The sequence below is a fragment of the Bacillus rossius genome, chromosome 2 (assembly GCF_032445375.1).
Source record: "Bacillus rossius redtenbacheri isolate Brsri chromosome 2, Brsri_v3, whole genome shotgun sequence".
Lineage (NCBI taxonomy): Eukaryota > Metazoa > Arthropoda > Insecta > Phasmatodea > Bacillidae > Bacillus > Bacillus rossius.
Genome location: NC_086331.1, coordinates 60747180 through 60819268, shown reverse-complemented (window position 1 = coordinate 60819268; position 72089 = coordinate 60747180). Strand labels below are relative to the sequence as shown.

Genomic DNA, 72089 nt, shown 5'->3' with positions numbered 1-72089 from the left:
CTCCCGCTCCCGCCTCCCACGTTGGTTTGAACGAGCCTTATTAGAGTTCTAGTACAAGCCAGAATCAGTTTTTGAATTTTTTTCGTTTTTATTTTTAATTTTTTATTATTTCTTTTTGTAATTTTATGATATCAAAGAAAACTTGTGGTGGTTTTCTCCGTGTGCTTCCGATTATTCTTGTCAATATTATGGTGGTTTTCTCCGTGTGCTCCCGTTTATTCTTGACAATATTTTGATGGTTTTCTCCGAGTGCTTCTGATTATTCCTGACTAGAAATCTGATGGTTTTCTCCGAGTGCTTCTGATTATTCCTGACTCGAAATCTTATGGTTTTCTCCGAGTGCTTCTGGTTACAGATGAGAAATTGATCTCTGCATGAAGGATTTTTTTACTTAATGAGGCATGTCTTTTTATTCAAGGTTACATGTAATTAGTGAATTTCTGCTACTTAATCAACACTTGTAATATTTTTATCAGGTGGAAATTAAAAAAAAATATCATTACTCAGTCAAATAATAATCTCTGAGAAATCTAAGAAGCACTAACAGGAAGGACGAACTTCCTTCTCCTTGGAGTCTAGCGAAGCCATCCTTTTGCGATCGTTAGTGAGAATCCCGCATCCCGCATAAAAGAACTAAATATTATTTACCTGCAAGTAACATGTGGCGACATCTGATGTTGAAAAGCAGAACTACTTGCATCAATTTGCTTTGCATTAGATAACTTAATTCTCGCTGATGAAATAATTAAAAAATTCTATTTAAGTAATATATCTAATTTAAAACTCTTATTTTGCATCTGGCATTAGTCTCAGTAACTAATATGAATCCTGATTCGGGATTTGTTGCTGTATCAAAACGTCATCACTGTAGATACTGTAGCAGGGTGTTTACCTTGAGAAAGAATGCTAAACGACATGAGAGAAACGAGTGTAATTTGGGTCCTTGTCAAAAACCATTTCATTGCAGTCAGTGTCAGAAATCCTTTGGTAGAAGATATTACTTGGATAGACATTGCATGACCTGTACAATTAAGATGAATAAAGATAACGAAGACTGGGCTACAACATCGCGGAAGAGGAACGAAGGCGAAAAAGCTAATGCTAAAATTACTGATCTAGATCAAGATAATAATTTAAAATTTAAAACAAACGAAGGAAGTTGTAACCACATTAGAAATGAAAATATATTTACTCCAATATCTAGTCATCTCCATGAAAATGTGAAAGATGGAGAACCACCTGAAGCTTACAAGGACGAAGACTTTGATGAATCATCTGAAGTGGGCATGATTGAAGATTGTGGTGACACATCTGAGGCTGACATGATTGAGTACTGTATTGAAGCACCTAAAGCAGGTAAGATCGAAGACTGTGATGGCGGTCTGAGACCAAAACGATGGAAACGACGTAATAAAATAAATTATCCTGATCAAGTTTGTGATGCTGACATGATTGAAGACTGTGGTGACACATTAGAAGCTGGCATGAACGAAGACTGTGCTGACACATCTAAGGCTGACATGATTGAGTACTGTGCTGAAGCACCAAAAGCATCAAGAGCGAATACTGTGATGGTGGCTTGAGACCAAAACGATGGAAACGTCGTAATAAAATAAATTATCCTGATCAAGCTTGTGATAATCACTGGCAAGATGACGAAAGTGACCTTGTGGTTGGTGTTGAAACGATAGACACCAGAGATAATAATATTTATTATAAACATGCAAGGATGATGAACGCAGCAGAAGAGATTGATTATACATCATGGGAAGATCCTAACATATTGGTTGACAGGCTACGACTACTACATGGATCGCTTTGTGCAGGAAACTATTCGAACATTAAAGAAATATCCTTCATACTCAAAGAACTGATGGAAGCTGGTTACATACAATAATGGCTTAAATTAAATGTATGTGTATAAACTTGAAGATAAATTAATATATTTTCTTTCCAGATGGTATCTACCATTTATCGAAATCTGATTTCTAAATAAAACTTATAACTGAAAGGTGTAAAAAACGTTACCACTGCCAGTCAAAATGTTACTAATAAATTCATGTCAGTAATCATGCCAAGTTCGATAAGAAAAGTAATTGGAATCAGTTGGAACCAATTGAAGATGGTGCTGTTGGAGCATTTGGAGCCTTTTGAAGCATTTGGAGCCTTTTGGAGCTGTTGGAGCCATTTGGAGCCTTTTGGAGCATTTGGAGCATTTGGAGCTGTTGGAGCCATTTGGAGCTTTTGGAGCTGTCTTAAGCATTTAGAGGCTGTTGGAGCATTTGGAGCATTTTGGAGCATTTGGAGCCATTTGGAGCATTTCGAGCTGTCTTAAGAATTTGGAGGCTGTGTGTTAAGCATTTGGAGCCTTTTTGGAGCTGTTAGAGCCATTTGGAATATTTTGGAGCATTTAGAGCCTTTTTGGAGCTGTTGGAGCCATTTGGAGCTGTTGGAGCATTTGGAGCTGTTGGAGCCAAGTAGTCGTTTCACGTCTATGCAGGGCTAAATGTTTATAAGATTGCTGGCTTTCGCAAGTGATTCTGTAGTAGGATAGAAATTGTGTAATAAATATTATGTTTGTGAAAAACTTTGTGGTGTTTTATTTCTCGAACCTTACACTTTTCTGGTACTTAAATTAAAGTCTTTTGTATTGGCCAGGGATCGAACCAAGGACTGGAGCGGATCGAATCAATATGTAAGTTAATGAGTGATTTTTTTGATGAATTTTGGATTTTTTCCCGCTTTTCTAGCTACATTATTACATGATTTCAGATGGTGGCCGAATTTCAAGATGGCGGGGGCACCTCCGTAATAAATGATTACTGCACTGTAGTGGGTTAGAATAAAATTATCCAGATGGAAATGTACTCTATAATACAAGTACACACACAAGATGGCGTACTCCAGCAGGTGGTAGCTCCTGGTAGCATGCACTGAACATAAAATGTCGGATCCATGATGTTCGACAAGGACAAAGTCAAATTTCAAGGTCAAGGTCAAATTTCAAGGTCAAGGTCAAAGTTAAAGGTCAAGGTCAAATTTCAAGGTCAAAGTTCAAGGTCAAAGTTAAAGGTCAAGGTCAAAGGTGTGGTGACCAGATAATTATACTAACATGGTATCAGCACACTCTAGCAGACAAAAACAAGATGGTGATCTCCAGCGGGTGATTTCAAGATGGCAACCATCACGAAAAGTGCAACGGTGGTTTTAAGGTATTTTTTTAATTATTTAATTAGGTTGATTAATTTTTTTAATGATTTTTAAATTTTTTCCCGAATCTCTAGCATTAAAATTACGGATTTTCAAGATGGCGGACATGACGTTATACTAGGTGAAGATATATATACTTTGACATAAGTGGTGGTATTCAGTCTGCCAGCAGCCACCACGGTGGGAAGGATCGGTCGCCATTTATATTTTTTTTGCCCTCGTCGGGTTCGAACCGAGGACTCCGAGCTCCGTGTCGTAAATGTTTGTTTTTAAAATAGTTTTATTAAAATTTTATTAAGTGATTTTTTTTATAAATTTTAAATTTTTTTCCATTAAAATCGGATAATAAATAAAGATTTTAAATATGGCGGTCGTAACGGAAATTGCAACGGTGACGTCATAGTCCATGATGATGTCAGAGGCTTATCGGAGGCTGTAGACATGGATACTTAAGCCTACATATGGACATTTCTAGCTGCTGGTATTTTTAAGGAATAAAACGGGAAATTTTCCCTCGAAATGGGAAATGTTTTCCTCGAAAAGGGGATTTTTTGGTTTATGGGATTTTTTGAGATTTTTTGGCGGAATTTTTTCCCACAGAAATGTAAATTTTGGCGATTTTTGAGGAATTTTGGGCAATTTTTGCCCAATTTTGGCAAGTTTTGAGGGTCAAAGGTCAATGTCCTACTTGTCCCGTTACTCTGTGTCCCGTTACGCTCATCCAAGATGGCCACCGTGACGTCAGAATTCAACATGGCGGACCGACAATCACAATCCACGCGCCGGCGCCATGTGCCAGGACATACTATTATATACTACTCCGCTTAATTTTGTAAACAATACAGGCTATAACCTCTTCTGCAGCTAGCGTGATGGATTTTGGCGAGTAGGACGATTTTGAACAACTTGTGGACGAAGTTTACGAGGACCATGTCAATGTACAGACACCAAAGTGCTACATACGAGATGCATTAAACCCTTTCGAATGGTATAGTGATTCTGAGTTCAAGCGACGTTTCAGATTCAGCAAGAACACAGTAATTCAAATTATCATGCCGTTAATTGAACCTGCACTGAGGGAAAAAACCAATCGGGGCGTTCCTATTACGCCCGTCTACAAAGTTTTGATTGCTCTGCGATAATATGCTACGAGAACGTTTTAGGTACCGGTTGTGTAATTTGCATAATGCTTAGGCCTAGTCTATATTTGGTAGAGAGCTGTATCATTACTGGACTAGGGAGAGGGAACAACTATGAGAAGATACAGGGAATATGGAGGATGGAGAGGGGTACGCAGTCAGTGATAGTAAGGTAGGTGAGGGAGTGATATGATATATAACTTTTTGTATTCACAGCATTGCTTTATTTCCCCAGTGATAGACAAAATAGGATTTTTTTTTAATTTACTTGATATGGTTATTTCTCAAGTCAATAATTTTACGAAAGTTTATATATGTATCGTCGAAATTTGGTTTCAAATTGATAGATTGCTATGACCAATTACAATACATATAATGTAGTTTAAATTTGGTTGCATAGCTTAATGTTTATACTTAATTATTGAGGGTAACAACTGTCTTAAAAATGGTTTAAAGGAGACAAAAAAATAATACTACGTAGTATAATGAAGACTATTTAATTTTGTATGTTATCCATACAAGTGTGAGGTTACATAGATATGTTGTGCCAACAGTTTTTTAGTACATCTAATCAGATTTAATGCTTAATCCTGAGTACAACTATGTATGTTAGGTTGACATCGTCCGGCCGAAGGCCGCCTTAAGCCTGACCTGCAACCGCCAGCATCTGACCCCGCTAACGGAACGCTCCCCTAGCCAAACCAACCGAAGTCAGGCAAGCCTCCCAACTCTAAGATAAAACTGTTGCCACAGCACTTAACCACCATACCGCTTGACCCCCACACCCAATTATAAGACGCCACTCACCAGTGATTTTTATATAATTTCCCAACCCCGTCTGGGGAAAGTGCGACGCAGGAGTGCCCGGGTCACTCCCGCGGGAACGTGTTAATCTATGAGCGTGAGTGTACCCCTTGTGGCCTTCCACCTTAATCAAGTGTACTGTCATGTGTACCAAATTAGGCCTCTACATTTTTACGCATAAGCAATCACTAGAGTATTCAACAAGTGACGAACAGTCTCTAAAGTGACTTTGGATTTTCAAACATAATTTTACATTAATTTCATTAGAATAATTATTATAGGCCTTCTGCCGCCTAATTTGCCTATAACTAAATATTAATAGAATTTGTGTACAATCATAACTTACCCATGTTTCATATTTTTCGAATAACGGCACTTAGGAACCTTGGCGCGAGAGAGCGCTCACCCCCTCCCTCGCGCCAGGGCCAGACGCCAGTACCACGCGACTCGCAAACTGGGGCTTACCTAGTGTTCCACAGGGAGCTACAGTTTTGTCTTCACTGAACTGTTCATTCTGGTAACTATCAACTCATCGTCCTAACCCTTTTTCTTAACTACCCCCCGCGTCCTTTTATGGTGCAGGGCTTAGTCCGGCCGCTTAACATCTTGCTCACGTGTGACTTAGACCCACAGTGTAGTCATTTCATGGCACAGGCCTACTCCCAAGGACTCAGAACTTTATTTAATGTGTCAGGTACACAAGCACCGATATCAACTGCGTAACAGACTTTCTCGCTAAATTTAATTCGGACCGCAGCTCACACAGGTGAGCCCGGCCTCCACTCGGCTTGTAATTTACGGGATTGGCCGAACCCAATCGCCACCCCAACCGAGACTGGCATTAGGGTATCTCGTAGGAAGCAGTGCCTTTCAACCTATGTAGTTTTACAGTGCAATGTGTCGTGTAACTTTCTTTGTAAGGTATCATGTACCTTCATTTGTAACGTGTCGTGTCACTCCGTATGTAATTGCAAATATCCGTACAGTGCAGGCTATGCCCAATCAGTGCACGCTGCGCAAATAAAAGACATCTCAGAAAACCCATGTACATTATTTGTAGTAAGTACCACCGACGATCCTAGTAGACCATGCAAGGGGCAAAACACCCACACCCACATCATGGTTAGAGCAGCTAGCCTGGCGTCCACCAGGAGAAACACCTAAAAGCCACATATCTGCTAAGACAACCGCCCGGTCTCGAGCACGTGACCCTGGCCGATGGCAATTGTTCATATTACCGTATTCCATTCTACTGAACGGATGTTTAATAAAATATTGTGTCTACATGTTTTCACAGGTGGTAATTGGAGATTTGGCATCAGTGTCACAACCCACAGTGTCAAGAATAGTGTGTAGAATTACAAGACTTCTGGCATTTCAGATGAGGACCAACATAAAAATGCCTCAGTCGCAAATGGAACAGGAAGAGAATAGAAGGCTGTTCTTGAATACGAGCCAGGGATTTAACCCAAATAATGTAGGTCCACCCTCTATTAATGATGGAATTGCTTCTATTCTTCACTAAGTTCCAGGAATTTCCTGAGGCATTCAGAAACAGGTAGACTTTATTCCCCCTCAATGTCCAGATAAGCATAATGGTTGTGTGGACAGCAACAATATTTCATACTTGTCTCAAAGTTTTTTACTATGGATTATTACGGATTACTTTCACCCAATTTACATAACAGGCCTAGTAGCGTAAATATCTCAGTTTAAAAGTGACGTCGTACCTCCGTGCCTCTGGGTTAAAGCCTGGATCATAGCCCTGTCCGCATCGCGCCACGGCTTTGGGAATGACGTCACTTCCACTCCATGCATGCGAGATCAGTGCTCCGGCGTCCTGGTCTCCAGTCCCGTGCGAGCCACCATCGTGGCTAGATGCAGTCGCGAGATGCTACATAAACTCGCCGCTATTATCGCTTGTGGGTTCTGTTCTATAGTATGTTATAATATCTTTTATCATTTACATTACTGTGTGCGTGAGTGTAGTTTTGTATCTGGCATGTACGCGGGCCAAAACACGTGGACTAACACAACTAGCCTGCACCGCACATTTCTCCAGCGCGGGAGACGTCCCTTGGTAGCTACACGGCCTGGACAGTCCACCCCTGCCTCCCCGCAGGAGGCTGCTATACGCGAGAGAGCTGGCGCCACGAAAACGGCCGAGACGTCTGCCACGTCTCCACGCATTCTACGGAGACAGGTACGCGACATTTGGCGCCCGTACGTGTGTCCACAGGAGAGTGCGTGCAGTGCGGGAAAAGAGTGTTCAGTGAGTGATCAGACAGCGTGAAAATCCACCTGGGACAATGTATGAATTCACTTATCCACCTAGACAGTACTTCTGATCTCATCAACACGAGGACACTACCATTCATTTCCCACGTTTCCAACACCTATCAGTTTCACGGATCAACTGATTACACATCGCCGTCTCCCGTCCCGCAACCGGATTATATTTCCCGTCGATTCACCCCAACCCCCTTCACCAACGTGATAACGCATCGCGGTACCCCCTCCTTTTCCTCCCTTTCGCCGTTCTGCCATCGGTGATATTCGTGGCGCGCCGGCGGTGTTCGGGCGGGCGCGGTGATAGCCTGCGCGGGCAGGCTGCGCAGACAGAGCGGCCACGTGGGCCCCGTGTTTGTAAACAATGCTGCCACGCGGGTTGACAGTTATGTGCGCGACATGTCAGCTACCAAAAGGCGTGGACCTTGTGACAGGAGAGTGGCAGTGTCGGAACACGTGCACGTGTGCGCCACTGAGGCACAGTGAGGTGAAGACAGAAACTGCTGAGGGTGTGTTGTTGTGGGACAGGGATACATCATCAGAGCAGATGCATAGGGTATCCTCGAACACAGCGAGTGCCATGTACCAGGAAAAAGGGTGATGTGACGAGTGTAGAGGCTGCTCGGGTAACCGCATCGGGTCGATGTTACCGAACCAGAATCCACCATCGCTGAACCTAATTGACTGGGACATGCCTACGAACTCGGCAGCACCTCCAGTCGCGTACGCTGTGCGGGTTGCCACAGGGGCCGGGCATATAGTGCTGCCGGAGTTTAGTGGGCTCGTGCACGAAGACCCACGGGAGTTTTTGCGATGGTGTGAGAGGCGTATGTTACAGTGCAGTGTGCCAGTAGAGGAGTGGACACAACGCACGAGCGACCAGTTGCGTGGTCGAGCTTGTGAGTGGTGGACTCTATGGGGGCGATACGATATGCAGTGGCGGGAGTTCGCCACGCGTCTCATGCAGCGATTTGATGACTGCCAGGCAGTCTTGAGCTGCAAGGCCCGTTTCTACGGCTAGGCGCAGAGGGACACGGAATCGGTGGAGAGATTCCTGGTGGGCAAGTTGCAGCTTTATCGTCGCATAGCCCCAGGGGAAGCGCCGGAGCAAGCGTTGCCCGACATGACCGCGTTAGTGTGGGAAGAATTACAACCCTTCCTCAGGCCGTATTGCAAAGGGTCTGTTGAAGAATATGTGCGACAGGCTGTAGCCACGGAGGGCAACCTGCAGCACCTTCGGGGGCGACGGACAATTACGACCACTCCCGGACGAGAGCCCAGACACCAGAACAGAGCGCCCGCTCTCCCAGAGGGAATCACGCAGCCCGAACGTCCACGGCAGACGGTAGCACGGGCAATCGAAGGCCCACCGAGTGGCAGACGACAGACCACCGCACCATAGTGGCGGAACGCGGGGAATCGGCGAGACGGAGGCCGACCACCCCAGTGTCGCCTTGGATGCCCGCAGGACACATTCCATTGGCATCAGGACTGCCCAAAATGACAACAACAACAACCGGCGGGAAACGGGCAGCAGGGTTTGTAGGACCAAAAGTTATGCCCCCCACACCACATAACCCCCTTCCCGAAGCCACGACCGAGACATGCATAACACTGGGACAGCTCACCACCCCAGACGACCGGCTGATGCGGGTACCCGTCACTCTGAACGGGAGACCGACGGCCGCTCTCGTAGATACAGGTGCGAGCCACGTGTTTGTGGCCCAACGCTTGGTACCGCCAGCGGACGTCACACCGAGACACTGCGCGCTGCGCCTGGCCACAAGCACCGGAGTCGGGACAGCCATCAGGGACGCCATCATAACGGTGAATGTGAGGGAACTGGTTACACAGACGGCAGCAGTTGTAGTAGAGGGACTCAGGGAGGACCTAGGGCTCGGACAGTCTTGGTTGGTGGAGCATGACACAGTGATAGCGCCGGCCTCTGGGCTAGTGAATGTCGGCAAACATAAGCGCCTGGCAGTGTATGCACTAGGTAGAGCACCACCTCCCCTGAGAGAGCCCATGAAGTTAGAAGATGTGGACAATGATGTACCCCCAGAGTATCAGGATGCATTCAGGCGGCTCATAAGGGAAAGGCAGGCCGTCTTCGCCACTGCCGACCCACTCAGGCGCACAACGGTGACAGAACACCGAATCCCCACTATGCAGGACCAACCAGTGTATGAGGCCCCCAGGGGATATGGTTTCCGCTAGCAACGGGTGATACGTGAGCATGTGCACGAAATGTTGCGAGATGGTGTCATTCAACCCTCCAACAGCATATACAACTCACGCATCGTCCTAGCTGCCAAGAAGAATGGGACCATGCACTTCTGTGTGGACTTCCGTCCACTGAATAGTGTCACCAACAGTTCTCCACCACCACAGATCAGTGTGGACGAGGCCTTCGCAGGCCTGGGCAATGCACGAGCGTTCACGACCCTTGACTTACGTTCGGGCTATTGTCAGGTGCCAATACACCCAGGTGACAGAGAAAAGACTGCGTTCACAGTGCCCGATGGTAGATGCTTTCAGTTCTGTGCCATGCCCTTCGGGCTCAAGTGCGCACCGGCCACATTTCAAGCTATGATGGCCCGCGTACTGGAAGCCTACCTCGACGACGTGATCGTGTACTCCAAGACCTGGGAGGACCATGTGCGGCACCTGTACTTGGTCCTGGAGCGGCTCGAGATGCACCACCTGACCTGTGCCACAGAGAACTGTCACATTGGATGGAGAGAGGTGGAGTTTTTGGGGCATATGATGGATGCTGAGGGTAATCGTCCGCACCTGATGCACCTGGGAAAAATGGTATAAGATAAACCCCTTAGAACCCGCAAGCAGTTGCAGAAGCTCTTAGGCCTCACAGAACTATATCCCGCAGTTCTCTACGCTCACTGCCCCCCTGACAGATCTGTTGTCACCACGACAGCGCTACCACTGGACACCGGCTGCACAGAAGGGGCCGGACAGCTTGAAGGTGGCTTTTCTCCGATGCCACACTCTGTCACGGATAAACCCCGAGAGGACGCTGTACGTTCAGACGGATGCGAGTGCCGAAGGGGTGGGCGCGGTGCTATACCAACGAGATGAAAATGGGGACAGGTGCATACATAATCGACTACGCCAGGGCCAAGTTCGGCCGCGCTGAATGGAACTACCACAGCAATGAACAGGCGTGCCTGGCAGTGGTATGGGCACTGAGGAAGTACCGTCCCCACCTCGAGTGTAGGCAATTTGTATTGCGCACTGACAACCAATGCCTCACGTGGTTGCAGACCCTCCAGGGGCGGAAAAGCAAACTCGTGAGGTGGGCGCTGTTTCTACAGTCGTTCGACTTCGTTGTGGAGCACATCCCAGGAGTAGAAAATGAGCTGCCGGATGCCCTGTCATGGGACCCTGATGAGGGATCATGCCTGGAGGACTAGGTATCTTGGGACGAGATACTGCCACCTGGCTGTGAGATGGAGCACCACCACTCAAGGGACCCAACCTGCCACCAGCTTGCTCTAGGTGTGGATGACGATCCACCTCCTGCGGACCTGGTCGAGCTGAAACATCGGGTGCACAATGCCCAACGCACCTCTCAGGACGCTGAGCGCAGACGCGAAAAGCAAATAGTGGAACCATGTGAGACCTGGACTATGAGGGACGGCATGCTCTACACGCGAGGAATGGGACCCGATCAGAAGTGGCGCACCTATGTCCCACCAGAGGCACGTGAAGCGATGTTGCGCTTTATGCATGATCATGACCTTGTCGGACACCCTGGGGCGGACCAAACACGGCAGGCGTTCGGTCAGCACTACCACTGGCCCGGCATGGCCCGGGACGTGCGGGAGTACGCGAGGACTTGTGAGACGTGTCAGGAGCGGAAAGTGCAGCGGAGCGACAGGACGCATTCTCACTACTTATTTCCAGTCCATCGCGCTGGACGTCACGGGGCCATATCCCCGCACAGGCCGAGGCAAGAGATTCCTAGTGGTAGTGACCAATCTCTTCACCTGTTGGGTAGAAGCTTACCCCACCAGCAACGTTCGGGCCAACACCATTGGGACAGTATTGCAAACGGAATTCTTCCCACGTTAGGGCTACCCGAGAGACCTGCTGATGGACAACGCCAGCCAATTTGTCGGGAGGCAGTGGCGGAAGATGTGCAACTCATGGCACGTCGAACACCAGACCACGCCTGCTTACCACCCCCGAGCCAACCCGACGGAGAGGCGAAACCAAGAGTTGAAGCTCCAGATGTGCTTAAGGCTGGGTAGTGACCATACTAAGTGGGACGACCATCTTGCAGAGGCTCTGTTTTGCATCCATCGGAGAACCAATGCAGCCATAGGAATGACCCTGGAAGAAATGGTCCAAGGCCACAATTTGCTCTTGCTAGGAGAATGGACAGCCCACGGGGTAGCCGATGAAGAAGACCCAGAGGAGCGCCGTCAATGGCGAGAGGCAGAAATGACAACAGCGTGCGAACACCAGAGGGCCTTCACTCGCCAGATAACACTGCAGACGACCCGAATGACACCGGAACTCCAACCTGGAGAACTGGTATACGTGCGCATGCAGCCTCTGTCCAGCGCGCTGAAGAACTACAGTGAGGTTGAGCCCCATATGGTCGGGACCACACCCGATCCTTAAATGGCTAAGTAGGAGCACCTACCTAGTCCACCTGGATGGACGGCGGGTGTGAAAAGTGCACCGAGACACCATACGGAGAACACGGGGTCAACGGCATGACCTTGCCTCCTCCCGCTGGTGAGGCGTGAAGGGGAGGGGTGAAGTGGTGACCAGGAGAATGACACGCGCGCCTGATAAGGCACGCTGCCTGAGGGACGTCGCACCGACGCGACGGGGCCGCGCGGTGTCACAGCGGGACGTAAAATATGAGAAAATTTTAATTTAACTCACTTTGGGTGAATCAGGTTGGGTGCCAGTTTTAGGACTTACAATAATATGTCATACAATCTGAATCTAAATAAACCCTAAAAAACCTTTAGTTATAGAATTAATTATTTTTAAAATTTAAAATTGAAATTTCAAATTAAAAATTAAAATTATTGTTTGGGTAGGCCTATAAACCAAACCACGTTAACTACTACCAACTTACAACTTGAAACAGAAAATTGCTCATTGCTACCAACTTGTAGCAAAGATCAAACCACGCTAACTGCTACCATTTTTGTAACGAACGCTGGGCTGCAGGTAAACACTCAACAATGAATAATTAAATTAAGGCCTTGGAAGCATCAGCCCAGAAAAGAAAACAATAACAACAATAATCACAGAGGTGCCCAGACGTCGTACAAAAGAATTTTATTTATAACCTCCTAGCAACTCTAGTAGGCTATGTGGATCGGGGATGAATAATAATGAAATAACAAGACTGGTGGTTTGATTTATAAAAGTGCCCTTTTAATAAAATAATTTACTTTTTTTTGTATCTTTTAAGTACACTGGTATTAAAACATATTGATAACAAAATGGAGGGAGCCCCGGGGCAACAAAATACATATAAAAGTAACACAATAATACATCTTGAACTTAATACTGGTTTTAAATGAGCTCGCTGGCTCAAAAGAAAGAAACAATTACATTGTGTTTTTAATTTTCTTTTCAAAGGAATTTAATTATATCCTGTGTCCTGGCACCGGAGGTTTCGGTCGATTAAAGTCCAGAAGGAATCATTTTGTGTAAACTTGGAGATAAACTTGGAGCTTACTTTCAGCTAATTTTGGAGATAACTTGCAGCTAATTTTGGAGATAAACTTCGAAGCTGAACTTGGAGCTAATTTTGGATCTCATTTTGGAGTTAACTTGGAGCTAAACCTCGAGGCTGATTTTTGAGATAAACTTCAAGGCTGATTTTGGACTCCGCCTGCAACCAAAGTCCCAAATTACTTAGACTGGTTAACAGGCGGCTAAGCCTGGGAAAGACTATGCCCTGGGAAAGGCAAAAAAAGGGGGGGAGGGATGAGGACCACTTACCCAAAACAGCGGGGTGAAGTCATGTAGGCTGGCTGCAGGAGCAGACAAGGCAGCTCGCGGCACGGAAGGTCGCGGTAGTCATGTTGAGAGATAATGAAATAATTTAGATTACCAAAAAACTATTGCGGGCAACTAAACTTAAAAATAAGAAAATTGAGGCCTCTATGCCTTGACGTTGGCGACTACATGATGTAGTGTCGAGTCTTGGACACAGAGTAAATAAGTGAACCAGAGACGAAATAGAGGCGCGGTGTCTTTGATCTTGGCGAACTCGACAGCAGACAGTCGAAAAGTTGGCCGCCATGTTTGTGGCGTGTCCGCTGCTCATAAACACATGTTGGATGCTACGTTTTCCTGAAGTATGGATTATTATTCCGTAAAATTTCTACTCGACACATAATTATATTCAATTTGCCATTAAGGTTTAATGCGTGGACCATACGTAACGAATGCATTCAGTTTCGATTCATGCGTAGATTGGCTAGTGGTGAAGTATTATGAGACAGTGATTTTTTGTTGTGTTAGAGCGTGTTTAATTAAGTGACGAGCCTATTTGTCCGTGTGTGACGGCGTTTTTGCATAGGCAACTTACGAAATATTTTATTCGCGTGAAATCAGAGGTTATACAGCACAAAATCCATGACCATATCTGCATACAAGAAAAAAAATAGTGGGAAGACCTATATCAAATTTGTTGCATTTGATCCTCCAGAAATATTAAAATATAAAAAAAAATACACAAATGACGTGCACACTATAATTCCTTTCTTTTGGTACGTACCTAAGTGAGTAAAGCATGGAAAGTATTAGGCCTAGTTCTAGGACAGTAGGTAGTCAACCTGTTGCAATAAATTCAAATTATATAGTAAATATCAGGAATAGCTTCTCATGCAAAAGTCTTGAAAAAAAATTCCCTGTTTTTACTAAAGAACTAACTTAATCTCATTTGGGTGAAAGTTTCGTATTGCGTATCCAAGTTAACCCTGTGGTCCTGATGGTACGATTCTGATGGCACGGTCTTGTACAGCTGACCATGTGGTACATGATGCTTTTTTTTTAGCAGTGGGAGAAACACGTAGCGCTGAGGCGTAGCGCGAAACCTGATGTAATTTATCTTACAAATAATTTTTTTTTTATATCAGCTTTCGCGCTGTAAAATGTGTTGGCGCTACGCTCATCCCCACTGCTAAAAAAAGCATAATGTACCACAGGTTCAGTTGTACAGGATCATGCCATCAGGATCAAAGGTATATCTGGATACACCTGGATACGCAATACGGAACATTTACCCTCATTTGTTAAGTATGATAAGGTTAGATTACATTGGGATAAGGTTTATTAGGTTAAAATTATGTTTGGTTAGGTTTACCTTAGGTTAGGTAACAACTCATTATGTTTCAATGTTATGAAATCATTACTCAACACTATACATCTCGGCCAAATAACATCACGGATAAGAAAATGTACACTAGCTCATATCCGGGCCAGATCTGCTCAACCTTAACACAGTCATGTAATAAGAACAAGAAAAGAAAGTGCCAACTATCCGTGATTTCTCTAAATTATAATAAACCAAGGGAAACATGTGCTACAAAGCCATTTACACTCGCTTTGAACACCTAAAACACACAAATCCAGTCACAGTGAAACTAATATGTTATAGTTAAAAACTGATTCAATTAAGAGACTTACCTGTAGCCTAAGACGATTAAGCCTACCTCCTAAACGATATGTTTGCATCAACTGACACCAAGAGAGGTAGCATTTAAACAGGACAAGAAAGCAACAAAGAAGCCTGTGATTCTTATGAAATTTACGAAAAACGGTAACGTCACTGTAGGGACATGTCTTTACTACAAAAATTTTTTACAAATTATATCGAATAAAACACAAAATTTACATGAAAAAAATTATAACTGTACAGATTACAAAAATTAAAACAAAAGTACACATAAATTAATTCAGACAAATTGCTGTGACAAAAATTTAATCATCTGAAGCTTTGTTGAAGAAAAAATTGCTGTCACACCAATGGAACCATCTGAAACTGTGTTAAAGAAAAAAATTAATATAAAAATGAAATGTAGATACTTTTAATTAGAAGAAACAAATGTAGCTAACTTGATTTTGTACACATTAATTTAAAAGGCACACACATACCACCCACAACAAAAATTAAGTAATTCAAACCAAGGTTATTTATATTGAAGATGAAATTTTTAATTCCAATATAAATGAAATTAATTTCCATAAAATGCTACTGGAAAGTTACTGAAATTTTGAAACACCTGGCAAATATTACTTGAACCTATGTTGTTTCGTAGTGAGCTAAGTGGCTATATGACATACATACCTAATTTATTTATTTATTTCTCAAGATTAGATGCAGAAATATAGCACAGTTACAATTATCTCCCTGAGCAGCATTCTGCTCCAGGTGGAGAACATACAAGATGATTACACATGGCAGGCTATTACGAGTTAGAAACAAACATGAAAACTTTTGTTACAATATACAATTAGGTTGAAAGAAAGATGTTTATTTTATTTTATTTTATTTTAGTTCACTACATTTGACCCCTGTATTTGCAGTATGGAGCAAGTCAATTGTACATTACTACATTCTAAATATACATTTATATTGAACCACCTTATTTACACTTTAACTTAATAAATAAAAGCATAAAGTTCATACAATATCAAGAGGTCAATAACAAAACCCAGTTTAACACAGAAAACATTTAGGTTAAACAGAAGTATTAAAATTGAAAATTAATTTTTTTTATGCTGTGAACACTGCAACTAAAACCATTCTTATAGTAAATTATCCAGACTCAATATACACATTATCAAAAAACGTTAAGCATTTGACGTGTCCCAGCCAGAGACCGTAGGTGATGGAGGGTTTTAAGGTGGGGGTGAAAACCCCCGAGGTGTAGCGGGTTCAGGCGCTACCGAAGAGTTCCTGCAGGCGGGCAGCGAGTCTGGCCGAGATGGGCTGCGGCCGAGGGTCCTGGGGCTGGCTGCCCTCCTCGTAGGGCTTGGGTGGCCGCCGGTCCGGAAGGGGGGGAATGTTGAAGAGGAGGAGGGGGGGGGGGCCGGACTTGATGGGGGATATCAGCTGGGGAGGATGAGGGAAGAGGGGCGCTGTAGGGGTTAGGCGTTCTGGGGAATAGGGGACAGATGGAAAGTTGAAGGAATGGAGGGGACTGTAGATCGGACTATGCGCCACTGGGCCTGAAGAGAAGTATCCCAGATGATATTCCTGTCCTGGCTTCACCTTCTGGTCCGGCTGGTGATTGCCCTGCCTGGAATGCCGCCTGCCTGCCCTCTTGCTTGGCATGAGCGAAGATAGGGGAGAAGGGGGGGGGGTACACGTCGTTTGTCCTAAAATCGTTTGTCCTAAAGCGTTTATCCTAATTTCGTTTGTCCTAAAAATTAGGACAAACGACTTTAGGACAAACGACGTTAGGACAAACGACTTTAGGACAAACGACTTTAGGACAAACGAATTTTAGGACAAACGACGGAACAGCTTCAAAATTATTTTACTCTGAGTTTTAGGACAAACGACTTTAGGACAAACGACATTAGGACAAACGACTTTAGGACAAACGACTTCAGGACAAACGACTTTTAGGACAAACGACGGTTCCAGTATCGATAAATCCTTACTCTGAGTTTTAGGACAAACGACTTTAGGACAAACGACATTAGGACAAACGACTTTAGGACAAACGACATTAGGATAAACGACTTTAGGACAAACGACATTAGGACAAACGACTTTAGGACAAACGACATTAGGACAAACGACTTTAGGACAAACGACTTTAGGACAAACGACTTTTAGGACAAATGATTTTAGGACAAACGACATTATGAAAAACCAAGTTAGGACAAATGACTTTAGGACAAAAAACTTTGAGTCAAACTATTTTATTTAAAAACCACAGAGCATGTGAGAACTTACAGTAAAAGAAAATGTTTGAAAAAATAATGTTGTATACTGGGGAAATACTTTACATTCTATGTAAAAAAAATTCAGCGTTTACGATCGTTACAATTTTTAGACATCTAGGAATAAACGACTACGGTTTCAACGACCTTAATCTGTTTTTTTTTTTGCCATCTTGGATCCGCCATATTTAAATAGAGCGCCCCACTCATTATGATGAAATTTTCGTCATGACCGCCATATTGAATTTTTCTGTTCCACTGGAGGCCGCCATCTTGGATGCCGTCGACTTTGTTTCTGTTCTTTGTTCCTAGATAGCGCCAGCAACGCTCTTGATTTTTTTTGTTCTTCTGGAGGCCGCCATCTTGGATACCGTTGACTTTGTTTCTGCTGTTTGTTCCTAGAGAGCGCCAGCCTAGTTCTTTATTTTTTATTTTTTTTGTTCTTCTGGAGGTCACCATCTTGGATACCAAGGACTTTATTACTGCTGTTTGTTCATAGAGAGCGCCAGCGTCGCTCTGATTCATCACATAAGGTCGATGTTCCATTACCTACCATAGCTATTATGGTCCTTATCGACATATTAAATTTAAATTTTTTAACAAAATACATTGGAAGCGCTGTGATTCGAACCATTGCAGCTCTGATCTCTAGGTTGGAAAACATACGCCTTTAACCGCACGGCCATCGAGACATTTACCAAACTGAGAATAAAATAAGGTATATATAAAAATAACATGCATATTCGGACTTGTAATTTTTTTGATTTGAAGTAATAATAGCACCACCTGTTCGAGACAGAACCACCATCATGTATTAAGACGTAACTGTAACAACTATCGTTACGGTCACAATCTTGAGTATCCGTAATTGTTTTGTTAGAAAATCGGGAAAAAATTAAAAAATCATTAAATAATTAATTAATCGAATTTAATAATAAAAATCTTAAAAAACACCGTTGCACTTTTCGTTACGGTCGCCATCTTAAAAATACATATTTTAATGTTAGAGATTCGAGAAAAAAAAAGTTACTTATTAGAATACTGATTAATTAGTTCGATTCCTGTCCTTGATTCGAAACTATTAGAGCAAAAAAAAAAAACAGATCCTTCCTCCACAGAAACCACCTACAGATTGATTTCCGCCACCAATAGCAAGGTATATATATCGTCCGCAAGTATGACGACATGTCCGCCATCTTGTCTTCATCCGCTGGAGAAAACCATCTTGTTTTCGTCTGCTAGAGTGTGCTGATACTATGTTAGTATAATATTATATTCACAATAAATTTGTCCTCAAATGTTGACATTAAACATTGACCTTGACCTTGAAATTAGACCTTAACCTTGAACTTTTACCTTGACCTTGAAATTTGACCTTGAACCTTAAAATTTAATTTTACCTTAACGACCATCATGGCTCCGCCATTTTGCGTTCAGTACATGCTACCAGGAGCTACCACCTGCTAGAGGTCATTGCCACCATCTTGTTTTCGTCTGCTGGAGGAACCATCTTGTGCGTGTACTCATCTTATAGAGTACATTACCATCATACTTGTCTAAGTTTTACCCGCTAGAGTGCAGTAATCATTTATTATTACTGAAGTGCCTGCCATCTTGAAATTTGGGCGCCATCTTGTAATCGTGTAATTATTTAGCTAGAAATTCTGGGAAAAATTCCAAAATTCAACAAAAAATTCATTTATTAAAGTAATGATTGATTATATCAATTCCTGTTCTTGGTTAGATCCTTGGATGATGCAAAAAAATAATTTTATGGAAAAAATATTTTATTATAATAAATTATTATCAAAGTCCTAAAAGAGACTTAAAATCATCTATTACCATCATCCTTTAAACCATTACGACCGCGATTTAAGATATTTGTATTTATTGACTTATTAGCTCGGGAAAAATGCCAAAATTCACCGAAAGATATCACAAATTATTTTACATATTGAATCGAAACTTTCTTCGATATATGAACCAAGCTGAAAATAAATTTAATTTAAATACCAGAAAATTGTCAGCTTCGAGAAATAAAACACCGCAAGTTCTTTTACAAACATAATATTTATTACATAATTTCTATCCTACTGAAGGATCACTTGCGAAAGCCAGGAATCTTATAAACATTTAGCCCTGCATAGACGTGAAAAGACTAATTCTTAGCTCCAACAGCTCCAACTCCTCCAAATGCTCTAACAGCTCCAACTGCTCCAACAGCTCAAAATGCTCCAAATGCTCCAACAGCTCCAAATGTTACAAAGGCTCCAAATGCACCAAATGCTCCAAATGCTCCAACAGCTCCAAATGCTCCAACAGCTCAAAATGCACCATATGCTCCAAATGTTTCAACAGCTCCAAATGCTCCAAATTCTACAAATGCTCCAACTGCTCCAACAGCACCAAAGGCTCCAAATGCTCCAACAGCTCCAAATGCTCCAAATGCTCCATCTGATTTCAATTACTTTTTTTTATCGAACTTCACATGATTACATGCATGACTTTATTAGTATACATTTTGGATGTCAGTGGTGACTTTTTTACACCTTTTAGTTATAAATTTATTTAGAAATGAGCTTTCGAGAAATGATAAAGTACATTTTTAAAAAATCTTAATTTTTCTTCAAGTTTATACACATGCAATTAATGGAAACCATTATTTTATGTAGCTAGCTTCCCTCAGTTCTTTAAGTATGAAAGATATTTCTTTGATGCTCGAATAGTTTCCTGCACAAAGCGAACCATGTAGAAGTCTTAGCCTGTCAACCAATATGTTAGGATCTTCCCATGAGGTATAATCAATCTCTCTGCTACGTTCATCTTCCGTGTATGTTTATAATAGAACTGATTATCCCTGGTGTCTTCTGTTTCAACACCAACCACAAGGTCACTTTCGTCATCGACCAGTGATTATCACAAGCTTGATTAAGATAATTTATTTTGTGCCGGAAATTAGGCATTTTGTCACCTTTTTTTTATTTTTCTAAAATTTTAAATTTTAGTCTGGAAATCTTATTTTTTTGTTTTTAATTTATCTGGTTGTTAAGGGGGTGATTTACTCTTTGTTAGGCCGCTGTACGCCACGTGTTTAAACTTTGTGCCAGTGGACCGAAGACCCTTTTCCGAGGGGGCCTATCTGATATTTTGCTGTTAAATGTGGACGTGGGCAGCCCAGTTGAAATTTCTCTCGCCTGCAGTCACGTCCCGAGTTTGTAATTTTATTTCTCTTCATGACCATAATTGCATGAGTGGCTTCTGGGCTGCAAGCTGCTTCTTCTTAGAGGCCTGCTGAGAATAGCAAGTCTCGTCACGAATGGGTCTCCAGTGGACCTGTGTTCCCACCTTAGTGGCTATTTCTGTCCCCCCTTCCTCACACTCCACCTCACATTTGTTCTGAGAAATCAAGTCGGGAGCAGTGACCTGATGTGAACTTAGCCAAGACGATGGGCTAATTCAAAGACTTTCTCCCTGGTCTTACAGAGACATCCTCGACATCTAGCGGCAGAAAAAGTAACCGCGGGCCTGTTCGCCAGCGTACAGAGCTCACCCTCGTGACACCTGGTGGCAATGTCAGCTCACCGCCTAAATTCGTTCCCCTTTACGCCGCTAGAAAGCAGCACCGCGGCGCCATAAGGCACTATGTTTCTTCTCGCGACCTGTAGAAGTCGATTGTTTGTTGCCTTCTGTACTTGCCGGTAGAGAGTGCGCATGTCTGTGTTCTTGTCACGACCGCCTCGGACTCCTTCGCATGTTTTCGGCCATGAGCCGAACCTTCCCCTTCTTTTTTCCTAAGGCCGACCACCCGATTTAATTAGTAGCTTTAACCGTCGTCGCCAGGACTCAGTACCTGATGTTTTTGACAGTGAAAGAAGGATTTCTGCTGCACTTTCCACACCCACATCATTTCTTGCAACAGAACTGCAAGGCATGGAAATGCTTTCATCATCTGACGCAAGTTTCAGTTTTTCTGAAAGAAAAAAAAATTACATATGACAATTTTACTTTCCACATTTCACAGTTTGAGTTTATTACAAATCCCAAAAAATTGCAAGTTCCATGAAACTTTCTAAGTTATTGTAATAAGTTTATCACAGCAACACCTCGTTCGATGCTATAGTTGCTTATTAATTTTTTTCAAATATTTGAAAAGCAAGTCATGTTGCACTTTAGGCTGGCAGGGATGAAATTGGATGGAAACCATTGAAGGACAGGAGGAGAGTATAGAATTATTAAGCTGTACAAGGTGGCGAATGGTGAAGGTGGATAGGGAGGTTTGGAACGTAAACTAACTGCAGGAATGCTCAAGGGAAGAGGAACAACAGTGAAAATATACAGAGGGCGTGGAGGACCACAGTAAGGGTTAGACAGTCTGTGCTTGTGAGGACTGAGAGGGAGTAGAATATTCTGTGGGAGGAGTTGGTAAATGTGAAGGAGGTTGAGAGATTTAGGTAGGGTTTGGAGGATTGGTACTGTGGGGATAGTAACGAGATCACTCACCACCTGGTTGTAGCCCAATTGCAAGTGTAATCTTTTATAATAGTAACACTGGTATCCCAGAAGTGAAAATTAATAGATTTAGGTATTTCATTGGTTGAAAACAACATTCATAACAATGACAGGTGCAGGTTCCCATTAAAACTTGGCAATTATAGTTGTCCTGATCCATCTACAAATTAAGTTACTAGCAGCTAATGTAAATTAACTTAGGTCATTGACAACATGCATAACATATTGACGTCAAAAATGTAAGATTTCACTACAGAAATTTTAATTATTTTATTGTAAGTTACCTCTTTTTATTTTTATATTGCTCATCCTTTTGTTTCTTCTAACTATTAAATTTGACAAAATTTGTGTATGCATTCATGTGTATTGTGTGTAATGTAATGGCATGAGTTTCAGATATTCAGTAAAATATATAAACACCCACACTACTCCCTGTACTCTCTAGCCTATAGGGAGCCTACACTAAGTTCAGTACATTACAGCATCTCTAGAGGAACAATGAAGACATATATGGTATTATTTCCTATTTCATTACAATTACAAATTTTTAATCATGACACAAAGGCAATACTTACTTGCAACAGACCCGAGTTCATGAAATTCCATCTTCCTTTTCACATGTCTTCTTGTAGAAGAAATACGCGGAGGAGGATTTGGTATGTTGAAGAGGGTGGGGACAGCATGACTATGTCTTCTGTTCTTCAAATCGTTCAAAAACATTCTCTCTTCGAAGTGGTCGCTACATATTCTGCAGTTCTTGTACAGATATACTGAACTTTTATCATCAAGGTCGGCACGCCTACATGCAACAACCCATTTCCTGCACCTAGTAAAATTAAACCAAACAGTTACATTTCCATATTTGCTTTATGAAACTAAATACAAAAAAAACCTACAAAGACTACAGGCAGACATTTCATAAACATATTGAATAACAACACGATTCAACCAAATGCTCATTATTTCATTTATTAGCCACACAAGAATACTCTAAGCAAAATATTAATCCCTTTTAGAAATGTGATGAACAACTGTAAATTAATTTGTCGAAGTTATTTTTATAGCGGTAGGTAGTCAATTATTTTAATATTAGGCTTATGTTTGTCTAGTATGTAAGATGAGCATTAGGGCCTACTGTTTGGGATCATTCAAAATAAGGTAGTCCAAAACTTGTTCCTTGGTGATTTTGAAAATCCCTCGTGTTGTAACACTATGAGGTTGGAACTTTAGACATCCGCCTATTATTACTCAATTTTTTTATTATTGCCCTTTTTTTTGCATTGGTAAAATTAAATATGCTAGCGTAATTGCTAGGTAAACAAATTTTTATTATTATAAATATTATTATATTGCAAATTTTTACTTGTTAGGGTTACAATTACGTTTGGTTAGGTTTACCTCAGGTTAGGTAACCGAACTGATTACGTTTCATGTTAATGAAAGCATTACTCAACACTGTGTACCCACATGAAAAAAGTACATATAAATGAAAATTTTAGCCAATCACTTATGTTTTAAAGCACTCTGATGGTTTTACTCGAACACTTGTAGGTCTATAAGCAGCTATTTTATTTTAACACGCCAGGCCAATTTTAATCGCGATTATTCCTATATTCGTTTACTGCATAAGTTAACAAACCCACATTACACTCTAAAATATTACTGATAATTAAGATAACAAATGGAAGGAAAGTAACAGCCACATTTTGCAAGTTGTGGAATCAACATTGCAGAACTTACAGGTACTAGGTTGACACGTTATTTTTACTTACAGTATTTCATCTCTAGGAAATCTGAAGAAGCTTCTTTTTTCAGGTTGACCACTGTTGTTTGAACAGTTTGGTGCCGAGCACCAAGTGGCTCCAAAACGTTTACGAACCTCATTCATTTTCATAAAAGTGATCTCTGCAGCATCCCAAAGTTTAAAACGCTATACCAACGCCACAATTATACTTGCCACAAAAATGGCGGCTAGCCTACGATGTGTCAACACGGCGAGTTCGGGTGTGCACAGCTGATTTCGCCTCTGGTTCTTATCTCCTCTGTGTCTTGGACGAACAACGGAGAATGACTCTCGCGAATCGCGACGCGTGGTCCGCACAGACCAGATGCTGCCCGCCGAATCCCCAAAAAAATGGTGTTGGGGCGCCTAATTAAAGGAAGCAACTGCCCCAAGCCAAAGAAAGGGGGGTGGTGATTGCCCGAAGGTGTCCAGGAACGCCCGAAGGGGCGAAGCAGACTGCAAAATGTACGCCGCGCTCTCACGCGAGTCGCCGGCGAACTAATATCGCAATCGCACTACAACTGCTGCCAAGGTCGATTGTGACAAGCTGTTTCTTATGGGAGGGATGAGTAGTGCACTCTGGTGGCCAAGACGAGAACCTGCCTGGAGGGTCACAAAACTTCCGCTAGAGTGCAGTGAGCGTGCTCGCGACCAGCTCACAGAGCAAGGTTAGGGATTTTTCCCGCCGCTAGACTTCGCTGAGGGCTCTGTTTGACAAGGGCGAAAGTCCTTGAAGAGACAATGTCCGCGCCTGGGTTCACTGGGGATCGATGCTCCGGGTTGGAGTTCCCGTGAAGCCACAGGTGGGGGATGAGGGGAGGGGTGGTTTAAATTTGCTAAATCGCCTGGGAAAGGCGTCATGTGGACTGTCCCGAGGCTTCGCCGCTGGCTGTAACCTAGTCCAGTACGTGATGGCAAAGACCTTACGTATGCTTGCCTCCGAGAAATGAAAGTTGTTAGCAGTGGGCTTGGGGTATCGTTCGCTAGCACGAAAGTCATTCTGTTACATGGAGAAAACGTGACGCGAACCGCGGCGGAGATGCTGCGATCGCAAATCGTCAGCAAACAGTATCTAATAGAAGCTTGCGAACAAGCGCAGGTGCACAGGGTTGCACAAGATTACATCGGAGTGTACAGTAATGGAAACAAAATTAAATTAAATTAAAAATGCAAATTTATTATTAGGCTTCCTTCTTTAAAAAGTACAAATTAAATTTAAAATCGTACATTTGTGCCTGAAAGTGGCACTGAAATGGCACACTATGTCACAGGCTCGGAGCTGGACACGCTAGTGAACGATGACCCGGCGAGTACGGGGCGAGAGAGGCGGCCCTAACCCCGACGACCACCGCAGGAGAGAGCGTCCCGATCCTGCTGCCTCGGGTGGAAGCACGGACGGCCTTGACCCGGGCTTATCGAGGGGGGTGGGGGCGTCTGACGTCGTACCTCCGTGTCGCTGGGTTAAAGCCCGGGTCATAGCTCTGTCCGCAGCACGCCGCGGCTTTGGGAATGACGTCACTTCCGCTCCATGCGCACGAGAGCAGTGCGCCGGCTTCCTGGTCTCCAGTCCCGTGCGAGCCACCTTCGTGGCTAGATGCAGTCGCGAGATGCTCCATAAGCTCGCTGCTATTATCGCTTGTGGGTTCTGTTCTATAGTGTGTTATAATCTCTTTTATAGTTTTCGTTACTGTGTGCGTGAGTGTTGTTTTATATCTGGCGTGTCCGCGGGCCAAAACACGTGGACTAACACAACTAGCCTGCACCGCACATTTCTCCAGCGCGGGAGACGTCCCTCAGCAGCTACACGGCCCGGACGGTCCATCCCTGCTTCCCGGCAGGAGGCTGCTCTACGCGAGAGAGCTGGCGCCGGGCAATACACGAAAACGGGCGAGAGACGTCCGCCACATCTCCACACATTCTACGGAGATGCTTACTTGACACAAGATAATAATAGATTTACTTTAAGAATTTGAACCAATGATTTGGTCACATCTTAAAAATTTAAATTTTAAGGGAAACATAATTGATTATTAAACATTAACACGAGAACAGAGTGTCTTGAAAATTTGTAACCAGATTAGCACAAATCACCTTTCATAAGCACCTATGTATGTATTACTGAAATGGACCAGCTTACAAATTCCAATGGTAAACTTTAAAGTTTCCAGCCAAGTAATACAGTTGAAGAATAATGTGCAAAATAGAAGAATGTTCAACAAATATACATATTGGCCACACAATAAAGTGACTGGACAACTTTGTGTGCTTCTTAAGTTTGCTTAATCAGTATGACATCAGTTTCACAACCAAATTGTGTTTTGGCTATTTCAGGCAGTGGTTGGACCAAGAGAGGAGTTCCTCGACATTGTTCCAACATGGGCTGCGAGTACCCACGATAGTCATATATTCAAGAAGTCACATATCCACATGAGATATGTTCAGGGAGTATTTACTGGTGCTTTAGTACAGGCGCGTAGGAACCTTTGGGTGGGGGGGGGGAGGGGGGCGACCCAGGCGACTGCCCAGCCATAACATTTCATGGCCGGGAAAAGTGATGGTTTTGCCCGGCCATTGCATCAGATGAACAAGAGGCATTGTCTTCATTGCAATGCTAAGTGGTTTTGTGGGATTTTCTTGTCTGTGTGTTACTTTATTCTTAAAATAAATTAAGACTTTTCGATAAGTGTACAGGCACAATAAATACGGCAACTGTTCTTGTTTTCTTCTAAATATTCACGTTTCACAGTGCTGATAGCGGAAATATTATTGTGGGATATAATACCAGTAGCTTATGCTCCATTTTTGTCCACCCTTGTCTGCCTGACCTTCAGTCCCTTGCATTCACCCCGCCTCGTTTCTACCTAACGGTAACGACCTGACGTGCAGAGCGCTTTCCACATCAGTCATCATTCAACAGCTGTACGTCTTGCTTTTAAGTGCACGAAACTTTGTGAGCCGTACTACAGAACTGTTTAAAATAAACTTATTTATCTGTAGTATCGTGAGTGAGTAGTGCGGATTGGCAGTGATGGGTTTAAGGAGAAAAGTTATAACAGTATTTTAAATTTTGCTGCGTACAATGACTCAGAAAAGCATCAACTTATTCTTCAACAACCGTTCTGCACAGTCCTGAAGTTCATCACAACCACCGCCTAAAAAGCAGTGCACATTAGGCTGTAATGCCTGTGAAGACAAAGATCCTAAAGAAGAGTTGGATTCCTTTAACTCAGGTATTACTTTTGAGCAGTTTAGACTGAGACGAATTTTTACATGACCCCGAAAACCATATGTAATATACCTATTTAACATTAAAGTTTAGTATGTCGGTACATTATTTTTTTCCGCTCTTCGTTCGTGATTATTCCATCGAGTAATAAAAAAATTTCTTTGAATCTACAAATCATTGAACAAGAATTTATCAAGCAGATTTGCAGTTATTTTTAAGCATCTTCACTCGCCTATTCTGTGGGGTTCGCATTTTAAACTTATTCTTAAGTGGAGTCTGACAGTAAAAAAAATTTAAATATTGACTTTTTTAATTTTTAATACCAAAAGAAAATTTCCACTTTCCTGAATAAAATGATATGAGCTTTTTTCCATCTTTAATTTTTTTATTTTCATTTCTAGTAGCTGTGTAGTTGTCAATGAAAAAATACGGATTGTTCGTACAAATAATTATGAGAATTTTCAGAAAGTTTTTATGTATTGTAAATTAAATTATGAGGAACATAAAAATGCTATTATAGTAATATGTCGAACGGCTCACTAATACGAATTTTGTTATATTGTGATTTGACTTTATCAATTTGAATGTGTTATTTTGTCATATAACTTATCATAAGATAGATATTTAGATTTTCATATTTATTAATGGTAAAGCAGTTTTTCTGTCACGCTTTAAATTAATATTCAGTGGGCACTAGGTACACCATATGCTTGTGTCAATACATTCTGAATATTTTGGCATCATCTTGACGCCACTACCGCTGCCTGTCTAAGATTTTTAAGTAGTTATTAATTTGAAAAGTGATCTCAGGGATTTTAACGGGGGTTCGGCCTCGTGGCTGCAGGCAGGAGCGCGTCGTGGTTCGAAACCTACCCGGGCTGTTCAGGCCACCCAGGACGCCTTATAAATAAAGACATACAAGTTACAGTCACTAATTAAACGGTTATGACGTGACGTGGTTAGAATGCACATTACAAGTTACACATTTGCCGTCACCCGACCTCTGTGAAAGGTCCGGGGGTACCTGACGAGCGCTACGGGCATCGCGATGTTCTTGTTGTCCGGAGGGGCGCCAGGCTAGCGGGCTGCTAGGCCGTTGATGTTGGGTCGTGGGTACTCTTCCCCCGCGTGCCCCGCCAGGTACACGGCTTGAATGTAACCTGAATGGTTCTCCCTTGGTTGTGAAGGCCACTCGGCCGTGTGGAGGACGGGAGATTACGGAAAATGATTGTATACGAGTTGGTGAGAATACATTTAATTTGGGAGTTTCACCGGGGGTCCATGTGGGTACACGGTACGCTCTACAAGTCCGCTCCGCAGTTCAGTCCCGCTACAAAAATTCTCACCAACACTTGGCGACGTCTAGCGGTTACACAATTAACAAGAAAAAAACAAAACACTACGTGACACTGAAATGGTTACGGCGGCAGTCTCGCGGGACGTGGGTCGATGCTCGCTGGAGACGGCCAACGCCGAAAGTTAATGGGTTCAGGGGGGGGGGGGGGGGCTCGATGAGCGGGCTCCTAAGTTCGGCGAAACACTTACGTGAGTGATACGGTACGCAGCGCGGTATCACGATGAAGACAGTCGGGATAGGCCCGGTTCTGCAAAATACGCGCCGAGTCGACGTGGGCAGCGATGAATTACCAAAGGTTTTAAATTTGAAGATGTAGTACAGAATGAAAATAATCAATGAAACAAACTTGAATGCTGCCCACGGACACACGTCTGTTCCCGGCGCGGAGTGGTTGGAGACTGCCGAACATGGCCGCCTCGCAAGGAAGAGAAAACTTTCTCTTCTTTGTGAGTCGGCGTCAAAAAACTTATATTAATTGAATTTACACTATTACCAGTTAAAACATGTTCCAGAAGCCCAATTAAAATGTGGCACCTGGTAATTGGGAGCTTAAGGCTTAACAAAGGTTTTAATGTATTTAATTATTCAAATTGTGACATCAAGTTGGCGACTGTAAATTTACTAACATATTGTCCCACTGCGAATTGTTTTAGAGGGATTTCTCCTAGTCTGACTTGATCATAGTCATGGGCATTTTAATTAAGGCCAGTGGTCGCGGTGACTGTTAATGAGGTTTGTTGTCTGCTCCGTGCGTGCTGTACTCGCCCGGAGTGGCTAACATGCACTTATTACATGTCGTGGAATTAGTAATTTCGTACTAATGTCTTTTCCCTTAATTGGATTATGGGTTCGAGCCTCCGGGGTGCCGTACATTTAAATTTCATTACGTCTATTGGGGTCACGCCCGAGGCGCTCGCCTGACTCAATCCGGCTGGGCAAGAGGCGCGCTCCGAAAACGGGATACGGTACTGGCGGTGCGGAGCACGGGCTTAACGGCCATGGTCGGTACGACGTCACATTTAAATACGATGAAAGTTAGATACCTACATAAATTAACGAGTAATAACTCGACACGCGTAGTTGGCTGAGAGCCTTCGACGATAACGATTACTTGGCTGTGGAAGCCGGAAAACTGCGTACCTCAATTACGCTGTCCTTAAACTCTGGACATGGAAATACGTAATAAATGCAAAACTCCCTGTTGGGATAAAATGATTAGTTAACGAGTCGCACGAAATAACGTGCGACTGAGTGGGGTTGGCGCAGAGCTGGTAAAAGGATTTGAAGAACTTACACTATTGCTGAGACTTGGATGTAGCGCGAAAGTTGAAGGCTCTGCGTTCGCGGAGAGACCGACCCCTGCGAGCTCCCGACGGTAACTGAGCGCGAGGGCGCCCTGCGACATCGCACCTCGACACGTGAAGCACGGGAAAACAGTTCCAACCAGTTTTGGACTTAAAAGACATATTTCACAATATATGATTATTGAACAACCGGACATAATTTCCCTTGAATCAATCATCTTTTAATTGTTATTAATTTGGTTGTTTTTAAGTTAAAAGATTAATTTACTGATTTAGTTTAGCGCATTGCCACACCTGGCCGGGCGCTGTCGTCACCTTGGTGTTCGTCGCGGTGCACTTACACCCACTCGGTGAACATCACGCTCGGGCGTGTTCGATGCACTTAAGAGTAAGTGCTGTTGTGATTAACGGCCTGTGCGAACCAGAGGGAGCACCGGCGGTCGGCGTCAAATGCCCCCCCTCCAACGAGGCCGTTATGCTCAACAACACTACTCTCCATACGCATGGAAGTGGTGCACTGGGTCGTCGCACTAAGCACTAATCTGGTGTGTCCGGCGGCGTCGTGGTGTGCGCATGGGCCGCACCTGTTGCGATGGGGGCGGCCGAGGTGGGTGGCGGCGGCATCGTGGCGGTCCTTTCAGCGGCAGGCGGCGGCGCTCCCAAGGTGGCATGCTCTTTGTGGCGGGCGGTGGCGTGGCACCTTCAACGGCGCGTGTGGCGGGCAGCAGTGGCGCACCCTCAGTGGCGGGCGGTGGCGTGGCGCCTTCAGCGGCATGTGTGGTGGGTGGCAGTGGTGCACCCTCAGTGGTGGGCATGGCGGCAGAAGTGGCATGCCCCCTGTGACGTGCAGGGCAGGCGAAAGTGTCACGCCCTCTGTGCAGTGCGCGGCGGGCAGAGGTGGCATGCCCCCTGTGTCATGTGTGGCGGGCGGAAGGGGCACGCCCCCTGTGTCGTGCGTGGTGGGCAGAAGTGGCACGCCCCCTGTGACGTGCATGGCAGGTGGAAGTGGCACGCCCCCTGTGTCGTGCGAGGCAGGGGGAAGTGTCATGCCCCCTGTGACTTGCGCGGCGGGCGGAAGTGGCACGCCCCCTGTGTCGTGCGTGGTGGGCAGAAGTGGCACGCCCCCTGTGACGTGCATGGCAGGTGGAAGTGGCACGCCCTCTGTGCAGTGCGCAGCGAGCGGAAGTGGCACGCCCCCTGTGACGTGCGCGGCGGGTGGGAGTGGCACGCCCTGGGTGACGTGAGTGACTGGCGTGAGTGGCATGCCCTCTCTGATGTGCGTGAGTGGCACGCCCTTGGTGATGTGCGTGGCAGTCGTGAGTGGCACGCCCTCTCTGACGTGCATGAGTGGCACGCCCTTGGTGACATGCGTGGCTGGCGTGAGTGGCATGCCCTTGGTGACATGAGTGTCTGACGTGAGTGGCACATCCTTGGTGATGTGTGTGGCTTGCGTGAGTGGCACACCCGTGGTGACGTGCGTGATGTGGCGTCGGGCCGACTGTGAATGACTCGGCAGGTGTCTGATCCCCCGGAGAGTGCCACACTATCGTCGTTTTGCGCCACCGCCCTGTGCCAGCCGCTTTCTCAGTGACCGTGGGCGGCGCCATCGGAGTGGTTCCTCCGGGTGATCTTCTGTCGTTGTCACCTCAGTGGTCATTGTCGCCTCAGTGGTCGTTTTGTCCTCTGGCGGATGTGGCAGCACGGCCGGTTTGCACCGCGTCAATCCCCCGGGAGCCTTCACGGCAGTTGGGGGCGGCGGCGTCGGGGGCGGCGTGTTGATCATAGCATGGTGCGTAACTGCCTCGGCGGCCTGTTGGCCGGCTGGGAAGTGCGGCGATGTTGCCAAATTGAGACGCAGCGCCGCACCAGTAGCGTTCTCGACAGGCGGTGGCGGCATCGGGGGCGGCGTGATAGTCATGTTATGATGTGCATCTGCTTTGGTGGCCTGTTGGCCGGCTTGGAAGCGCGGCGATATTGCCCAGTTGAGACGCAGCACCGCACCAGTAGCGTTCTCGGCAGGCGGTGGTGGCGGCGTCGGGGGCGGCGTATTGGTCATGGCATGGTGCTTATCTGCTTTGGCGGTCTTTAGGCCATCTGGGAAGCGCGGCGATGTTGCCCAGTTGAGACGCAGCACCGCACCAGTAGCGTTCTCGGCATGCGGTGGTGGCGTCGGGGGCGGCGGCATCGGGGGCGGCGGCGTCGGGGGCGGTGTGATGATGATGTCATGGACTGTCGTTGCATCAGCAGCCTTGCAGTGCGTTGTCTTGATGTCGCTGCTGCCTGGCGCCGCCCCAGCAACCCATTGGTCAGCTGGAGGCGGCAACGTCGGGGGCGGTGTCTGGGGCGGCGGCGTCGGTTGCAGAGGCATCGGGAGTATTCTCGTCTCAGGCAGAGACATTGCGAGAAACGTGTCGGCGTCCGCACAGTGTGACCACTCGGCTTTCGTGGTCGTCTGGCCCCCAGGAGTTGTGGATGTGTGAACTTCCGGGGCCAGCATCGTGACGATTGCGGCCACGCCTGTACACTGCCTCTATCGGCAACGTTCACACCTCAATCCAAACATCTCCGCCTCTTCTCGAGCGATCGGATGTAAACACTCATCTTGCCATATACTCCCGCACGTCCAGCAGAACCACCCGTCAGGTGTCCTGCAGGTGCATGATGGCACACAGCACATCGTCATGCCATATGTCCAGTACTCGTAACAAAATCCACATTCATCATTTGAGTAGTGAAAGCAACTCTCGCCTGGCTCTGGGAAGTCAGCTTCGGCCCAGGACTCATATGCTTCCTGGAAGTCGTTCATGTTGATAACGACGTGCGGCCTCTGTCACGCGGTCGCGGCATACTGATACGAGCGACGGATCAGGACGTCGATGACAGGGCGCGAGCAGGTAGGGAGGACCGCCTCCCCTCACCACCAAGTCAGTGTCCTGTGCTCGCACGCCTCCTGTCCCGCGGAAGCCCGTGCGCGACTGTCTGTCTGTGTCGCTGTGACGTCACTCTGCGCCGAGCAGCTGTCCCGCGGTTGCTGCGCGCCTTTCTCGCGGTGCCGAGTCGTAACTGATCGCGGTGAGATGTCGGGTAACTGATCCCGGCCGTATCTCGCGGTGCCGACGTTATCACGTCGCGGGGAAACCAATCCTCGTGTCTCCCGTCGCTATCTCCCGGCGTCATCTCCCGCCGCTATCTCTCAGCGCCATATCCCGTGACCTCCTGGCGCGCCGGCTTCCGCTGCCGCCTTGGCGTGGGACTGTCGCGTTGAAGTTATGAAAATAAAATAGAATTTTGTGAAATGCAAATGTTCTTTAGTGAATATTCCCGGATTGTTATAACAGTCACAAAAACTAAATACCACTTGCCGGCCTTATAACTCACTCGTGCTAAATTAATTTTAATGTACTTTGAAATTTGAAAGACGTTCGAAAGTTCGTTTTTCAAAAGCCACACTAGTTGCGCGCCATTTGACGCCACTCCCGCTGCCTGTCTATGTTTTTTAAGTAGTTATTAATTTGAAAAGTGATCTCAGGGATTTTAACGGGGATTCGGCCTCGTGGCTGCAGGCAGGAGCAAGTCGTGGTTCGAAACATACCCGGGCTGTTCAGGCCACCCAGGACGCCTTATGAATAAATAATAAACTGGTTGACACGACACTGCACTTTATTGAGAACCGTTACACACACTGGTCCAAGTACTGGTCATGTCTGTTGTCTGACCGTCGCGGCACGCGAGTCTCTATTCGTAGATGATACACGCGGCCAGGATAGGTTGCAAAGTGGTATGTGCGGACTTCTACAGTGGCCGATTATCAACGTGAAAGACGTGGCGTATAGTCGCGGAGTTGCAATGCTGCCGCAGCTTATGCAGAGATTGACGTTATGTACGACAGCACATACGAATGAATGTTCTATAGTTAGTTGCAATCTAGCCTGTTGACAAATATTAAAAGTCCCGAAAAGTACTTGGGTTCGGTTAGATAAGACATACAAGTTACAGTCACTAATTAAATGGTTGTGAAGTGGTTAGAATGCACATTACAAGTTACACATTTAAATACGATGAAAGTTAGATACGTAAATTAACGAGTAAGAACTCGACACACCTGGCTGGCTGAGAGCCTTCGACGATAACGCTTACTTGGCTGTGGAAGCCGGAAAACTGCGTACCTCAATTACGCTGTCCTTAAACTCTGGACATGGAAATACGTAATAAATGCAAAACTCCCTGTTGGGATAAAATGATTAGTTAACGAGTCGCACGAAATAACGTGCGACTGAGTGGGGTCGGTGCAGAGCTGGTAAAAGGATTTGAAGAACTTACACTATTTCTGAGACTTGGATGTAGCGCGAAAGTTGAAGGCTCTGCGTTCGCGGAGCGACCGACCCCTGCGAGCTCCCGACGGTAACTGAACGCGAGGGCGCCCTGCGACCTCGCGCCTCGACACATAAAGTGCGGTAAAACAGCTCCGACCAGTTTTGGACTTAAAAGACATATTTCACAATATATGATTATTGAACAACTGGACATAATATCCCTTGAATTAATCATCTTTTAATTGTTATTAATTTGGTTGTTTTTAAGTTAAAAGTATAATTTACTGATTTAGTTTAGCGCATTGCCACACCCGGCCGGGTGCTGCCGTCGCCTAGGTGTTCGTCGTGGTTCACTTACACCCACTCGGCGGACATCACGCTCGGGCGTGTTCGATGCACTTAAGAGTAAGTGTTGTTGTGACATAACGGCCTGTGCGAACCAGAGGGAGCACCGTCAATCTAAGAATATTTAATTAAAGGTGTGTAACATTAAGAGTTCTCCTGTTCTGATATTCAAATTAATTTACTTAAGAGTGGGAAATGAGTGGGATAATGACGTCTTTGTTAAATTGTTTACTCAAGGCTCAGCCTCACTTAAATATTTGATTATAGCTTGTTTTGATTATTTCAGTTGTTTGTTAGCACATATTCAGAAAATGTAACTATAGCTATAGATAGTTGGCAAAATATATTATCTCACGCTACAAATATTAATCTTCAACCACCGTCATGTAATTATGGTGCAATTAGTCAAACATATTTTTAATTATAAATACATCTTTGCCTTTTCTACAGCTCTAGATAACTTGATGATGTCTAGGGACTAAATTTGAAGGTGCTTGAAATTTATGTACTCTGTGCAGTGGGAATATTCAACAAATTGCCTTTAAAATGAATTCTACGAGGTGAAAACTGAAAAGTGAACACTGTTTTGTGATGCCGAGCCTTAAGTAAATTTGTTATAAAAAAGTTAAAATTTCTGCTAGTAGTACATTCTATTTTTATACGAAAGATGCTTAAATAGCACCATTTTGCTCCTTAGAATACTCCCCCGGACACCTCCTTTGTTAAATCCACCACTTATAATGATAAACTCCTTTGCCCCCCCATTAAATATTTGCTTCCTACGCGCCTGCTTTAGTAGGGGATAGAGGCTACATGTGTTCAAGCAAATTACTGACTCCTGACAACAATCCCCAGACTTTGACAGAAGAAAGATAATTGTAAACAGGAAATTGAAAATTTCAGCAATATGCAGCCTACCAGTCATAAAATGTCTCAATGAATTTGCAATGCTTATCTATTCCACGCAATTTTTTTTACCAGGCTCTGATCTTTGGGTGTATATTACACAACTTTCCTATAAAGAACAGGAAAAAAATCTGTGTGTTGTCGTTTGTGGTTGTTAATAAAATCATTTAATACTGTTTTTGTTTAATAACCTTATGTAAAATATTTGCATAGCATTAATAACAATTTTCATCTCACTGCCAGGTTTTTACTTTAGCACCTCTAACTTGAATAGTAATAATCTGCAATAATGTTTAAATATGAAGTTCAATTTCCAGGTGCTTAATATACCAACCAAGGTTTGAACACAATTATTGGCCCATACAGAAGCAACATGTTATGATTTGCTGACTGTATATTCGTGAGTTGAATTAATTTTACAAGTTTTAGAAAACCATGTTAGTTAATTGTTGTGTATGTTTTAGGTACAATACTGCACACAAATGGGCCACGAATGTTGTAGAACGTGTGTTCTGGCAATGGAACAGAAGGTTTCCATGCCTTCACAAGGGTTTGTCAACAAAACTGCCACGTCTCCCAATATTGTGATAGCATGTGCAGTGCTTCACAATCTAGCAATAAATACAAATGATGCTCTGCCAGATGAAGACCAATTGGAAGACGAGCGGGAGGATCCAGTTGACCCACCTGGGCAACAACCATTAGATGGTTTAGTATTCAGGAGGAATCTAATAAAGAGATTATTTGTTAGGCCTAATGATGTGTTGTGAACAGTAGGCCTTATGTCAGTTTAATATATTGACGCCAATCGCCGGTGCTCCCTCTGGTTCGCACAGGCCGTTACGTCCCAACAACACTTACTCGTAAGTGCAACGAACACGCCCGAGCGTGAAATCCGCCGTGTGAGTGAAAGTGCACCGCAACGAACACCAAGTCGACTACAGCGCCCGGCCGGGTGTGGCAATGCGCTAATGTATAATTAAATCATTAATTATTCTTTTTAAAACAACCAAATTAATAATAATTAAAATATACAGTAATAATATGAAAACTATGTGCAATTGTTAAATAACCATGTAATATCAAATATATCATTTAAGTCCAAAACTGGTCGGAGCTGTTTTCCCGTGCTACACGCATCTTGGCGCGAGGTCGCGAGACGCTCTCGCGCCAGTTGCCGTCGGGAGCTCAGAGGGGTCGGTCGCTCCGCGAACGCAGAGCCTACAGTTTTCGTGCCACGTCCAGTTCATCTTAATAGTTGTAAGTTACCAAATCTTTTCATTTAGCTCTGCCCCCAAGTAGTATAGGAATGTATGTTCTGGCACACGGGTCCGGGGCGTGGATTGAAGATTGTTTACATTGTGACGTCACGGCGGCCATCTTGTCTTCGTTGCTGGAGACCACCATCTTGTTTTCGTCGGCGAGAGTGCACTGACGCCATGTTAGTTTAGTTCTTATCCGCTAGAGTGCAGTAATCATTTAGTACTGTGACACCCACCATCTTGAAATTTGGCCGCCATCTTGGAATCGTGTAATTATTTAGCTAGAAATTCGGGAAAAGTTCCAAAATTCATTAAATAAATCACTCATTAACTTACATATTGATTCGATCGATTCCTGTCCTCGGTTCGATACCCGATCAATGCAATAATGTTTAATTTTATGTAAAAAATAATAATTTCAATAAACCATGTTCAACATTCGTAAAGAGACTTTAAATCATCTACTACCATCATCCTATCAGACAACAAGACCACCATATTGGAAATTCGTAATTGTAATGCTAGAGATTCGGGAAAATGTTCAAAAATCATTAAATAAATTTATAATCCATATAATGATTGATTGGATCGACTTAGGTCCTTGGTTCAATCCCTGGCCGATACAAAACAACTTTAATTTAAAAAATACTAAAAAAGTGTTAGGTTTGAGAAAATAAAAACACCACAAGTTCTTTTAAAAAAATTTTATTACATAAATTCAATACACTACTACAAGTACAAAAAAAAACACTGACAAATTACTAAAGCCTTTTGGATTCCTCGATTCAAACAGTCTTCTTATTGTACGGACTAAGCCTTTTACATGACTTTAAATGTCTATCCGATCCGGTCATCACCGCAGCCAGAGACGGACTGAAGTTCATATCACTTATATAGTCTCATTATCCGGTACAACACATGAGTCAAATCAATAACCATGTTCATTATACGTCTCGGAGCATTTTTTATAATGACGATGTAAGCTATCGAGACGTGAAATTAGTTTATTGCACTTATTGCACTGAAATTGTATTCTTTGAACATTATAAGAACAACCGCTTCTTTCATGTCTGCGAGCATTTGAGGTGATAGTAAATGATACACCACAGTATTTGCACTGATGCGAAGTACGCTCTTCATTAATTGAAGTATTCAATGCTGATGAAACTTCAGCTAATGGTGGAACAGCACATATCGAAGTCTCCTCCAGTGTTGTCAGAGGCGTTGCCAACGGGATCTGCTCCAACATCGTCGGCGCCGACGTCATGGTTCCCGTAGTCGATGGTACATCCTCCATCGAGTACGACGTTAAAGTCGGCAAAGATGCCATCGCAGTCTCAAGAACAAGCAATTACACGTCTTATGCACCAGAAGAAACAAACTAGGTGATCCGTACACCGTCGACGTCAGTAACAAAACTGTGCGTCCTGCTGTCTAGGACTCGCTTATATACATGCACCGTATGGAATAATACGCTAGTCAAACCAAGAACATTTTACTAAAATACTAGAGTCAAAACAACATTAAAAAAAATAGAAGCACCATCAAAAAAAAAAGAAAGCACACTTGGAAGCACCTTCAAAAAAGGAAAAAAAAATTGGAAGCACCATCAAAAAAAGGAAGCACACTTGGAAGCACCTTCAAAAAAGGAAAAAAAATTGGAAGCACCGACTACGAAAAGGCAGCACATTTGGAAGCACCGACTACTTAAAGGCAGCACATTTGGCAGCACCGACAACGAAAAGGCAGCACATTTGGCAGCACCGACAACGAAAAGGCAGCACATTTGGAAGCACCGACAACGCAAAGGCAGCACATTTGGAAGCACCGACTACGAAAAGGCAGCACATTTGGAAGCACCGCCTACGAAAAGGCAGCACATTTGGAAGCACCGACAACGAAAAGGCAGCACGTTTGGAAGCACCGACAACGAAAAGGCAGCACATTTTGTAGCACCGACTACGAAAAGGCAGCACATTTGGCAGCACCGACAACGAAAAGGCAGCACATTTGGAAGCACCGACAACGCAAAGGCAGCACATTTGGAAGCACCGACTACGAAAAGGCAGCACATTTGGAAGCACCGCCTACGAAAAGGCAGCACATTTGGAAGCACCGACAACGAAAAGGCAGCACATTTGGAAGCACCATCATCGAAAAGGCAGCACATTTGGAAGCACCGACTACGAAAAGGCAGCACATTTGGAAGCACCGACTACGAAAAGACAGCACATTTGGAAGCACCATCATCGAAAAGGCAGCACATTTGGCAGCACCGACAACGAAAAGGCAGCACATTTGGAAGCACCGACAACGCAAAGGCAGCACATTTGGAAGCACCGACTACGAAAAGGCAGCACATTTGGAAGCACCGCCTACGAAAAGGCAGCACATTTGGAAGCACCGACAACGAAAAGGCAGCACATTTGGAAGCACCGCCTACGAAAAGGCAGCACATTTGAAAGCACCGACAACGAAAAGGCAGCACATTTGGAAGCACCGACAACGAAAAGGCAGCACATTTGGAAGCACCGACTACGAAAAGGCAGCACATTTGGAAGCACCATCATCGAAAAGGCAGCACATTTGGAAGCTCCATCAACAAAAAAAAAAAGGCAACAAGGAAGCACAAGTTACGAGATCTAAGTCTTAGAAATCAGAATACAAGAAATAAAAACATTAAATTCTTATAATTTAAATTGTTTATTTTATTGCTTTACATTATACAAATGCAAGTAAAACAAGCCATTATTGTATGTAGCCAGCATTCCTCAGTTCCTTGAGTATGAAGGATATTTCTTTGATGCACGAATAGTTTCCTGCACAAAGCGAACCATGTAGAAGTCTTAACCGGTCAACCAATATGTTTGGATCTTTCCATGATGTGTAATCAATCTCTTCTACCACCATCTTCCTTGCACCTTTATAAATATTATGATCTCTGGTGTCTTCCGTTTTACCACCAACCTCAGGGTAACTTTCATGTTTGAGACGGTGATCATCACAAGCTTGATCAGATTTATTTAATATATCACGTCGTTTCCACCGTTTCGGTCTCAGGACACCGCCACATCCTTCGATCTTGGCAGCTTTAGGTGCTTCATCATAGTCTATGTCTTTGTCAACAGCCTCAGAGTCACTGTAACAATCACCGTAGAAGGAATCGTCTTCACCCAATTTTCCGTAATATTTCGATGTTGAAGATGTTGAAGCGTCTTCATCGTCTTCATGCTTCCTTTTTAGGAGTCCATCATTTTTACAAAGTAGGAAAGATCTACTTGAATTCGGCTGGAATATATTCTCACTTTTCACGTTCAGGATTCTTCCATTGTCTTCATTCTTCCGTAAATCATCAACCTCCTTTAATTTAAGTTCTTTGTCGAGATCGGAAGAGCCAAGAAAATTATTGTGGTAATGCAGATCACTCTTCCTTAGGATGGTAGATTCATCGTTGTCCTCTAGCTTGTACGCAGGCTTGGCGCTACAAGTTCTTCCATGTCTTTTTAGGCTCTCTCTCCGCGTAAACGACTTGCTACATCGTACACAACTTATCATATTGCGCAGTGGATTTTTAACACAGTCATTCTTCTCGTGTTGTCTTTTATTCTTTCTCAAGATAAAATATTTACTGCAAAACTTACACCTATGTTCTTTCGATACAGCGTCAGATCCCAAATCAGAATTCATATTAGTTACTGAGACTAATACCAGATACCAATTGAGTGTTTTAAATTAGATTCAATACTTAAATAGAAATTTTTTCATATTTCATCAGCGAGAATTAATATATCTCCTGCAAAAGTACTTAATGCATGTAGTTCTGCTTTTCAACAACAGATGTCGCCACATGTTGCTTGCAGGTAAATAATATTTAGTTATTTTATGCGGGATGCGGGATGCTCACTAACGATCGCAAAAGAAGGATGGCTTCGCTAGACTCCAAGGAAAAGGAAGTTCGTCTTGCATGTTGGTGCTCCACAGATGTCTCATGGCATAATATTAATTTGACTGAGTAATGATATGTGTTAATTCCACCTTATAAAAATATTGCAAGTTTTGATTTAGTAGCAGAAATTATCGAATTAAATGTAACTCCAAATAAAATGACATGTCTCATTAGACAAAAAAAATCCATGCAAAGAGCGGTTTCTCAGAATAGTCAGAAACACTTGAAGAAACCACAGGAATGATTGCAAGAACACGAGAAAACCATCAAAATATTGACAAGAATATTCAGGAGCACACGGAGAAAACCACCATAATATTGACAAGAATAATCGGAAGCACACGGAGAAAACCGCCACAAGTTTTCTTTGTTATCATAAAATTACAGAAAAAAATAAAAAATAAAAAAACACAACAAATTCAAAAAATGATTATGCTAGCTTGTGAACTTCTCATTGTTGAGCAAAGATAGAGTTCTAGTCCAAGCCAGAATCAGTTTTTGAATTTTTGTGTTTTTTTATTTTTGATTTTTTTCTGTAATTTTATGATAACAAAGAAAACTTGTGGCGGTTTTCTCCATGTGCTTCCGATTATTCTTGTCAATATTATGGTGGTTTTCTCCGTGTGCTCCTGAATATTCTTGTCAATATTTTGATGGTTTTCTCGTGTTCTTGCAATCATTCCTGTGGTTTCTTCAAGTGTTTCTGACTATTCTGAGAAACCGCTCTCTGCATGGATTTTTTTTGTCTAATGAGACATGTCATTTTATTTGGAGTTACATTTAATTCGATAATTTCTGCTACTAAATCAAAACTTGCAATATTTTTATAAGGTGGAATTAACACATATCATTACTCAGTCAAATTAATATTATGCCATGAGACATCTGTGGAGCACCAACATGCAAGACGAACTTCCTTTTCCTTGGAGTCTAGCGAAGCCATCCTTCTTTTGCGATCGTTAGTGAGCATCCCGCATCCCGCATAAAATAACTAAATATTATTTACCTGCAAGCAACATGTGGCGACATCTGTTGTTGAAAAGCAGAACTACATGCATTAAGTACTTTTGCAGGAGATATATTAATTCTCGCTGATGAAATATGAAAAAATTTCTATTTAAGTATTGAATCTAATTTAAAACACTCAATTGGTATCTGGTATTAGTCTCAGTAACTAATATGAATTCTGATTTGGGATCTGACGCTGTATCGAAAGAACATAGGTGTAAGTTTTGCAGTAAATATTTTATCTTGAGAAAGAATAAAAGACAACACGAGAAGAATGACTGTGTTAAAAATCCACTGCGCAATATGATAAGTTGTGTACGATGTAGCAAGTCGTTTACGCGGAGAGAGAGCCTAAAAAGACATGGAAGAACTTGTAGCGCCAAGCCTGCGTACAAGCTAGAGGACAACGATGAATCTACCATCCTAAGGAAGAGTGATCTGCATTACCACAATAATTTTCTTGGCTCTTCCGATCTCGACAAAGAACTTAAATTAAAGGAGGTTGATGATTTACGGAAGAATGAAGACAATGGAAGAATCCTGAACGTGAAAAGTGAGAATATATTCCAGCCGAATTCAAGTAGATCTTTCCTACTTTGTAAAAATGATGGACTCCTAAAAAGGAAGCATGAAGACGATGAAGACGCTTCAACATCTTCAACATCGAAATATTACGGAAAATTGGGTGAAGACGATTCCTTCTACGGTGATTGTTACAGTGACTCTGAGGCTGTTGACAAAGACATAGACTATGATGAAGCACCTAAAGCTGCCAAGATCGAAGAATGTGGCGGTGTCCTGAGACCGAAACGGTGGAAACGACGTGATATATTAAATAAATCTGATCAAGCTTGTGATGATCACCGTCTCAAACATGAAAGTTACCCTGAGGTTGGTGGTAAAACGGAAGACACCAGAGATCATAATATTTATAAAGGTGCAAGGAAGATGGTGGTAGAAGAGATTGATTACACATCATGGAAAGATCCAAACATATTGGTTGACCGGTTAAGACTTCTACATGGTTCGCTTTGTGCAGGAAACTATTCGTGCATCAAAGAAATATCCTTCATACTCAAGGAACTGAGGAATGCTGGCTACATACAATAATGGCTTGTTTTACTTGCATTTGTATAATGTAAAGCAATAAAATAAACAATTTAAATTATAAGAATTTAATGTTTTTATTTCTTGTATTCTGATTTCTAAGACTTAGATCTCGTAACTTGTGCTTCCTTGTTGCCTTTTTTTTTTGTTGATGGAGCTTCCAAATGTGCTGCCTTTTCGATGATGGTGCTTCCAAATGTGCTGCCTTTTCGTAGTCGGTGCTTCCAAATGTGCTGCCTTTTCGTTGTCGGTGCTTCCAAATGTGCTGCCTTTTCGTTGTCGGTGCTTTCAAATGTGCTGCCTTTTCGTAGGCGGTGCTTCCAAATGTGCTGCCTTTTCGTTGTCGGTGCTTCCAAATGTGCTGCCTTTTCGTAGGCGGTGCTTCCAAATGTGCTGCCTTTTCGTAGTCGGTGCTTCCAAATGTGCTGCCTTTGCGTTGTCGGTGCTTCCAAATGTGCTGCCTTTTCGTTGTCGGTGCTGCCAAATGTGCTGCCTTTTCGATTATGGTGCTTCCAAATGTGCTGTCTTTTCGTAGTCGGTGCTTCCAAATGTGCTGCCTTTTCGTAGTCGGTGCTTCCAAATGTGCTGCCTTTTCGATGATGGTGCTTCCAAATGTGCTGCCTTTTCGTTGTCGGTGCTTCCAAATGTGCTGCCTTTTCGTAGGCGGTGCTTCCAAATGTGCTGCCTTTTCGTAGTCGGTGCTTCCAAATGTGCTGCCTTTGCGTTGTCGGTGCTTCCAAATGTGCTGCCTTTTCGTTGTCGGTGCTGCCAAATGTGCTGCCTTTTCGTAGTCGGTGCTTCCAAATGTGCTGCCTTTTCGTTGTCGGTGCTTCCAAATGTGCTGCCTTTTCGTTGTCGGTGCTTCCAAATGTGCTGCCTTTTCGTAGGCGGTGCTTCCAAATGTGCTGCCTTTTCGTAGTCGGTGCTTCCAAATGTGCTGCCTTTGCGTTGTCGGTGCTTCCAAATGTGCTGCCTTTTCGTTGTCGGTGCTGCCAAATGTGCTGCCTTTTCGTTGTCGGTGCTGCCAAATGTGCTGCCTTTAAGTAGTCGGTGCTTCCAAATGTGCTGCCTTTTCGTAGTCGGTGCTTCCAATTTTTTTTCCTTTTTTGAAGGTGCTTCCAAGTGTGCTTCCTTTTTTTGATGGTGCTTCCAATTTTTTTTTCCTTTTTTGAAGGTGCTTCCAAGTGTGCTTTCTTTTTTTTTTGATGGTGCTTCTATTTTTTTTAATGTTGTTTTGACTCTAGTATTTTAGTAAAATGTTCTTGGTTTGACTAGCGTATTATTCCATACGGTGCATGTATATAAGCGAGTCCTAGACAGCAGGACGCACAGTTTTGTTACTGACGTCGACGGTGTACGGATCACCTAGTTTGTTTCTTCTGGTGCATAAGACGTGTAATTGCTTGTTCTTGAGACTTCGATGGCATCTTTGCCGACTTTAACGTCGTACTCGATGGAGGATGTACCATCGACTACGGGAACCATGACGTCGGCGCCGACGATGTTGGAGCAGATCCCGTTGGCAACGCCTCTGACAACACTGGAGGAGACTTCGATATGTGCTGTTCCACCATTAGCTGAAGTTTCATCAGCATTGAATACTTCAATTAATGAAGAGCGTACTTCGCATCAGTGCAAATACTGTGGTGTATCATTTACTATCACCTCAAATGCTCGCAGACATGAAAGAAGCGGTTGTTCTTATAATGTTCAAAGAATACAATTTCAGTGCAATAAGTGCAATAAACTAATTTCACGTCTCGATAGCTTACATCGTCATTATAAAAAATGCTCCGAGACGTATAATGAACATGGTTATTGATTTGACTCATGTGTTGTACCGGCTAATGAGACTATATAAGTGATATGAACTTCAGTCCGTCTCTGGCTGCGGTGATGACCGGATCGGATAGACATTTAAAGTCATGTAAAAGGCTTAGTCCGTACAATAAGAAGACTGTTTGAATCGAGGAATCCAAAAGGCTTTAGTAATTTGTCAGTGTTTTTTTTTTGTACTTGTAGTAGTGTATTGAATTTATGTAATAAAATTTTTTTAAAAGAACTTGTGGTGTTTTTATTTTCTCAAACCTAACACTTTTTTAGTATTTTTTAAATTAAAGTTGTTTTGTATCGGCCAGGGATTGAACCAAGGACCTAAGTCGATCCAATCAATCATTATATGGATTACAAATTTATTTAATGATTTTTGAACATTTTCCCGAATCTCTAGCATTACAATTACGAATTTCCAATATGGTGGTCTTGTTGTCTGATAGGATGATGGTAGTAGATGATTTAAAGTCTCTTTACGAATGTTGAACATGGTTTATTGAAATTATTATTTTTTACATAAAATTAAACATTATTGCATTGATCGGGTATCGAACCGAGGACAGGAATCGATCGAATCAATATGTAAGTTAATGAGTGATTTATTTAATGAATTTTGGAACTTTTCCCGAATTTCTAGCTAAATAATTACACGATTCCAAGATGGCGGCCAAATTTCAAGATGGTGGGTGTCACAGTACTAAATGATTACTGCACTCTAGCGGATAAGAACTAAACTAACATGGCGTCAGTGCACTCTCGCCGACGAAAACAAGATGGTGGTCTCCAGCAACGAAGACAAGATGGCCGCCGTGACGTCACAATGTAAACAATCTTCAATCCACGCCCCGGACCCGTGTGCCAGAACATACATTCCTATACTTCTCCCCCAGACCCTACTCAGCCGTACGTCCTTACGTGCGGTTCTTCGCATAATTCTTTTTAATCCCAACAGGGACATTTCAACATTCTATGCAATTTTTCACGTCTTAAGCAATAGGACAGCGGACTTGAGTCTTACGCAGTTTCCAGGCTTCGACGTCAGTGAATCGTTATTGTTTAAGAGCTTCTAGCAAGCCTCGTGTGTCATGTACTAACTCTTTAATATACATGAGTCGACCATTTCCAAAAACCACTTCGTCCAAAAAGTGAAAAAATTGAGATAATGCCACAAGAATATTCTCTGTAGTCATATCTATGGGAATCCGCAAAAAAGAATTGCCAAACTCGACATTGTCCCTTAGAAAATTGATGTGTAAAACTGTAAACATTTCCAGAACCCACTATGTCCAGTTCTGTTTTATTTCCACATCACACTTTGTCCACATCTGTTTTTCATTCCAGAACACACTTTGTCCAGACATTGTTTAATGGCTGCCATTTTGGTGTACCGAATAATATTCCAAAACCAGCTTTATCTAGTTCCTCCAAATGTCCAAATGAATGTCTGTATTTCATGTTTAGACTATAAAAGTCTTGTTTATTATTTTGTTTGGTCTCGTTTTCACTGTGTTTTGTGTTATCTATGATGACTTATAGCGACAGCTGTTGTGTTTTATGTTTTGTATTCTATTATCAAGTGATGAGGGCATCTGTTTGCTTTTAACAGAAGAAAAACCGGGTGAACTGACATTTTCGTTAGATTGTCAGAAAAATCTGATCCTGCCAAAACTTCCTGATCAAGCTAGCTACTATAGTCGTCAATTAAATATTTATAATTTCACAGTATGCCAAGGAACATCTAAATCCCCACAAAATCAAAGAAACACATTCATTTATTCATGGTCTGAAAATGAATTCCCAAAAGCTACCAACCAGATCGCCTCTGCTGTGTTTAATAGATTAACAAATACAGATATTACGGGTATTACTACAGTTCGTCTTTTCGCTGATGGCTGTAGTGGTCAAAATAAAAACTGAACCCTTATTGGAATGGCAAGTAAATGGCTCAGTCAAGCTCCACAACACGTTCAGCAAGTTCTGTTGTTTTTCCCTTCACAGGTCACTCCTAAATTCCACCTGATAGAATATTTGGCAGAATAGAGAGAGAATTGAACAAACTTGACACAATTGTGCTTCCAGATGAATATTACACAATTTTGAGTAATCATGGTACTTTGCTTCGTCCAAAAGAACATTTTCAATTTTTTGACTGGAAGGAAGCTGTAACTCGTGTAATAAAACCAACACAGTCATGGCATTTTAGATTTTCCCAGTGTAAGAGATTTATCTTAACGAGATCGTGCAAGAACTCAGCATTGATTCTCGTTCGAGGGGAGTGTTTTTATAGAACAGACCTAGGACAAGGGCGAAGTGTTTTGAAGCGTGGTGTTACACTCTCAGATTTAACACCCGAGGTTCTGGAATCTGGTGTTCAGATTAAAGGCAGTAAGCTGCAGGACATTAACAATCTTTTGTGTAAACACTTTGGGAGCAAGTGGAAAGAATCTGAAAACCACCTGAACTTCTACTTGCAATTATATTAGTCAGTAAGTGTTGACAGTGTTCATACAATCATTGAAAATGAAAGTGATGCAGAAGACAAACCAATGGAAGAATCTGAAGAACTGCATGTGTAGCATTCAATTAAACATTGTTGATTTGGTGAAATTGATTATTTGCATACACTGTCATTAATATTCATTGTTATTCTAGTTTCTTGAATAGCGGCTAAGGTTTAAATGTTTTCTTTTAATTTAATTATGAATGTATTGTTTTAATGTTGTTGTTTTACGACCTTGTCAAAATAGCTTCAAATATATTGTGGCAATATTTTTCAACATTTCTTTTTAATTTACAACTGTTACTTTGTTTTTCATTGTTTGTGTGTTTAAAACTGTGCAATAAAATATCATTACTATATCGAGAAGAAAATACGTGTTTCCATTATCCACTTTCTCCAACATGTACTGTTCCAAATACCACTTTGTCTCTTTGATATTTCCAAACTCCACTTTGTCCAACATTTAAATCGGAATTTCTCAAAAACTAGCTGTTTAATTTTTATTTCCTTTATGGGTACATGCCACCTATTAAATCTAAACATCTAAGTAAACATTCCATTAGTCGTAACATCTCAAGAGAACAAATACAAGTTTTTCCTATTTTCTGGGAAATCACTTATGAAGGACAAAGTGGTGATTGGAATTGGTCGACTCAACATGTCTTCAATTTAGCTGATTTTTAACTATGTCATATGTATTTGCAATCTAACCAAGTTATAATTTTGTTAAAATGTAAGAAGTGACTGTGACTCTCGTGTGTTCTCATCTAGCCAGGCTTACGCACATTTCGAAGCATTCGCACTTTGTAGTGGGTTAGATTGCAATCACCTGTAGGAACATTGATTATATATTGCTGTTATTATATGTTTAACATCATTCACCACATAAACAGTTGTAGTATATCAGCTCCACGATAGTTTTCCGCAGCCTTCGTGTTAGCCACGGTCACAGGTTAAATCATTATACACGAGTTTGCAATCCATCCTGTTCGCGCGCAACGTCAATGCATTGAACCTATCGTGAAGCGACGGTCTGACAACAGACTCAGCCAGGCATTGGACAAGCAAGTGTAACAGCCTTAATAAAGTGCAGTATCTTTCCAGTCGGTTTTCCTTTTATTTTCAAGGCGTCCTGGGTAGCCTGAACAACCCAGGTAGTTTAAAATCGCAACGCACTCCTGCCTGCAACCACGAGGTCGAATCACCGTTTTTGCCCCCTGAGATCATTTTCAACTTAAAATTCACGCAAAACTTAATCAGGCAGCGGGAGTGGCGTCAATACTTATTTCAATAAGGAATAATAATAAATAAATTGTACATATTTCATAACATGTGACTTTTTTTTGAAGTAACAAGAAGTGTATAGTATTTAAAAAAAAAGTGGATAAACATAACATAATACAATAAAAATGTACTATCTTGAAAACAGTCAAAGCCTCGTCCCAGATTATTATAATAGAGTTTTCGAAGGATTCAAAACATATTTATGTAGTTGTAAATTCGTTTTTAATACATGTTCATATTTAAGTTATTCAAGTTCAATATCAAATAAAGTATATATTGAAGCAGTGCGGGCACTGCTTAGCATTACTTCCCCTCCTTTCCCCTCCCCCTCCTCCTTTCCCCTTCCTCTCCGACTTCCCCTTCCTTACCCCCTCTTCCTCCCTTCCCCCCCGCGCCCCCAGCGCACTCTGCCGTGTATTGTTCCCGGCCTATATAACCTCGGCACCCGGGCTATTTGCCGCAGTCATCCGGTCGTTTGACACGAGGACTGTCACTTGGGGTTGGCGTCGCGTTGGTATGTACTCGGCTGTGAAACTTAACGTCTGTAATATTCAGTAATTAGTATGATTTCTTGTTCTTGCTTGTGTGTCGTGGCCGCGCTTTCTCTTTTTCATTTTTGCCATGTTTAGTAATGTTCTTAATTTCTCTTGGACCCTTCAGGTCAGTACTTAACTGGATTCTTTGCCTTAGTTTCTTTTGCTCACGCAGAGTACTACCGGTAGCTTATGTAACAGTGTTTTTCTGCGGCTGTATATGGGATTGCCATGATGGCTTTGGACACTTCTTGTCAAGCCGCGTCGTAACGGTAATCGTAATCGTATGTAATGGTAAATGTAAACTCTTTCTTTCTTTCTCGTTGTTGCCTAGCGGCCCATATGATTGTGCTACGTTAAACGCGTCGTCAGCTTGCCCCATTTATCGCACCATTGTTTTAACCTGTATTCCCGCGGGAATCGAATTGTTATATGCGTAATATATGCATTGTATGCATTGTGATTAATAAATTGGATTGCTTGTTATTTCGTATTTTTGGACATTATTTATTGCAGCATGAGCGCACCACTGCCGTGGTCGTATGGCAATGACCCCTTGTTTGTGTTGATTTCCCGTTTCAGTTGTAGGTGCGGCTACAACTTCTGCGCTACTTTGCTTCGGCAGTGGTTTTGCTGTGTTTTTGCTTGTTTTCTTTCATGACCATGAGCGGTTCGGGAGTCAGCTGGATCTACCGGCTTCACCGCGACGAGCTGATACGGTATCTCAAGGAGAACCAGCTGCCTGCCTCAGCGAGTGACACTGTGGCTGACATGCGCGCCCGGCTCGTTCAATTCATACGCGAGGTCAGTGACGTCTCGTCTGGTGTTCCAACGGCGCAGCTCACACTGGAAGTAAGTCCAGCTCCCGATAATTCCTTTTCTCAAAAACTGTTTTTCTCTGTTCTCAAATCTCTTCCTGTGTTGAGTGGTAGTGAGCCTAGGCCTATTCTAGTATTTTTCTACAGGCTGAGCGCCTCGCTAAATTGAATTTAGTGTCAGCTGGCGCCTTTATGAAAGCTCTGCTTAGTAAGTGTGCTGGCGTTTATGTGTCTAGGCTAACAGAGGTTATCGTACAGAAGGTCGATTTTCATACTTTTAAGACGTCGGTACTTCGTGCTGTGTGTCCGCCGCGCGTCATGGACGCGTGTAAGCGCGATTTGATTTTCAGGTTTCAGCGTCCTAATGAGTCAGTGACTTATTACATTGATGAGGTTTCCTATGCCGATGTTTTGGAAATTGACATCGCTGAGCCTGAGATAGTACAGCTTATTTTAGGCAACTTTGCGCCCCATGTGCTCACCCACTGTGGCATGTTAGCTCCGCCTACCACTTTCGATGCTTTGCGTGCCTGGGGTAGTGAGGTAGAGGCGCGTTTATTAGCGGTGTCTAAATATGAGGCTGAGTTCTCGCCTCCTGCTAGGTCTACGTCCGTGTCACGTGTTCGTGACAGGGGATTTCACAGCTTACAGGTTACGTCAGGTTTCCGTGGCAGTGACGCACACGATGCTGACACTCGTGTTTTACGCACGCATGAAAATAATAGTCATCAACATTCCTCCTTTGTGCCTCGCCTTCATGACAGTTCACGTGCGCGGCGTTCGCCTTCACGTATATTTGACAGCGGGTCGCATGCACGCTTCCCCGCCGGCGGCGCGGATATTGTAATCCCTCCCCCTGGCCGTCCGTCTGCCCCACCTCTTGACACTTCCCAGCCATGCCGGCGTTTGACTGGCGGCGGGGTTGCCACGCCTACGCAACCGACACAGGGTGTTCCAACATTCAGTCGTGCTCGCTGCGCAAATTGTTGCGTGTTTGGACACGTAACTCAGGACTGTGATCAGGTACGCGTTGATGTTAACGCACGTAAATGTTTTTCCTGTAGGGGATTGGGTCATTACCGGAGTAATTGTCCGGGAAGCGGTCATTAACAGGACGGAAGAGAGGTCGTTTCTGTCGCTTCTATAGGAAAGCCTCTAGCTCTGTTTCTCTGAATTTCTTGCCCGTGTGTATTCACGAGCGTTTCTTTTCGGCTTTCGTTGATACCGGTGCTACATGCTCGGCTATTAGTGAGACGTTATTACTGCCTTTAAATTTTTTTCCTGAATCCTATTTTAATATTAAGGAATGTCAGACTCAGGACCCCCTCTGCCAGCAGGAACGTAGAGATCTTCATGATAAGAAGGCTGTTCCCTATGTTGAGGAGAGTGGCATGTTGTATTTTACAGGAATTCTGGCAGAGCCCGAAAGGCTGTTGTTCCAGCTGTCTTGAGGCCTATGGTGTTAACCTATTTTCAGGCATCTATCCTAGGTGGTTATCTAGGAATAGATAAGACTTTTCGCAGAATTTCAGCGCACCTGTTTTGGCCCGAGCTTCATGCTGCTGCTCGGAGCTTTGTTCGATCCTATCTCGACTGCCAGATTTCTAAGCCGCCGCATAATTCTAAGGTGGGTTTGTATGCTGCTGATCCTCCTGTTGCGCCCTGGCATGTCTTACATATAGATATTTTTGGTCCTCTGACACGTTCTAAGAAGGGTAATGTATGTTTGCTTGTTGTTCTGGATATTTTCACAAAATTTGTTATTTTATTACCTCTTCGAAACATGAAAGCTGCTACTATTGTTAAGGTACTTAAGGAACAGGTTTTCAAGTTGTTTGGTCCTCCATGTATGGTTGTTTCTGACAATGCCCCGTATTTTAAGTCTACTATATATAAGAATTTTCTTTTTGAATGGGCTGTTAAACCTATTTATAGTTCAGCTTATTTTCCGCAGGGCAACATAGTAGAATGACAAAATAATGTTCTTAAAAGCATCCTGATTTCCTTCTACCGGTCTGATCAGACTCTTTGGGATTCAGATTTGGAGTGCATTAATGTCGGACTTAATTCGGCTCTTCATTCTGCTACTGGTTTTCCACCTTCAATTCCGTTACTAGGCCGTGAGCTTACCATCCCCTTACTGAACCAGTGGGGCTTGCCGTCCCTGGACACTAGCCTGGACGCCCAGGCATTGGAACGTGTACTCGACACGGTTTCCTGTAACATTCATAAGGCCCGTAAGGCCGTTTCTGTCAAGTACAACAAGGCTAGAGCTCCTCATGGTTATAAGATTGGGGATTTAGTTCTTTGTAGTGCATTTAAATTGCCTAAGTTGGCTGATCAATTGAATGTAAAGTTACTTCCTCATTATGAGGGACCTTATTGTATCGACAAGTTTTTGGGTGCCAATACCCTTTTGTTAAAGTGCTGTAAGCGCCAATTTAAATTTCGAAAGGCTCACGTAACACAGGTGAAACCTTTAGTTAAGTAATTTTTTTATGGGTTTGTTGTAAGTTGTTGGCAGTATTATATCCAGTTACAGTATTATATATATATTTATATCTTTGTTGTTGTACCAATTATTTATTATTGCTCTTATGAGATGAGAATTAATTATTATTATGAGATAAGCCTATTGGCCTGTTACGTGTTCGTGTTCCTAGTAACTTGTGTTTGAAAATTGAGATTTGTATCTGCATTTGTTTTGTATTTGTTGGATTTGTGCGTGGTGTTGCGGCTCCCTTTCTTCTTTTTTTTAGTTTGGCGCGCCATCCTTTTTCCCTGTTACCCTTGCTTGCTGTGCCCGACTTCCGCCAGTGATCTTCAGCTTCACCTCACCGAGAGACGTCTCCGTGGGATCTTCCGTTCGTCGCCTCCTCCCTACTGGTGTTACCTGCCTGTGAGAGCCCATCGTGCTTCGGCCCATCGTCCTACCATGAACTTGCCTGGCGGATTCCTCGTCGTGTGGAGGCTCGATGCTGTCTCGCCGCTTCTGGGTCTTGGAGAGCGACCGTGTTGATTCCGGCTGAGTGCTTCCCGCACCGCCGTGAGCCCATGGCTGCCCCTGGCCCTTGCTGGACGGGCTGTGGTCATCGTAGCTGACCCCTTCGTCAGATTGCTGAGGCTTGTGACTTGGTGCTTCCTGCTGGAGTCCCCTCCCACGCCTAGGTGGTTGCGACTCGCAAAACCGCCCTGCTCCGAGCCCTTGTTCTGGGTTGAACATCAACTTCATATATGAACTTCTTACTCCGTACTCCGTATCAGCTGCTGGCTGCTGTCTACCACTGTTCCGAAGACCTGCGTAGCGTGTGCCTACGTCCAAAGCCATCTCGTTGATCGCCGCGGCGATCCTGAAGTTTGCTGTTTAATGCTGTCTCCAATCTCCAGTCTCCAGTCTCCGATGTCAACATCATGAACTTTTTTCATCGTGTGGATCCACATGCTCTCCGGGCAGATACACTTTAGGGAGGGGGGTTGAAGCAGTGCGGGCACTGCTTAGCATTCCTTCCCCTCCTTTCCTCTCCCCCCTCCTCCTTTCCTCTCCCCCCTCCTCCTTTCCCCTTCCTCTCCGACTTCCCCTTCCTACCCCCCCCCCCTCTTCCTCCCTTCCCCGCCGCGCCACCAGCGCACTGTGTATTGTTCCCGGCCTATATAACCTCGGCACCCGGGCTATTTGCCGCAGTCATCCGGTCGTTTGTCACGAGGACTGTCACTTGGGGTTGGCGTCGCGTTGGTATGTACTCGGCTGTGAAACTTAACGTCTGTAATTTTCAGTAATTAGTATGATTTCTTGTTCTTGCTTGAGTGTCGTGGCCGCACTTTCTCTTTTTCATTTTTGCCATGTTTAGTAATGTTCGTAATTGGATTGCTTGTTATTTCGTATTTTTGGACTTTATTTATTTTTTATTGCAGCACGAGCGCACCACTGCCGTGGTCGTACGGCAACGACCCCTTGTTTGTGTTGATTTCCCGTTTCATTTGTAGGTGCGGCTACAAAATATCATCTTACAAAGTAATTTCATTTTTTAATTGCATATATGGTTTGAAACGTGGGCATTTTTATTTTCAAACAGGTAAACTATGTATTTACAGGGGCATATTTGCTTGCATTACGTTGGCACAAAATTATTTCTTTGCTTTTTGAGATACTTCATCGAGTACACCATGACCAATATAAGTAGTGCTTTTTCAAGTATTACTTCGTCAAGTATAGATTCATGAATTCATTGCTGGAAAAGTATTACTTGAAGAATAAGTTCTTCTTTATAAAGTACTAATTATTCGCCAAACAAGCCTTCGACTACGAATCCCGCCCTTAGGGTTTTTTAGCATAAAATATTTTGCAATCACTTATATTAATCACAGTTATTAAATCAATATTTTAATATCCTAATGCTTAAAAAACATAAGGCGATTGATTTCGTATGCAACCATTTGAAACTTGTTGATGCAAAAAATGTATACCCTTTAATTTGTTTCAAACACAACCAACTTGGAGTAAATAGACTTACTACCGTTAATTCGAGCGATCACTATTAAATGTCCACTTAATCCTTGCTACACGATAATTTATATGATAATATAGGTGGTACCCATTGAACCAATTTTTCAATATGTAAATCATCAGTAATAACAAGAACAGTTTCTTAATATTTAAAAAAATGTTAATAATATCGAACCATTTGTGTTTTAGGAAGTGATATAACTCCTATATAATTTTTTTCTGTAATACTGCGATCCAATTTTACACTCAAACATAGGTAAGACACTCGATGGTCAGTTACAAAATAGCACATTTTACATGCTGCTTAACTTGTGTGTAAAATTTCTACCCACATCCGAACACATACCTAAGACATTTTGATTATTTTATTTTAAGCTAGTTCTATAGTTTTATCCAAAACAATGTATAACATAACCTAAAAATAACCAAATGTGTGATTAAAATATTTTTGTTTGGGAAAGTAAAACACTTATTACAGAAATATAAAATATCTAATTCAAATTTTGACACCAAAAGAGGTGTGGCCTGTAAGCCCCGTATATTTAATTGTTTCATTAGCTGAAATTTTTGTACCATAAATTTGGTATTTGACATTCTTTTAAATTTAAGCTATTCTGTTATGTAATATTTACTTGAACTGCTTAAATAATGGACCTTTTAATTTGATATAAATTGTTTTATTCATTATTTTAATCAATTTCTAGGTCTTTAAATTGAAATTCCACTGTCTAAGAGGCCTAGAAGCCATGTTTCCACCTCATTAAATTTGCTGCAAGCAGAACACACTAGTTCATCACTGGACCAATCAAGTTGTGTCCCCTGTGTTGCTTAATAATATTTGCCCATGTTTATATGTACACAATGAGTCATAATTTCCATAAAGTTTGAGAACATATACTTACAGTACAGTATTGTATAAGTGAACATACCAATTCCACCATGGAAGAAACAGTCAATGATATGATTCGTAATTTTTAAAACTTAATAAATAGTTATTGTTTGTTATAATAATACAATGCTCTAATCAAGATTGTATAATCACAATACCCAGTTAATTCATTGCAAGTGTGCCACATAATAATGAGTCACTATAATATAAGTTTAGTTTACCTTTTTTCTGGAACAGTTTTGGCTTAAAGGTGACATTACCACATTCACTACGCCATAGCTACTGGAAGTATATAGAAGGCCATGACCCAGAACTGACGTCCATTCCATGGGGGCCTGCATTTCTAAATCTCTGAACGACGTTCTGATAACTAATGTAGCCATTGTCAAAAAAAAAAACCTTTCTTTAACTACCTACTCACATGTGACCCTGGGTCAGTTATGGTGAAGAGCTTTACCCGGTCACTTAAACTTTATTCCATCATGTGGCTGCACTGCAGAGTCTTAACTTACAGTACCAGCCGACTTGAGGATAACGATATTTACAATTAATCAACTAATCATATATCTGCTATGAGCATTTTTTAACATAATCAACATAATTAACATAGAGCCATTGCACTAGACCTCCGAGCCTGGTCCTCTAGTTATATTTCTCGAATTTACAGTACTGGTGATCTCCAGCCACCAATCACTATAAAGGGACTGCTGCTAGGACCAGTGTGTTTAAAAGTAATTTGCAACCTTCATTCTAGTGTACCGTGCTAGGGCCGACAACCCAAAATATCTTTTTGTTAGACAAGACGAGTTAGCCTGGCACCTCCCGGATATTTCTACCTTAAATTCAATCCTGTAAAGCACTTGGCCAACCCCTAGCATCAAACACATGAACTCGGGTAATGGAAAAATAACTTACCTTAATTACTTTGCAATCTGTAAGCAACATTAAATGCTTTGGTCACTTCGTAAAGATTGTATGTGGACTGAGTGAATTGTTTAAAGAAGTAATCCGCACAAACGATTGTTTCACTGATCTGCCACAGTACAGCTATAGGTTTGTGAGCGAGCAAGTAAGCTGAGCAACACTCGAAGAGTTCTGAATGTGGCAGTAGTATGTAAATGACGGTCCGGAAACAGGCTTCAGGCTGTGGAGCCGGGAGCCGGTCCGCAATCTTGGATTGTGATGTCACGGCGGCCATCTTGGATGTCCGTGACCTTGAACTTGACCTTGAACTTTGTCCTTCAAAACTAGTCAAAATTTGCCCAAATTTTCCAAAATTTACCCAAAATTCGCCAAACATTCAATTTCTGGAAAAATATTCCGCCAAAATATCTCAAAAAAAAATTTAATTAAAAAATTAGGATTTCGAAAAATCTCAAAAGTCGTTTTGCCTTAGAAAGAACACAAAATCCTAAAAATGGCTTAAGCATCCATGTCTAAAGCCTCCGATAAGCCATTTCAAGGAATACGGATATGATGACCGCCATCTTGGATTATGATGTCAACGTTGCAATTTCTGTTACGCCCGCCATCATGAAAATCTTTATTTATCATCCGATTTTAATGAATTTTTTTTAAATTTATAAATAATTTCAATTAATAAAATTTTAGTAAAAATATTTAAAAAAAACATACTTTTTTGACATGGAGCTCGGAGTCCTCGGGACAAACCCGATGGGGGCAAAAAAATAAAAATGGCGACCGAACCTTTCCTCACGGTGGCTGCTGGCAGACTGACTCTCCCCACCACTTATGTCAAAGTATATATATCGTCACCTAGTATGATTTCATGTCCACCATCTTGAAAATCCATAATTTCAATCCTAGAAATTCCGAAATAATTCAAAAAATATTTTAAAAAATTGCCTACTTCAAATGTTTAGTTACTTAATTGTTTCAGTCCTCGATTCGATTCCCGGCGAGAGTAAACCAGTAATTTATTAATATATTAAAAATTTCTCAAGAAAAAGTAATAAATCATTTTACACCACATCCGTCGTTTTGAATTATGTCACCACTGTATCAATTATCGTTACGGACGCAATCTTGAAAATCTCTATTTATTATTCGATTTTAATGGAAAAATGTCAAAATTCATAAAAAAAATAACTTATTAGAACACTGATTGGTTGGATCGATTTCCGTCCTTGGTTCGAAACCGGTAAGAGCAAAAAAAAACAACAGATCCTACCCCCAACAGAAGCCACCTAGACTGACCTCACACCACCAATAACAAGGTATATATCGTCAGCTGGTATGATGTCAAGTCCGCCATCTTGTCTTCGTCCGCTGGAGGCCGCCATATTGTTTTCGTCTGCTAGAGTGTGCTGGTAACATGTTAGTATAATATTCTGAACACCATACTTTTGACCTCGATTGTTGACATTGATATTTGTTTTTGTTACGCCTCTCGTGCCTCAACATTAAATTATTTTAAATTAATTAAAAAATACCTGGAAACTGCTGGGCAAAAATAATAAGAAAAATAAAGTTATTTACCAGAGGTTGCACGAGGTGGTGAACAAGACAATTTGTAACTCCCTGTACACAGGCAACTTGGGAGCTAGTGGATCTTTTAAAAGGAAATAGGTGAATATGAAACAAATAAATCACCACATAGGTAGGTTGAGTAGTTCATTTGCAAACAGTGTTATGTCCACCAAAAATTAAAAAAAAATGTTTTATTGCCCTATGATGTTCCTTGGGAAGTCCGAATATGGCTAAGCTAAACAGATTCCTGCAAAATGTGTTAAAACCTTACTAAAATCAATGTTAAAAGTTACCTACAGATGCAAAGTATGTTATGTACTTCTGTGATTGAGTAGCAAATCATGTTTTGTCCAATATGTAGTATGTCTGAAAAACATGTTATGTCCAATGTAAAAGACATTGTCATGTCCACCAGTTTGGCCTCGGCTGGTATGATAGCACAAGCCCCAAGTGCGCCACCCATCCTACATAATCTATGGGGAAGAAAGTTAGTTCGCCACCCGCCCCTAGATGACAGACAAAGGGGAATGTAAATTAAGGAAACTTTGTCTACCTACCCAGCCTAATTCAGGACAAATATGTAAATACCCAGTGTGGTATCAAGAAGCCTTTAAATTATACAAGTGAATGTAAAGAGCATTGTAATTCGAATATGTATGCACAGGAAGGGTACAGATGTGCCCTCCCTGATGAATATGTACATACATTGTATATTTACTCTGGCTGAGCTAAGCCAGGCAGAAAGCTCTCCCCAGTAATTTCTGGGCTAATAAAAGTTGCAGAATACTTGAGCAGTATTATTTAGGCAGCGACCTCTCTGGAGGACTGATCCTCCTTCCTACCTCTCTCTGCTCTTGGGCAGCGACCCCTGCTCGGGGACTGCTACTGCTCCCCCCCCCCTCTGCCCGACCTCTCCCTGCTCTTGGGCAGCGACCCCTGCTCGGGGACCGCTCCCACTCCCCCCCCCCCTCTGTCCGACCTCTCCCTGCTCTTGGGCAGCGACCCCTGCTCGGGGACTGCTACTGCTCCCCCCCCCCCCCCTCTGCCCGACCTCTCCCTGCTCTTGGGCAGCGACCCCTGCTCGGGGACCGCTCCCGCTCCTCCCCTTTGCCCGACCTTCCCCTGCTCTTGGGCAGCGACCCCTGTTCGGGGACCGCTCTCGCTCCTCCCCTCTGCCTGGGACAAGTCAACATAGACATTTTATTTACTGTTGCATATGGTGTTATGTCCTGATTATATCCCGAATTGTTCTTTTCACATTCATGCGGTATGGATATTAATATAGTGTACACTTTATGGTCCTGTCAATGTAATGGAAATTTTTTTTTTATGTGAAAAGACATTTTGTGATTACAATGTCTGTGAAGAGAATTAATATTGTGTCCATGCCAATGTTGTCAACAGTGTATCAGTTATCAAGACAATGAGATCGTATTATTTAGTTGCTTGAAATAAAGTTTGCGATCTTTTTGCAGTAAAAAACATGAATAAGGAAAATAGTTTGGCCGTTACTGAAACTAATGTTAAGACTGCTGAGCCATGAAGGTCACGGAAAAAAAGGAGGAATGAAAGTTCGTGGAAAAGAAACAAAGCTAAAAGAATGAGGTTAGTATTTTTGTTCGATCCTGTTTTAAAACCAATTTATGCAAATTAACAATCATAATATGTATATTAATGTTTGCTAATGTAATATTAATGATTGTAATTGTTGCAGATACTCCGCAAATGGTTTCCCGAAGCGTAGAAATTGTCAACATCCTAAGTCACGATTCAAATGCAGCGAAATAACAATGCAGGATGTAAGAGAACGAACCAGAACTTCTACCAGGAACCCGACCGGCCAGTACAAAATTCGTTTCTTTTGAAATATGTAACAGTTGATATACCAGCGACCAGCCCGGAAAAGATCCCGCAGTGATTCTTTTGACAAATCAGTGACAACAAAATATTATCTGCTAAAAAAAGTAAGGACCGAGCAGTAAACGTACATGTATGCAAACAGATGTTCCTAGAGGTTTTCAAAATCGGAAGATCACGACTTCAGAACTTATGTAAGAAATTTTTGGTGAAAGGCATTCTGCCTAAAGAAAAAAGAGGCGGTGACACTAGTTGTGAGAAGTATGGTGAAAGGAAACAATCGGTTAAGAGCTTCATTGAGACATTTAAACCCATACAGAGTCACTACACCATGTCAAAAACGGTAGAAAAGCAGTATCTCCCTAGCAGTTTGAGCATTACTGCACTGTGGCAGCAATATAATGAAGTTCATGAAGAAGATTTACATGTGATGTATGAATATTTTAGATCTAATTTTGTTACTGACTACATCAGTTTTGCGACACCTGCAACTGATTGCTGTTCCACTTGTTTGCGACTGAAGGAAGTTATCCTGTACAGACCATCAGAGAATAGGTGATCTAAAAACAGAACTGAAAGTTCATTAAATGCGTGCCAATGCATTCTATGGATTATAGACTACTGAAGAAGGTGTTTTTACACTAAGCTATGACTTCCAGAAGAATTTGGTTTTGCCAAAAGTTCAAGAACAAGCTGCATATTACGCACGCCAGTTATATTTATATAATTACACCATTTGTCAGGGTTCATCCCATGATTCTCAGAGCATTCAGAACACATTTTGTTATCTTTGGGCTGAAGGGGCAGCTTCAGAATAGGCTCAAACGAGATTGCATCTGCTTTGTATAATCGTTTACAGAATACTGATCTGACAGATGTTCACAGCATCCGCCTATTTGCAGACGGGTGCGGTGGACAAAACAAAAACAAAAATGTGGTAGGAATGTTATGTAAGTGGTTAGTTCAAGAAGCTCCTCGGCCACTGAAGACAGTAATTTTGGTGTTTCCCATTGTTGGACATTCCTTCATCCCGCCAGATCGCGTGTTTGGAAAAATTGAGCGTGCTCTGAAGAAGAATCCAGAAATTGTTACCCCTATAGAATATGAAACTGTGATTAGTAAATTTGGATCTGTTATTCATCTAGGCGATACTTGCTCTGTTTATAACTGAAAATCAGCAGAAGAGGATGTTCTGAAACCAAAAATCTCATGGAATTTCCAATTCCAAAAGTCCAAAAGGATGATTCTCACACGCTCCAAAGACGGGAATGTAGTAGTCCAGGGAGAGCCGCATTTCAGAATATAGGTTGGAAAACCGAAGAGCATTGTGAAGAGGGGAAAACGGGCAAGAAATCTGGAGCCAACGACCATAGCAAAGGGTATTCAAATTGGAAGACCTAAACTGGACAATGTATGCAGGTTACTGACGACACATTATGGCGAACAATGGAAAAGTGTTGAAAGGCTAAAGTAGGCCTACTACAAAACTGTTCTACACGCTAATGAAGATGCTGCAGAAGTTGAAAATGATTCCGACTTTGATGTATTTCCAGAAGAAGAGGTCGTAATTCAGATTTAAGCCTGGGTTCGTTGGCTATAACTATTTTTGTAATACTTCATTGTTAGCCCTAAGTGTCAGTGTTTTACAAGACTGTTTAGCAAGTTGATAAAACTTACTGACAAACAGAATCAGACAATGATTGTGCATAATTGATGCAGTAGATCGCTGGAAAATGTGACAAATTCTATTATTTTGTTTGTTTTATTTTTTATTCATTGCTAGTTCAAATTGTAAGTTAGTTTTTATAATACTGTTTAACATGTTAATGAAAAGTACACGAGGAGCAAACATCAGGCAATGAGTGTATGTTTATGCAGCAGATTGCTGCGAAATGTTGCAAACATTTCTTTCCCTTTATTTTTTTTTGTGATACGTCATATTTTTAGCAATCAAAGTCAATACTGGTTAATATTTTATGTTCATTAATAATAAATATATCTTAAAACTATACAACTTATCCCTTGTATAGTTTTAATAAAAAAATGTGTTACAGTAGATACTGATACAAAATTGTTAATTCCACATCACATATGCAAAATGTGTTAAGTCCACACCACAGATGCAAAATGTGCTTTGTCCAATGTTTTTTACAATTTTATAATTTTTATAATTGAATATGATTTGTATGGCATGGATATCCCGTTTCCTTTATTTGCCATTTCGTTATAAAAAAATATTTGCATATCTAAAACCATTTCTTTGTCTGCCATAGGTTTTCGTGATTTCCCACAACTTTTTAGCAAGGACATAACACTGTTTGCAAATGGACTACTCGGTTGGTCTATAGGTTTACCGGTTTATTCAGCCTAATTAAGTTCAACGTGTTTGTCAATAGTTTTGGATTAAATAAGTTTCACAAAGAAAGGTATAGACAAGATTTCAAGCTTACTTAACGGTGGGCCGGCCCGATATTTTTAAGACAATTTATATTATATTAATTACACATCATCACAGAACAAAAAAATTGAAATATTCCCCCATATTAGATTCTTTCACTGATTACATTGATTATCGTTTCTGATTATTTTACATATTCTCGTGGATTAAGTTATAAGTCACTGTTCGCGGGTTTGCATTTAATAAATTTAGTTCATTGTAAGGAGATATATTATCTAATATCACCCGGGTCTTCAAAGTGTGACGTTGGGCCGGGAAAAAATTCTTTTCTTAAGGGGACTCGGAGCTCGAGGTCCCGAATAACATGCTGGGAGCTAATTCGTCCCCCAACACTTGGACCCTGTCTGAAACACAAGAAAATTCAGATGAATTAGACCTGCTTCCAGACAGTCAAACATAGCTGGCGCAAGAGGCCAACCAACGGGAATTTTGGGAGGAGAAGGGGACTGGAGTACTCACCAAACAGGGTGTGGCTCCAGAACTCACGAGATCCTCGCGCAGAAGACCAGGAGGCGCGGACCGAAAACCGCGTGGAGGCCGCGGAAGAAACCATAAATTAGGAAAATTCGAAGAAGTTATAGTTTAACTAATACCTAACTTGCTGCCTAATGACACGACTGACTGGCTACTGTTCAACTGGGATCAGATCCCCTAAGACAGCTGACTACATTTTTAATTGAAGGCGATTCCATCGTAGCCACGACAAGAGGCGGCGAGAAGGTCTGCAAAACCTGCAGCGCGGTTAGTAGCCAATGTCAAAGTCCCTTGATGGCGGAACACGCTCCTAATTAAAACGGGCGCTAAGGCCCTAGGGAAAAGGAGGGGGAAGGTTCGGTTCTAGCCCGAAAATTTCCTAAGGAGTCCGAGGCGTGCGTGACAACAACACAACATGCGCGCTCTCTCCCGGCGGTAACAGGAAGATACAAAGAATCGACTTTAACTGGACGCGATCTGAAAGCATAGGGGTTTATGGTGACGCGGAGCTGCTCTCTAGCAGCGTAAAGGGGAACTAACGGAGGAGGTGAGCTGAATCGCCACCAGGTGTCATGGGCGTTGGCTCTGCTCGCTGGCGATCCGGGCTGAAGTTACTTTATCTGTCACTAGGTGTCGTGGAGGGTTCTGTAGGGCAAGGGCGAATGTCCTTGGAGTAGGCCACTGCCTTGGCGAGTTCACGTCAGGGCAATGATCCTGGGTAAATTCTACGAACCAGGGGGTGGAGAGAGAGGGGAGGGTGGACAGAAAAGCGCAGAGATGGCTGGGAACGAGCGTCCACTGGATACTCAGTCATGTCTGAGGCTCGCTGATCTAAGCGGCCCTCTAAGAACTACAGCTTGTCGGCCAGAAGCTGCTCTCTGCAGATTTAGTCATGTAGCGAAATAAAATTACGGACCCCGGGCGTGACAACAAGCAGCACAAAACAATAGACAATACTCAACCTACCATAACCAATCCGCTTTAACTCCATGGTGCACAGCCAATGGGGAGACAGCTTGTCTGCCATTGGCTGAGCAAGATGTAGTCCATTCTCCGATAAATACCCTCATTTTGTAGACATTCGCGCGGCAGGGAGTGGAGAGAGTCGGCAGGTGAACATGTAGTCTCCGCTCCTGCAGCGAAAGTCCGCCAAGTAGCCCTTAATACCAGTTTTGTACTACCGCGAACATCGACGAATAGGGACCTAAATAAGAGAGAAACCACCGAAGGTGCTAGCGCCTTAGGCCTAACCTCTGCACAGCTCTGTGCAGAGGCTGTGGGTGGATCTCTCCCTTCTTTTGTTAGGAGAACCGTAATTGCCCCTCAGGCACCCCCCCCCCCCCCTCCATGCACCCGGACCCTGAACAGGCCCAGGCGGGGTTGTACGGCCCTGAGAGCGCCAATATGGACACAACAGCTGATCCACACGCGCACAAGCGTAAGAATTCTGATGACACACAGGCGCACGAATGCAAACGCCTCCTACAGCATTCAGACGACTCGCAAACAAGCGCGCATGCCACAGAACACGACGCGAGCGGCCCGAGCGACGCGATTTTTTTTTTTTTCCTAACCTAACTAAAAACTAAGTGTGTTTGGGAGGGGTCCGGGTTAGGGAGGGACCTAAGTGCGTCTCAGGCCGTAGCCTATCACGCCTTAGTCATGCTGGGAATAGCCATGCAGGGAGAGGGTCACATGCATCGTGTGCTAGGAGGGGATTGGCCAGCCATGGCAGCGATTGTTGCCATGACTAACTCCCCTCACTCTTATCTCTAGTCTAAGCTACTAGTTAAGTTGGGCCCAGGTAAAACCTGCATAGACACAGGGAAAACCCTGGGCACTTTCATGCGGGATGCAAGTTTGCATGCATTAGTGTAGGAGAGTACAGGAGACAGAGGATGGTCTGGATGAAGAGTTGGCCAGAGTAGAAAGAGTCTACCATGCGGGGGTTGGGCACTTGGACTCAAGGTCCGCCTTGATTTTTGATTTTGTCCAGGACTGGAATTCGCTGGCCAGGGACGCAGGCGCCCCTGGCGGTGAGGGTAACACGAACCACTCACATCCGCTCCAGACAGCAGCACCTATAACTAAAAGAGAGAAAATTAAACATCCTATAGACTAGACTATTTTTAGTAAATGCATGTTGCGCGGGCTAACATGCCTTAACGTGTGGTGTAACGCATGTGTGGGCATTAAATGTTTTATTTACGTTAAGTATCCGCGAGCTGAGACATGGGCTTTACTCCGGAGAAACTATAGCTTCAGGTCGCCTGTCGCCTGTCAATGGCTGTCGGCACTTAGAGAAATTAGTTCGTCCGTCATTGCTTAACCCATTATCACAGCATCTACGCATCCAGAGCTACGAATAATTAATTTAAACAGTGTATCCGCGAGTTGGCGCTTCAGGAATCACTCAGGAAGAGGGCACAGCTCATATCGCCTGTCGCCAGTAAGGGCAGTCGGTCGGTTAGAGAAACTACCCAATTCCTTCATCGCGAGCCCTTTAGCCCCAACTTCTACGCTTAATTGTCTACGAGTTTGTGTGCGTGTAGCATTAACTGTAAATGTGTTACTAAGCATAACTAGAACTACTTTTTTATACATATATTATGTAACATAATATAGGCTAATATTATTATACTTACGTCTATTCACTAGTTATAGTGGAAGAACTGTCGGCGTATGGGTTTAAGGCGAATGTTGAAGGAGCATTCGTATTTAATTTTTATTAAGTGAGGTTTTATATGCAGCCTGCTTGGTTATTTAGTATTTATAAGTTAAATAATTATTTTTGAAGTATTACTCGCGTAGGAAATTTTCCGTGTAGACAGGGCTGGGTTCCGCGTGCGTGAACCTGTGCGTGACGTGATTGGCCAGCGGGCCGGCCAATCTCAGAGCAGCTAGGGCGGCCTGTGTGCCAGTATTGAAATAGGCATTTTGTATTTGCGATAAAATTCCGGGTCGCGGTCTCCGAGAGAGGAAATATACATATTTGCGCTCAAGCGACTCTTATAGAATTTCTGTGCAGTCCTGACATAATAATCTTTCAAGAGTTCGAGTTTAAGCTCCCTGTGCATAGCCCTGACGGGGCAGTACACAGGCGCATCTGTCGCGATACGAATGCTCTTGTTCTGTATTCGCTGCAACTTTATTAAATGGCTCTCAGCCGCAGTTGCCCACACTGGTGCTGCATATGTTATGATGGGCTTAATGAGCGCGTTATATATTATTAAGCCATTTTTAACAGAGCTCCCGAGTCGTCTGCTCATGACTGGATAGAGTGTCATGAGTCTTGCGAAAGCTGCCTTTCTTTTGGATTCTATGTGATCACGCCATAGTAGTTTTCTATCCATGTGTACTCCTAGATATTTAACTACGTTTTTATGCGGTATTATTGCATCAAAGAGTGTGAGGCGTGGTCTATTTTCTATGTCCGGTAGATGTTTGCGCGTGAACACTATGGCTTCTGACTTTGTCGGATTTACTTTAATTCGCCATTTTGTGCACCAGTTTTCAAACAGATTTAATGCAGTTTGCAACCTTTCGGCAGCCAAATTTAAGTTCCTAGACTTACTAAACAGAACTGTGTCATCAACATATCGCTCGGCCCGAGCGACGACAATAGCGGGCAGGACCAGCACCTCCCCCCGCCCCTCCGCTCCGCGCCAATCACGGTGCGCCACGACAGAGACCGCCCCTACGAGGGGCTCTATGACGCGCTACAGGCAGCCAACATTGCCTTCACGGCCCGCGACACAGCTCGGGGCACGCAATACACGATGCAATCTATCCCAGACTATCATGTTGCACTACGCATTATTAAACAGGCTCCGTACGAGCATTTCCTGACGCGACTTAGCTCAGAAAAGCCGCTGAAATATGTTATCAAAGACATACCTGCAGGTACCGACACCAGGCGAATTGAAGCCAACCTAAAACAACAACAAGTCCCAGTCATTGTCATTCATCAAATGCATGATCGGTACAGACAGCCTCTCAAAATGTACCAGCTTGACGTACCGCGGGACTACGAATCGGCGCACGCCATTACGCATATCCTTGGCCTGAAAGTGCGTATTGAAGAGTACCGACATCCCAGAGGCCCCCTGCTGTGCGGCAATTGCTGCAGGATAGGCCATATCACTTCACAATGCGGTTTCCAATCTGTCTGCTGCTACTGCGCAGGACCACACAAAACAACAAATTGCAAAGCTAAAGAGCCTCAGTGTGCTAACTGTAAGGCAGCACACACTGCAACCTACAGGGGATGTCCCGCCTACATTGCAGCACTGCGCCAGCGTTTCCCGCAGCAACCCAATACAAACTATCAGCAGCAACAGCAGCCGCGCGCAGCACAGCCGCGAAGGCAAGCTGCACCGCGGACCCAAGAGCCAGGAGAATGGCAAATTGCGACAGGCAGGCGCCGCAACAAGCCCTGGCAGCATCATCAGGCAAACGCAGCACAACATCATGACTATCACGCACAGCTAAACTATAGCAACAGATTTGAGTCCCTATCAGCGGAGGACTACGAAACAAACTTTCCTCACGCCGACGACCCGCGGCAACGCCGCCCCCCGCCGGGAGGGACAAGACCGCCGCTGCAGCAAGCGCAACCGCGGCTGCAGCAACAGCCGCAGCAGGCACTAGCCCAGCCACGAGTGCCAACCAAACAGTGGCGGAATCCTCAACCGCAACGCCAGCAATGGCAGGAACAGGCGCAACCACGTGCCCCTGCACAGCCACAACGCACGCAGCTGCAGCAACGGCTCGCGACAATACAAAACGATACACGCCCTCTGGCCCCCAAAAATGGAATAATGATGCAACAATCTGCAGCCATGGAAACTGTGACCGCAGCAGGGGAAACAGAACAAGCAGCCACACAGGCTGCAGCAACTGCTCCGCAGCCTAATGCAGCAGCGACCCATAAAATCTCACTCCCGCTTCCCCCCCCCCCCCCTCCAACAAGCAACCTGGAGGATGCGGCGAGTGCAGTGAACAACAGTAACATCTTGTACAACACGCTCCGTGCGCAAAAGGAAATAAATATGTCAGAGGCAGGAAATCGTTTCGCCATCGAACTCTGCAACCTCCTAGCAGCCTGGGCAGATCCCAAAGTGCAGCAAGTTCATAAAATCAAACTGGCAGCCGAACTGGCCATGACCATGTTTGGTATCATTGAAAATGCCAGCACGCACCAATGAACACCATCCTAGACTACAATTACACAAGATGGCCACGTGGAATGCCAGAAGCATCCGCCCCAAACTCACGGAACTCAAAGATTTCATCCGAAAACACGAAATACAAATACTTGCAGTCCAAGAAACTCACCTCACACCGACCGCGAAACTCGCCATACCTGGATACGACATCTACAGGAAGGATCGGCCTGCCCCTCCGCCACCCACCCCCCCCCCCCCCCGCCACCCCACATGCCCACTGGCAAAATGGTGGTGGCGTGGCCTTAATCGTAAACCGGCGCATAAAACACCACGAAATACAGCTCCCAGTAATGGGCAACATTGAGGCTGTGGGCGTCTCAACATGTGTAAATGGCAAGCCCTGTACCATCCTCTCCCTCTACGCCCCTCCTGGCAAAACAATCACAACCTCTGACCTAGATTCACTCACCAAAAGTTCCCACACTTTCCTCGCACTTGGCGACCTGAACGCAAAACACCCGTCCTGGAATTGCGTCAGAACAACCCAGAACGGCCGCACCCTATATAAGCATCAAGAAAATAATCCCTATATGGTCTGCGCACCATACCACCCCACCCACATCCCCGATGCTGCGCACCAATAACCAGATATTCTCGACCTCACCATCTACCAAAATACCTCCTTCATCTATGAGCTAGAAGTCCTTAACGAACTCCACTCCGACCACCTCCCTGTCCTAGTTCTCCTAGAAAATGCCCACTCTGCAGCTACAGAAACATCACCGCAGCTTAACTACAGCAAAGCCAACTGGAATAAGCTCAATACACACCTAAACCACCACCTCCGGATTCAAGAACAGCCTAACACACCGCCATCTGTCAATCAATCTATAGAACACTTCACCTCCTCCCTACAGGCTGCCATTCAACACGCAATCCCCTACATCAAACCAGCGACAAACACAGGCCAAGAGATCCCGCAGCACATCACCGTGCTCATTACTGCCCGCAACCACGCACGCCGCCTATGGCAAAACCACCAGTTACCAGCCTATAAAACAGAAACCAACAGACTCCAGAAAAAAATTAAACAAGAAATCGCAAAACACAAAATCAAGACCTGGGACACAAAAATTCAAGACCTGAGTGCAGCATCCAACAGCCTCTGGACCACAACAAAAGGCCTCATGCGAAAGCCAGTCGTAGTACCACCGCTCAAGACAGGTACACCCACCACCCCAATAGCCTTCACACCACAGGCCAAAGTAGACCTACTGGCAGCTACTCTTGAACAGGCATTCCGCCCAAACGAAGCACCTTCATCGCCGAATCACACTGCAACTGTGCACCAGCGCCTGCGACAGCTACTCATGCGCCCCTTGCGGGACCAACCAGCCCCAACCACAAACAGGGAAGTTGTCAAGGAAATTGGCAAACTGAAGCCGAAGAAAGCCCCAGGCGCTGACGGAATACAGGCCATCGTGCTGAAGAACCTGGGACCCACAGCGATTGATGCACTTACACACTGCATAAATGGCATCCTCCACACCTGCAGCTGGCCAACGACCTGGAAGCCTGCAAAAGTGATCCTGTTCCCGAAGCCAGGCAAGGATGCCACAGACCCGCAAAACTACCGCCCCATCAGTCTGTTGAGCACTATATCTAAAGTGGCGGAAAAAATAATCATTACAACACTCAACACACACCTAGACCAAAGCAACACTCTACCAGACGCACAGTTTGGTTTCAGATCGCGCCACTCCACAACACACCAACTGGTCAGGATCACAGAACACATAACTACAGGTTTCAACAAGAAACAATACACAGCAGCAGTCTTCCTAGACATAGCAAAGGCTTTCGATCGTGTGTGGCACGAAGGTCTGCTATACAAGCTCCACACCATCAACCTACCAGACTGCTACACACGCCTGCTGGCCTCCTACCTGCAAGACAGAACATTCCACACGAGTCTTCTAGGAGCTCAATCAGCAAGCAGGCCTATTCAATCTGGGGTCCCACAAGGCAGCATCTTGGGCCCCACTCTCTTCAACATCTACGTATACGACCTACCTACACCAACACGAGCGCACACGGCCTGCTATGCCGACGACACCATGGTCTTCGCAAGCTCCACCAGGCCCTACCTTGCAGTACGAAAGGTGCAGGAGGCCCTTAACAAACTCGAAAAATGGCTCACTGACTGGAAGACAGCAGTGAATGTTTCAAAGACAGAAGCTATTATATTCTCTCGCCGACTTGTCCCTGACAACCTACAACGACTACAGCTGTTCGACGAGAAAATCGCGTACACTAAAAGTGTTAAATACCTCGGAATACACATGGACTCGAAACTCACATGGAGCACAAACACACAGAAGAAGACAGCAGCAGCCTACTCCCGGATGGCGCAGCTCTACCCACTACTGAACATGAACAGCTCACTCTCCCACAAAAACGGCACACTGCTGTACACGACATGCATCAAGCCCATCCTCACGTACGCAGCACCAGCTTGGGGATATGCAGCAAAAACACATACTGCGAAACTCCAAGTAGCACAGAACAAGGCGATCAGGCGCATTGCGCAAGTGCCTAGATATGTTCCCACCAAGCCACTACACAACGAACTGCACATAGACACAATCAGCGACACCATATACAAACAAGCAGTGAAATTCTACAAGACCACCCAGGGCCATGAAAATCCACTCATACGCGCCCTAGGACAATACGACGAAACAATTCGAAGAAAATATAAGAGACCAAAATACATGCTTGTGCCTAAGCCACCATAGAAACACTATGAAGACACAATAACACTCGCGTCTCCAGACAACTCAACTGAGCCGCGCAATCGTACTATATCTACTCCAAACAACCACGATTTAATTTATTAATTAATCAACTACTCACCCACAGCAACACATCTACTCGCCAAGGAACTTCCTGAACCACTCACACCGTCACATCGCACAACACACCAGCACAACACGAGCCCGCAGCCCACGCAGGAAGGAAGGAAGCTGTGCAGCGAGCAGCGAGGACACCATCCACAGTGCGCGCCAGCCCTCACAGCTGTCCCCCCCCCCCCCCCTCACCGACACACGACCTAGCCCGCGAGTGCAACGAGTGATTTCAGTGATAAACTCGCAATAAATCCCTATTAGTGCTAAAGTCAGGTCATTCACAACATAACATTATATATCCCTTTGAGTTCTCTCCACACCCACAATAATTACTCCCGCCAACGCAGCCCAGAGACGCCCCCCACAGTGTCTGGAGCACTCGTGGCAACAAAAAAAAAAAAAAAAGTTTTTTAGTTTTTAGTGTTTTTATGTTTTCTCTTCTGTTGCAGGAAGCGGCGGCTCGCCCCGCACAACATTACAACAGGCGCGCCTGCCGCCCCTACTGGCCGACTGGCCACAACGCATGCCTCTGCGACCCAAGTCCGCGTCGCAGGGGCACCACAACCCAACCATCTAACTCCCCGCTCCTATCATCCCACGGACTGATCGGGCGCGGTAACATCGCTGCATTCGGGCTACAGGTTTCCTCCAGTGCGTCGCTGGTTTACTGTAGCCAACCCACTTTGCTACAACCCCTAGACTGCCGGGGCGCTAATTGCCGCGCCCCTGCAGTCTCATAGGTCTCGCACTAGATGCTCGCGGGTCGCCGTGGCCTCTCCCGCGCGAGCGGGGGAGGCTACTGACCAAATTTTACGATATTACGAAAAGCGTATAGGCCTTCCGCCTGGCACGCATTAAGAACCTCCCCTAAATTCACTCCCAGTTTTCCGGACTCGCAATCACTTCGGTTGTGCGAGACAGACTTCAGCGTGGAGGGGCTGTTGTCAAAAAAAAAATTAGACATTCGCGCTTTGGTCGGTGGTCGTCTCTCGGGGCGTGCGCATCTCTCTCGCGGGCTGTTGGCTGGGAGTTCCCTGCGCCCTATTGGGTAACCGAAGGCTGGCAGTGCGCGGGGGATTTGTGTGCGTGCTGGGGGCGGCCTAGCAGCGCCAACTGCTACCGACCGCGTCCCGCGGGTGGCGGTTACGGGAGCCCAGCTCGAGAGTTGCAATCTCGCTGGGGTGGCTGTGAATAACCAATAGCAGTCCGCGGACCAATGGCCGGCCTGTGGAGTCGTTATTACGGCTATCGGGGTGAAAGGTAGCCTGAATGTAGCTCGGCGCGTGGCAGGAAGCAGCTTCGTCGGCGAAGGCACCGCAGGGGAGCTCGATGTGCCCTGGATGCGAAGTGTAGACGAACTGCGGGCTGGAACTTGCGGAGCTGTGAACTGCTGCGCGCGCAACGGAATTGAAATGCATCGGAACTCTGAAGGAAGACATCAGGAACCTTCAGCTGGGGCTACTGTAGGTCTGGCAGTAGTAGCCTCGAGCAGCGCGACCTTCAACCGTCTCGGGGATTTTGGGTGGCGAGGTTGGTTCCCTCCTCCCACCCTGGCTTGAAAAGTACTGATGTTAACCTGAAGAAGGAAGATGAAGATGGCGTAACGTCAGGCTGCCTTTCGCTCCGTGCGCCCGCAGTTCGAGCCGGTTTACTGGCTCGTCTGCCCACTTCTGTTTTAACTGTGGCTGCCTGGGCAGCTGTGGCTGGGCTGACGAGTGAAGTCGCCCGCCCCTGGTTAATAACAACCCAGGAGTTCCCAAACATTAAATGCGGGCCGCAAGGCCCAAGCACCCAACTCCAGCATGGTTGATTTTTCAGCTCCTCCAACTCTTCTTACCTGGACCGTTCTTCCCTCTTGCCCAGTAGTTACCTGCTTGCTTAATGCATGATATTTGATCCCCGCATGAACC

General features: G+C 43.8%; 1 protein-coding gene across 1 annotated transcript; it reads right to left on the bottom strand.

Moving 5' to 3' along the window:
- Positions 1-30212: 30212 nt before the first annotated feature.
- LOC134528896 (uncharacterized) lies at positions 30213-52758 on the bottom strand. Its single transcript, XM_063362562.1, has 6 exons — positions 52678-52758; positions 52324-52572; positions 50200-50361; positions 31715-32105; positions 31221-31396; positions 30213-31118 (listed from the first exon to the last, which is right to left on the bottom strand). Exons 1-6 carry the CDS (start codon positions 52756-52758, stop codon positions 30213-30215), a joined length of 1965 nt encoding a protein of 654 aa, XP_063218632.1.
- Between the last annotated feature and the right edge of the window lie 19331 nt (positions 52759-72089).

Coding starts and splice junctions, on each gene's coding strand:
- LOC134528896 (XM_063362562.1), bottom strand. CDS start 52,758: ATGGCTTTGGACGTAGGCACACGCTACGCAGGTCTTCGGAACAGTGGT. Junction 50,362..52,323: donor CGATGGGCTCTCACAGGCAG/GTAACACCAGTA, acceptor TCGGTTGCGTAG/GCGTGGCAACCCCGCCGCCA. Junction 32,106..50,199: donor TGAAGGCGAACGCCGCGCAC/GTGAACTGTCAT, acceptor CGTTGCCGATAG/AGGCAGTGTACAGGCGTGGC.